The 72089-nt window shown below is 40.1% G+C and overlaps 1 protein-coding gene across 1 annotated transcript; it reads right to left on the minus strand.

Annotated features, from left to right (window-relative positions):
• Window positions 1–10797: 10797 nt before the first annotated feature.
• LOC149286330 (sulfotransferase 2B1-like) lies at window positions 10798–46404 on the minus strand. Its single transcript, XM_089494235.1, has 5 exons — window positions 46266–46404; window positions 45230–45438; window positions 41756–41882; window positions 41281–41375; window positions 10798–10869 (listed from the first exon to the last, which is right to left on the minus strand). Exons 1-5 carry the CDS (start codon window positions 46402–46404, stop codon window positions 10798–10800), a joined length of 642 nt encoding a protein of 213 aa, XP_089350361.1.
• Window positions 46405–72089: the final 25685 nt, after the last annotated feature.

Raw genomic sequence — 72089 nt, forward strand, 5'->3', positions numbered from 1 at the left:
TCTCCTATTCTTTCCTCTTTTCTTCTCTCCTCTCCCCTTTTTTTTTTTTTTTTTTTTTTTATTCTTTCTCCTCACGCTCCCTGCCTCTGGGCTCGGCTTCCTGGCAAATGTCCCCCCTACACCAGCTGGGGCTGAAGATAGTCTCCCATAATGTCAAGGGATTGCTCTCCCCGCAGAAACGACGCATGGTGACAAGGCATTATCTTCGCTCCCAAGCTGATATAGTTTTACTTCAAGAGACTCACTTCCGTCAGCGATCTGTCCCCAAGTTCTGGGACCCACGGTTTCCTGTGCACTTTCACTCCGCGGCTCCGGATAAGCATAATGGTGTGTCCATTCTCATCCATAAGAGACTTCCTTTTCGTGTCCTCCAGACGTTCTCCGACTCGGAAGGCCGGTATCTTCGTTTGGATGGCCTACTTAACGACCGTCCGATCACGATTGTCAACATATATGCACCTAGCCCTCCAACATCTACGTTCTTCGATGAGCTTGCACAACTGCTCCTCACAACTCCACCGGGTGGTCTGATTATCGGAGGGGATTTTAATTCAGTTTTGGATCCTTACATGGACAGGACTCTTTCGAAGGCTCGGACTTGCCCGGGCTCCCTCTTTAAGCCTTTGCAGAAGTTTGTTAAATCTCTTGGTTTGTTCGACGCTTGGAGACTCCTCCATCCCACGGATCGGGACTATTCGTTTTTCTCACACCCTCACACAATGTACTCCAGGCTGGACTATTTCTTCCTTAATCAATGCCTCCTTCCCTCGCTTCTCGAGTCCAAGATCCACGAGATATCGTGGTCCGACCACGCTATGGTTGAGATATCGCTGACGGACCTTCTCCCTCCCAACCTACGACCTTTCTGGCGTCTAAACGACTCCCTGCTTCTCGATCCTGAGGTTAGGGAAACCATAACGCAATCTCTCACTACTTACTTTGCGGAGAATCTGACTCCTGATGTTACCCTTGGTACCGCTTGGGACGCGCACAAGGCGGTCCTGCGGGGACAATTCCTGGCCTTGAACTCGGCTAAACGGAAGCAGCATCTTTCCCGGATTAAGGACCTTGAGGCCACTTTGTCCAGACTCCAGACAGAACACAAAAGCTCAGGCGACTCACGTCTTTTCCGGGAGATCGTTTCCATCAGGGGCCAACGTAATTTATTACTTTCCACAGATGCCACCAAGGCGCTTCTTCGTACCAGACAAAGGTTTTTCGAGAAAGCAAACAAACCGGATACCATGCTGGCAAGGAGACTACAGAGCCTCATCCGCTCCCGGACTATACGCAATATAAAGACACGATCTGGTTGCCTGACCTCTGACCCTGAAGCCATAGCGGATCGGTTTGCGGACTACTATTCTCATTTATATGACGGCAAGAAAACTTCCTCCTCCGCATCGCTACCAACTGACCTGCAAATATTTCTTTCCGACTGCAAGTTGCCTTCCCTTGCTCCTTCGGCTCTAGCTAACCTTAATGCTCTCATTACGGTGGACGAGGTTTCAGCTGCCTTGAAATGTTTTAAGAACTCAAAGGCCCCTGGTCCCGACGGCTTCACCGCTAAATATTACAAATCTTTTGCTGCCTGCCTTCTCCCACATATGACCGCGTTATTTAATACATACCTCAAGGGGGAGGCGAGCCCGTCTCCAGACATGCAGAGGGCCAAGATAGTCATGATCCCCAAGGAAGGTAAGGACCCTTCGCTTTGCACCAGCTATAGACCCATCTCCCTCATTAACATAGATTTGAAGCTGTTCGCTAAGGTGCTTGCACTCCGTTTAAATCGGGTCCTGCCTGCTCTGGTCCATCCTGACCAGGTAGGCTTCGTTCCGGGGAGGGAGGCTCCGGACAATATTAGGCGCTCTCTGAACCTGGTCCACTCGTGACGGAGGACCGATACGCCAATGATGCTCTTGTCTCTGGATGCAGAAAAGGCCTTCGACCGGGTGGATTGGGGGTATTTGTGGTCCACTATGCGGGCTTTTGGCTTCTCTGGGGCCTTTTTATGTGGCGTACAGGCTTTGTATACGTTCCCCTCAGCAGTGGTAGATATCGGCACGTTCCGATCTAGGTCCTTTGCCATTAAGGGCGGGACCCGTCAGGGTTGCCCCCTATCACCGTTACTGTTTGCGATGGCTATTGAGCCCCTGGCTCAGGCCATTCGTCAGCACCCAAATATCAGAGGTCTTACTGTGGGGGGCCAGGAATATAAACTTAGTCTCTTCGCGGATGACGTCCTGCTTTCCTTGACTTCCCCGCTCACATCTCTGCCCAATCTATATCATCTGCTGGGGCAGTTCGGGAAGCTTTCCGGCTATAAAGTCAATCCGGATAAATGTGAGGCCTTAAATGTTAGCCTTCCCTCCCATACGGTGAAGCTCCTCTCCCTTAATTTTGATTTCAAGTGGCAGCCCCTCTCCTTGCGGTCTCTGGGCATTAACATCACCCCTTCTCACCAGCAAATGTATGCGGCCAACTATCCGCAACTGCTCCAGAATCTGAAGCGGGATCTTTCCGCTTGGTCCGCCTACACTTTATCATTTTTAGGGAGAATATATGCGGTGAAGATGACTTTATTGCCTAAACTGCTGTACCTCTTCCGTTCTATCTCACTGCCGATTCAACGTAGAGATATTGCTAGCCTTCAGGGAGCTATTGAGAGGTTTGTTTGGCAGGGCCGAAGGAGCAGGTTCGCTAAATCCACTCTATACAGATTAAAGAAGGCTGGAGGGCTATCTACCCCCCTCCTCTATGAATACTATGTTGCGGCCCAGTTGGCGATGCTTTTGTCTCTATCTGTGCGCCCCTCTCCTGCCCGTTGGGTTCAATTAGAATCGGATGTCTCCTCCGGGCTGAATCTACGTTGGCTTATGTGGCACCATACACTGGATAAACACAGGGTCTCCAGTAGCCCTACCCTTCTTCACTCACTCTCTCTCTGGCATCAAGTTCGCCACAAGTACCGACTCACGGCTGATAGTTCTCGACTAACACCATTATTTCAGAACCGGGACTTCCCTGCGGGCCTTCAGGCGCGCCCGTTCCAGTGGTGGGTTGACAAGGGACTGGTCACAGTGGGAGACCTGCTCCTGAATAATCGACCCTACTCCTTTCAATGACTGACTTCGTTGCACGGTATCCCTGCTGCTGAACTTTTTCGATACCGCCAAATTTCTCATTTCCTCAATCTTTTTCTTAAACGCTACCCTGACCATGTATCCACGTTTTACGAGCTGGCGAGCAGCCGCCCTCACAAATCCAGAGGTGCGATTTCCGATCTCTACAGCCATATTTTGGGGGTAAAATATCCATCACCGCCTTCATTTGAATGTCGCTGGGAGTCCGACCTGGATCAGCATCTCGACCCCTCTGATTGGGGGGAAATCTATGAGAATGTATGGAAGGTCACAGCTTGCACCCTAGTGCAGGAAAACTGCTTTAAGGTATTGTCTCGCTGGCACCTTACTCCTTCCAGACTGCATCATATGTTCCCGACGCATTCTCCCCTCTGTTTTCGCGGATGCAACGCGACTGGGGCTCCGCTGCACATTTGGTGGACTTGCCCCAAGATCACGCCTCTGTGGTCTCATTTCTTCAGTCTGCTGAGTGATGCCCTCGGGGAGCCTCTCCATCCAGAGCCTTGGTCGGCTCTTCTCTGCAGATGTTACCCTTCTGACACTTTGACGAAGCCAGCCCATCGTCTTATATTCCGAGTCTGTACAGCGGTCCGCCTCGCCATTGCCCAAGTGTGGAAATCGGGGACTCCTGAAATTCCTGCTGTGGAAGCAAAAATTTGGCACATGCTGAAGATGGAAAAAATCACGGCATACCTACATGACAAGTCACATCTTTTTCTTCTCACTTGGGAGCCGTGGCTGGAGAAGTTCGGAATGCCCTCTGCGGCCATTTCCTGGATCTGATGATGTGGTCCTCTACGGTGGACGTTTTCTGTTCGGTTAGCTGAGTCCTTGAGGTGTTATCACTACGTCTGGTCCCTTTTTTTTTTTTTTTTTTTTTTTCTCCCTCTCTCCCCCCCTCCTTCTCCTTTTCCTCCTCCCTTCTTTATTATGTCTTTTTCTAGTCTTCTGGCCCTACTCTCTTTTCCTCTATCTTTCTTTCTGTTGCTATTTTCCACTGATTTCTACAGCCCTGTCTCAGGTCTTCCTGTCTCGACACTCAATGAGCATTCCACATGCCTTTATGGCCATCCTCCCGCAGGCACCACCACCCGTGCCTGTTGATGTGAGGTGGCCCACTGTTTATGCCGGGGCTCATTTGTGTACATCCTCTATTGTGCTGAGGTTGTTTGAACTGCTCTGTTCTGTGTTCTGTATTCGGTATGTTTTGTCTGTATTTGCTTTCCTCTGGAAATCATCTTTTCTTTTGACAAAATAAAAACTACTTTTCAAAAAAAAAAAAAATACCAGCATTTAAAATACCCAGGGGTGTCTAGTTTTAAAAAATATATGGCTCTATTGGGCACACTGAAATGGCCCGGCTCCAAGATGTACCAAATAGGGCATGGGCAGTGGATCCCCAAATGCCAAAGTTCAACATTGAAAAATGCGCATGCCCCAAATGTGGCCGTTTTGCCCCCAAACAGCCAGGCAAAATCATTCATGTGAGGTATCGCTGTACTCAGGAAATGTTGCTGAACACATATTGGGGTGTTTTGTGATAGTGACATATACGAGAACCTTTTAATTCATACCTGAAGTAAAATGTGTGTGGAAAAACAAATGCAAAAAAAATTACTACCATAAAGTTTGACAAAGGCTGATGGTAGAATTAGTGCTTTGAAAGGGTTAAAAAAGCATTTGGAATACCCTGGGCTGTCTAGTTTTCAAAAATATATGACTTGATGGGGTAAATTGCATTGGCTGGCTCAAAGATACCCGAAATGGCACATGGGGGGAAGAATTACCAGATTCGGAAAAAATGGCTTTGAAATAGCAAAACGCTACCTGTGCTTATTGCCCTATAATGTGTAGAAAAAAGCAAAAAAACATAAAAACATTGGGTATTTCTAAACTCAGGACAAATAGTAGAATCTATTTAGCAGGTTTTTTTCATTACCTTTTATAGATGAGTAAAAGATTTTTCAACTAAAAGTTAGAAACAGTCATTTTTTTCAAAATTTTTCACCATATTTTATACTTTTTTTAATAGTAAATAATATGATACAATCAAAACAATGTCATCTAAAGAAAGCCCTTCATGTCCTGAAAAAAACAATATCTAATGTGTGTGAGTTCAGTAAACGGGAAAGAAGAAAATTACAGCTAAACACGAGCAGAGCAGAAATGTTAAAAAGGCCATTGTCACGAAGGGTACAAAAAGTAAAATCAGCCTTTGTCACAAAGGGGTTAAAGGAATAAGGGCTTTTGTAAACCCTACTATAATAATTTAGTAAAAATAACTTAACACATAAGACATAAGTAAAACAAATCTAAACTTGAAAAATGTAGTAGTCCTGTTACAGGCTTTCTAGTCATGACTTTCTAGTCATGGGAACATTATATTACAACATGGATGGACTCCTTTTCAGGTCGACACACTGTTTATTTTCAAACTGCACTGATACGGAAACATTGTTGCATTATCATATTCATACCTGTGCACGAGTCTGGTTGATTCAAAGATAAAATAAACCTGTACAGGTAAAGTCTGCAAAAAAAAGCATAATATGTTAAAAAAGTCTTAACACTTTTCAATTCAAGCTAATTTTTGGTATCGCTGACAATACACAGCACTCTTATTAGGCCTTAAATCACGAAGAGTGAAAAGTGTCAACATCTCTTTCATTATCAATTTGTTCAAATCTAGTAGATGACCTTAATCTAAATACCTGGCAAGGATGTGGTATTCGGTGACATGTACTACACAAGAAATATCAAAACGTTTGAAGCCCTAATTCAGTCATACATGATTCCTAAAAATGAGCTGTTTACATATTTTAGACTAAAGGGCTTCTTACTTAAATATACCGTATTTGCTCGATTATAAGACGAGGTTTTTTCCAGAGAAAATGCTCTGAAAAATACCCCTCGTCTTATAATCGAGGTCGTCTTCTAATCAGACCTCATTCTGCTGGGGCCGTGCTGCTTACCGGGCTTTGGTCGCGAGCAGCGTCTCTGCTATTAGCAGCAGGAGAACAGGAAGCTAGCACAGTCCTCACATAAAGCTACCTCCCCCTCCTTCCTCTGGGGGCGGGGCCAGAGAAGTTGCTCGCACAGCCGGGCCCCTGCAGAAGTCTGCGAGTGGGAGATCTGCAGTTCAAGTAAGGGGGTGGGGGGTTTGAGCGTGTTTGTGTATGTGTGATTAATGGAATGAATGAGCATTTAAATGTTTGTGAATGAGTGTGTGTGTGTGTGATAGCATGGATGTGTAAGGGGGGGTGGTGGTGGTAGCATGGCATAGGGAGGCTGTAATCACACTTCTAACATCCCCAGGTTCCAGCATGTACTGGCTGCCTTGGCTTGATAGGAGTGTGATTGCTGTTAGCAGTATATATATATATATCTCCAGAAATGCATTTTAACCCCCTATATGCCACTCAGCCCCATGATATGCCTTTTAACCCCCTATATGCCAGAGTGGCATATAGGGGTATAAGGCATATCATGGGGCAGAGGGGCATATAGGGGGTTAAAAGGCATATCATGGGGCACAGTGGCATATAGGAGGGTATAAGACATTTCTGATATGCCTTTTAACCCCCTATATGCCCATCTGCCCCATGATATGCCTTTTAACCCCCTATATGCCAGAGTGGCATATAGGGGTATAAAGCATATCATGGGGCAGAGGGGCATATAGGGGGTTAAAAGGCATATCATGGGGCACAGTGGCATATAGGAGGGTATAAGACATTTCTGGAGGCAGAGTGGCATATAGAGTGTTAAAAGGCACATCATGGGGCAGAGTGGCAAATAGGGGGGTATAAGGCATTTCTGAGGGCAGAGTGGCAAGCCTGGGGGCAGATGTGCATAACTGGGGGGGGCAGGTTGGCAAATAAAAGGAAATAAAAAATATATTTTTCTCAATCATAGTGTGAGGTTCGTCTTACCAGGAGGAATCCGGAATGCAGGAATGGAACACACTTGCTCAGAACAGAACACGCACAAGGGGCCTGGAGAGGGTAACAGGGCGCTTGGCAGTGTAACACGGGTGGTCAGAGCGAAGCCGCTTAGTAGACCAGGGTCGGGATGCCAGAGGTACACGTAGTCGGTATGGATAGCCGGGGTCAGGATGCCAGAGGTACACGTAATCGGTATGGATAGCCAGGGTCAGGATGTCAGAGGTACACGTAGTAGTAGGATAGCCGGGGTCAGGATGCCAGAGGTACACGTAGTCGTAGGAAGAGCCAGAGTTAGGATAACAGAAGTACACAGGAACCGTTAAGCAGACCAGGATCAAATACCGGATAAATAGGAAAACAACTGAAGTACTGGAGGAGCTCACGAGATACAGGAAGCACCAGTATAACTGAGCACTGAGGAAACGGTAAGTGAGGTTTAAATAGCCCGGGGGGGCGTTCCCCGACGTCCGGGACGTGATCGCGTCCAGTCGGCGGTCAGCCTCATCAATATTCATGAAGCGGCCGCGCGCGCGAGCGGCTGCTTCATTCTTCAACGAGCGGTGCCGGCGTTTCTGTCTGAGTGAGAAGAGGACGTTCAGGCTTTTTGTTTTTTTCCTAAATTAATATTTTGATTTTGGGGGGTCGTCTTATAATCAGGGTCGTAATCGAGCAAATACGGTATTAGAACAAATGTTAGGTTTACAATTACAAAATAATTTGGTGTCATCAGCTATGACTTTGCTGACTCTAGCTAAACAAAACCCGACACACCCAGCACTGGAGAAATGGAACGATGATAAAGTTATCATCCAACAGGGAAGACTGGAATAAGTCATTAAAGACAGTTAGAGAATCTGTTCACTGTCTCAACTCAGCGGAACTGCACTACAAAATACTAAACCGTTGGTCCCCACCAGAATAGCTAAAATGTATCCGCAAGCGTCAGAGAGGTGCTGGAGATGTGAGGCTGACCAAGGAAATTTTACTCATATCTGAGTCCTGTTACAAATTACTAAGCTTTTGGCAAGAAATTGCCACACAAGGTAGAGAAATAATGGCGTAAACTTGGATTTCGAACCTAAAAAGTTTTTGTTACATTTAAATTGTCCTTCCATGACAAAAGAACAAAGTGTAATAACTATCCATTTATTAGCTGCAGCTAAACTAAGTATAGCATAGAAGCTATGGGGGGGGTGTGCCACATACAGGATCCACCCCAGGTACCAAATACTCTAGTTTTGCCCATGCCGCAGATAAAAGATTCACCAAAGACTTCATTTAGAACTCTTGCATTTCCATTATATTTATGTAGTGTAGATACTTGTAGACATTGTATAATATTTATTACATTTTACTTTATATGTTTTTAACCCTGTCTATCAGATTTCTGTAACATTACTCTTATTTCAATCTGCATATTTTATCACAAAGGATGAATCGTAGAAACTTGAATGGTGGTTGGGATCTTCAGAGTGAATCCCAATTTAGTTGTAAGAACTGATTTCATTATTTCTGTGAGGGGTCCTTCCCCCTTAAGAGAGGACATTGTACATAAACATACTGGCAGACCACTTTGCACCATGAACTGTGTGCATTTAAAGAAAAAGTTGCTCACAAGAATATCGTGAAGAATAATGTGATCACTCTTTGTTCCACTGAATAAAATGGAACTTTTTCATCTAAAAATTTTGCACTAGCAAATGTTTTGATTGCCTTATGTTTAATGTAGGGCCTTTTAACACTTTTGCTTTCTGGCATTTTAATATAGTTATTTCCATGGCAAATAGTGTGACTCTGGTATGTATAAGGGGTGCGTGTGGGTATAAGAGCTCGACCACGAGATAAACTATATGGGGCTGGTCTCCAAATGTTTCCAGGGCTACTTTTCACTCCCGGTCCGGCCCTGTATCCTGGCATACAACACTGAAGCCGTGCCCACCGCCTTCCACGCTCACTGCACCGGAAAGACACAGAAGAAGAAGAGCCAAGAGGAAGAACAAAAAGGAGGAAGAAAATGAGCTGTATCGAGAAAAGTGACAGAGGAAAGGTAGGAGAACATTCAGTAAGAGTGGATTAGTAAGTGTGTGAGAGTGATGGGTGTTATGCTATAGTTTATGTTGAATGTTTGTGAATGAATGTTTGTGAATGAGTGTGTGTCTGATAAAATGGATGTGTAAGTGTGGGGGGATAGCATGGCATAGGGAGGCTGTAATTACACTCCTATCATTCCCATGTCCGGCTGGCTGCCTGGGCATGAAAGGAGTGTGATTGCTGTTAGCAATTATATATATATGTACAAGGGACATTTTTTTTCCTGAGCCAGTCAAGTATTGTATAAACACACACGGAAGGGCAGAAGCATCACAGATCACATAACACGATGTTATGTGATCCCATGGTTATATTTTTGCTGCTTGAGTGATGTGTGGTTGATTGGTGGATAAGCCTAATGTGTGATAGATGTGATGAGAGTGATTTGTGGTAGGTGTGAGAGAGTGAGGTGTTATGTGTGATACCTGTGAAGTAGTGAGGTGTTGCATGTGTTGGGAATGAGGTGTAATAGTCGTGAATGAGTGCAGTGTTATGTGTGATTAGAGTGAAGTGTGATAATAAAGTAAGGATGTTTTGGTCCATCTTTCATGGTATGTGTGCCTTCTACTGCATATATTGTCTACAGGGTGGAGAAAGGAAGGGACCTAGAGGGCCACTCAGATTTACCTATCCAAATGCCAGAAGGTACCAGCCCTCCCATGGTTGATACCATGTGTATCGGCAAAGACCAGCACCAGACACTCTACCAACATACTCATAGATGTAACACACATTTTAATTTTCAATACAGAACACACAATCTCAAAACCATTAATATGCTTTATTATTTATTATCAACAACCATATGAATTATAACACAGTGCTATACTAAATACTCCAGCGCTGCTGTCATCATCAAGTACTCCCTTTAGATGGCTGAGTGGCGCTGTGCCTTGTGTTTGTGGTTTTTAACTGCCCCACTTCGGTATTTATGTCCAGCAGGCACTGATGACATTTTATAAATTTGCTTGATGGCTTCTGCTGTAGGAATTGCAAGAAAGGCCAATGGTTTGGGCTGCACCGGGGCAAGATCTGGTAATCTGGAGTAAATGGTTACAAACTTGTGTGAGAGATTGCATACCTATAATGTTTTTTGATACCATTCTGTAATAATGTCTTACTTTAAAGAATTTTGTAATTTGTAACCCCTGTACTTCTTTATAAAAATAATATCACGGAATAAGGACAGCAAAAAGTGTCTGAAAGTGCAGGTGTGTGGAAGGGGAGATAATATTTGGCTATTTTACCATAAAATAGTTAAACCTGTGTCTTCATACAAAGTGACCAAATACTATATATCACTGTGTAATATGATGGTGCTATTTGAAGCAAATAATAATAATAATATAACTGAATAAGTAAAGGGCCAACCACAGAAGACTCTGACATTTATAACATAGATGTCGCCTTTTACAATTATTTTAAAGACATAAGAACAGCTGTGATGCATATTTATGGAGTGGTCAACTAAATGTACAATTACTTGCTCTGGAAAAAGGTTGTCCCTCCTATTGCCTCCTAAGAATCGTATCCAAACAAGACAAAATAATGTATTACATAAAAGGAACAGCACATACTTTGGCACAGCCTGAGGCTCCTTCGTTGGAGTAATCATCCTAATCCCCTGCATAGGCACTATCTGCTGTCGTGGTGGTAATTCCGGCTTGAAGGGCAGGTATCTCGGGCATCTACAAGTAACAGATAAAGATTTTGAGTTGTGAAAGGGCAAGCGAACTGGGTATCTAACTGTTATAAATGTGGTATTATCCAGCTGCGAAGACAGCGTGACTACATAGTTACTCCATATTAATGCAGTGTCAATAGAAGAACTGGTGTAATACCCCAATGATATTAGTGAGCATATGACATCAGAGCCCTGACATCACGCTATGGTGCCACAAGCAGACTAAGAAGCTAGGAAAGTTAAATAGCTATAAAATGTGTAGATTTGGTTTAGTCTAGTGTTTCACACTACACTTACCTTTGGTTCTCTTCATATAGGATTGCACTCCTGCTCATGATTTCTGTGCCACACCTGTTTTTAGTGGGATATACCGTTATCGCTGGTGGATGTTTCACTCCAAAACGAGGTGGGATCAGGGCTCTATAGCTATAGAAAGAAACAACCATCAAAGCTAAGAAAAATGTCACTTTTAAGATCTTAAAACAATGTTGAGTCTATTAACTGCTTAACTCCATTCGATCAATCAAGTTAGCATCAGAATTTTAAAACAATATTTACCTAGTAAACTCAGGTCCACGTTTGTCCAAAGGAGCTTCTATCACCAGCCTTTTAAACATTTGCCCTTCATCTTTAAATGTCAGCTTTGCCTTTTTTGCCTTCGACAGCGTCAGTCGTCTCTGGGGATTTGGATCTAGGGTCAAGCCGCTAATTTGGAGCCAAACAAATAGTATTAGATAATATTGAACAAAAAAAAGATATGTTTTCTTTAAAATCTATATTATGTGTTTGGGGGCGATTTGGCATCAGAGAGAGAACCCATGCGTAGCACATTTACAGCATACAAGATTTAAACCAGAGAAGATACAGGGGGCAACGTGACACAATGTTGGAAAAGAATAACTATTATATAAAAGTAAAAATTCTTCAACTTATAGGGAATGAATGTGATTCTGAAATGATTCTTGGTGAACACTATTAATGACCTAGAATGCTGACTGTGGGTATTTTCATAATACTTTATTAGATGTTTCATAGAAAGTTAATATAGGTTAATGGTAATTCTCTGTCACTTACATTTTGTTCTCTTCAAATAGACTTCCCATCCGACTTATGGGTCCCGTGCCACAGATGTTTCTAGTGGGACGTAGCTTTATGGGAACAGATGGCGCTGGTGGACTTTCCGCTCCCAAATCAACATAAGATGGGATCCAGGCACTATAGACATTGAAAGAAACGACCATCAAAGCCAAGAAAAAAGCCAGGTAAAGCATTTTAAAATGTTCATTTTAGTCACTTGAGTTTTTTAAACAATATTGTGTCTATTAATGATTTAACAACATGTGATCAATCAAGTTCCCATAAGAATGCTGAAACACTATTTAATTAGCAAACTGAGATTGATGATTGTACAAAGGAACCTCTACTGCCGGACTTTAAAATATTCTAGTTTCTCCTTCGACATTAAACACCAGCATAGAGACATGCTATCATACTGTAATGTCAGGTAAATCATCCCCATTATTCCAATGGTTATTCTCACAACCTTTGCATTCCAGGATTTAATGTTTCTTCCTCTCAATATGTTACCCCAATCACCTTGTCTCTTACCTGGCTGAAGGAGGCTGAGTGGGATTTTCCTTCTTCTGGTATTTGTTGTTCCTCTTATTAGAACAATTTTTGATTATGTCTCTAGGTGAAAAAATACACCTCATTAGCCAACGGAATACCGTCAGCAAAAAATGTAAAACAATCTCCATTTTCACATCTCCTCAAGTCAACAGTTTTCACGTCTCTGGCAAGCAACACGACAGAGGTAACTGAACCGCTCCATGTAACAGTTACATTGTGATGTCATCTGTACAGGAGAGTTCAAGTGAAGATTTGTGAACATCATGGCTGCTCAAATAAACAACAATGTTAGATTTCAGGATCCGCTTAAATCATTTGTAAAACTGGACTACCCTTGAATGATACTTTGATTACCTGTGTGCATTAAAACATTTTTTCCTCTTAAAGTTACAGACATGCTGTGATGCCTGGTGAAGGTGCAGCCATGGCAGAGTATGTGAAGGCTGGAAAGTGTATCCCAAGAAGAGGAGAAATGCGTCCAAGCAGTGACGAGATTGCATCATTTGAGAAGTCTGGCTATGTAATGAGTGGTAGTGTATTAGATGTATTAGACGTATTAGACCCCAATCTCTGGAGTCTTAGCACTTTTTTCCAACCCAACATATTTGAATTTTAGTCACTGAAAGAGAATTATTTTTTTTTATATGTATGCGTCATTTTAAGATAAACTTAAAAAAAACTAAAGAAAATGTGTAACAAAACTTAGCTTTTAATGCATATCTCACTAGAAAAAATGTAATATTAGATAACCATCTCTATGCCAAGACTAAACTGCAGTCCTAAAGCTAGTGAGGATGGTAGTAAACACAGGGGTCTCCTAGTAAATCTAACTCACCTCAATATAGTCTTGACTAGATTCAGCTTGCACTGCCTAGGAACTACTCATAAGGGGAGGTAGACATCAAGTCATAAACCCTGCCTAACTACCCAAACTATTCTCTGGACTGCCACATCTGAGACTCAGTCAGGAACATAAATCATGTGCTTGCCACACACACAATGTGGCTTGACACTTTCCAGCTTTAAATGTAAAGAAATTTGATTATCAGATCCCCTTTTCTCCTATTTTCATTGAGTAAGATGATTCCTCCAAAAAACATGTACTGATTTGTAATTGGTTTTAGTTTTTAGGGGTGGGGGGCAGTGGCGTCTCCAGCTTTCATATTTAGGGGGGGCACATGGGGGTCCAGGGACCAAAATAGGGGGGCCAATTATAAAACGGTACATATACACTATATATACATATATATATATATATATATATATATATATATATATATATATATACACACACACACGTTAGGCAGTTATTTCTCATTCAGCACCTGCTGACAATATATATAAATATTAGACCCTGCTGCCGATATATAGAAATATTACACCCTGCTTCTGATATATATTAATATTAACCCCTGCTGCGGATATATATTGATATTAGCCCCTGCTGCGGATATATACTTATATTATACCCTGCTGCCGATATACATAAAAATTATACCCTGCTGCCGATATATACTAATATTTGACCCTGCTACCAGTATATATTAATATTAGCCCCTACTGCCAATATTTATTTTTAGTCCCTGCAGCCAATATATATATAATTAGCCCCTGCAGCCAATATATATTAATATTAGCCACTGCTGCCGATATATATATAATTACTAGACCCTGCTGCCAATATGAATATAAATACTAGACCCTGCTGCCAGTGGTGTCGCCAGGGGGGGGCCAGAGGGGGCCATGCCCCCCCCCTACATTATGCTGTGCCCCCCAGTGTGCCCCCCCAATTGAAACGCTATACCATTGACCCGGTGTGCCGGAACACTAAGCTCCAAATGCAGCCGATGCGGCTGACAGTTTCAAAGCGGCTGTAAAACCGCCCCCGCTGGCTACTTAATGGATTGCCGGCATGCCAATCACTTACTGAGGCTCTTCGTCCCGCCCCTTTGAAGGGGGCGGGCTCTTACGGAACAGTTGCTTGTAGTGATGGGAAGTTCGGATCATTAAAGTGAATCGGATCATTTCGATTCGTTCACTGAAATGATCCGATTCATGATCCGAATCTTCGGATCACTCTGTGTGACTCACAGGAGTTACTGTTTTCCAGTAACTCCGTGCAGGCACACTAACGATTGGCCCCGCCCCTTTCATTATGAATCCTCCCCCCTGCCTCCAGTGATGTCAATGAAGGCAGAGAGTCGTTCAAAGATTCGGATCTTACAGGGATCGGAATCTTACAGTGATCCGGATCACTGTAAGATCCGGATCACTGTAAGATCCGGATCACTGTAAGATCCGGATCATTGTAAGATCCGGATCTTTGAACGACTCTCTGCCTTCATTGGGATTCTAATCATTCAGATAATATTACCATACTGTTATAAATAATACATTAATAATCACTGCCCCCAGGATTTACATTCCCCTTTACCTGCAACTGCACCTTAAGCTAACTTTATTAAATTAATTAAATTAACCCTCACCATTAAATTAACCCTAAACACCCCATCAACCATGTCTGGCCCTAAAATTAACCCTTAACACCCCATCAACCATGACTGCCCCTAAAATTAACCCTTAACACCCCATTAAGCATAACTGCTCCCAAATTAACCCTAAACACCCCATTAAGCATAACTGTCCACAAATTAACCCTAAACACCCCATTAAGCATAACTGCCTCCAAATTAACACTAAAGACCCCATTAAGCATAACTGCCCCCAAATTAACCCTAAACACCCCATTAAGCATAACTGCCCCCAAATTAAGCCTAAACACCTCATTAAGCATAAATGCCCCTAAATTAACACTAAAGACCCCATTAAGCATAACTGCCCCCAAATTAACCCTAAACACCTCATTAATCATAACTGCCCCTAAATTAACACTTAAAGACTCCATTAAGCATAACTGCCCCTAAATTATCCCTAAACACCCCATTAAGCATAACTGCCCCTAAATTAACACTAAAGACCCGATCAACCATACCAATTTATTAGGTAATTTATCTGGAGTACATGCAATTAATTTAGGGGCAGTTATGGTTAATGGAGTATTTAGGGTTAATTTCAGGGGCCGTTATGGTTAATGGGGTCTTTAGGGTAATTTCAGGGGCTGTTATGGTTAATGGGATCTTTACGGTTAATTTCAGGGGCAGTTATGGTTGATGGGATATAAGGGTTAATTTTATGCTGATGACTGAGGGTTAATTTAATTAATTTAATAAAGTTAACTGTAGGTGCAGTTATAGGTAAAGGGGGGCAAACTCAGGGGAATCTAAATCCTGGGGGCAGTGTGAACATTATTAATGTATTTTTTTATAAAAGTATGGTATCAGTAATATTCTCTGAATGATTCGAATCTCTGTAAGATTCGGATCCTTGTAAGATCCGGATCCCTGTAAGATTCGAATCATTTGAATCTTCGGATCATTCGACTCTTTGGATCATTCGACTCTTCGGATCATTCGACTCTTTGAACGACTCTCTGACTCTATGAGTCATCGTTCCTGTGTGAATTAATGAGCTGTAACCTGACCCCAGAGTCTGTGTCTGAGTGCTCTGCAGATGACTCACAGCTCTAGGATCAGGTTACAGCTGCATGATTCACAGACTGAACCGCTACAAATGAATCGTTCAGTCTACTGAACCGATTCATCCGGATCACTAAAAAGAACCGGATCAAATGAACGATTCGTTCATGATCCGGACATCACTAGTTGCTTGTCACTGCCTGACAGGGAGAAGAGCATGAGGGAGAAGAGCAGTCTGCTGTGTTACAGTGGAAGAATGAAGGCCAGCAAAAAAAGTATTTTATTTTAAATAAATAGTGGAGGTGACAGAAGGAGGGACATTAACAAGGGGGGGGCTGCATTGGGAAAATTAAATAATACAAAAAGATGGTGGCTGGGGACATAATTACACATCAGGGTGGTTAGAAGGATGTCATATATATCAATACACAAACGGGGGGGGGGGGGGTTAATACACATGGGTATGGGGGCCATTATATTAACCAGTACAAAGGGTTGGTGCATCAATACACAAGGGAGGGGGGCTGGCTGGGGGCATCAAATAAATCAATACACAAGGGAGGGGGCTGGCTGGGGGCATCAAATAAATCAATACACAAGGGAGGGGGGGTTGGCTGGGGGCATCAAATAAATCAATACACAAGGGTGTATTGCAAAAATGCACAAAGGGGGGTGGCTGGGGGGGCACAAATACACAAGGGTCAATACACACAAACAGCAAAGCAATGTGGAAGGCATTTTATATGGTTATCCCATCCTGATGTGGGGGTCCATGTGGCAGCAGAGCCTGTCCTGGTGTATGTGTTTGGGTGTCAGTGTGGAAGAGCCTGTCCTGATATGAGTTTGGTCATCTGTTTCCTGGCACTTTACTTGCTGTAGAGGGTTAAATAGAACTTTGGAATTTTTATTTATCCAGATTTTGTGGTCACTTCAGAGGACAAAACTTTCTAGGCCTAGAAATCAGAGGAAAGGTAAAGGTTTTGTGTTATTTCAATCTGAATATATTATTAAAAGTTAGATGTTGGTTCAGAGTTTGTGAAACTCAATTCTTGATTACAGTATACAGGACGCTATTCCCCTTTGGTTTCACAGGCCTTCACAGACCAAGTGGTACTCAGCTTAGTTATATGCAGCTGTATGCATTGTGTTATCTGTGATGAGGTGTTCATTTGGTGACGCAGCGCTAAGATGGTTGTGATGCATTAATGGCTAAAAGTTTTGTTGAAGTTTCCATTATGTCTAATCTCCTTAATTTATTTGGGCCTTTTAACTTTTTTGATTTCTGGGATTTTAATAATGTGATAAAAAAGAATGATTTATAGTTGTTTGGATGTCAAATAGTGTGTCAAATTCTGTTGATCTGTATCTGCTATGTTTCCATACATTATTTATGTATACCTGCAAATACAGTTTTTTTTTTATCTCATTCAGTTGCATGTGCTGTTTCCATGTGTTGTTTATTTGATCTATACCTGAACTACAGGGTGTAAGTAAAAGAGCGGTATGGTTTAGTGAATGAGGGGACAAAGGGACTCTGGGGATGATTACAGGGGAGAGGACCTCTCAATGTCACGGTGCAGTCAGAAGGATGGAACACTGCACTGACTCTCACTGTCTTCCCCTGAGCTGCAGTCAGTGTGGCAAATATATTGGCAGCAGGGTCTAATATTAATATATATTGGCTGCAGGGGCTAATATTAATATATATCGGAAGCTGGGACTAATATTTATATATATCGGCAGCAGGGGCTAATATTAATATATATTGGCTGCAGGGCCTATTATCAATAAATATTGGCTGCAGGGGCTAATATTTATATATATTGGCTGCAGGACTAATAATATATATCGGCAGTAGGGGCTAATATTAATATATGTTGGCAGCAGGGTATAATTTCTATGTATATCGGCAGCAGGGTATAATATAAGTATTGTGACGGAAGCCGGGGAAAGTGTGTTGTCCCAGGCTAAGGGAGCATAAGACAGCGGAGGCAGTCGGTCGGACTAGCCAGCTCCGTGACATTGGTGGCAAGCGGCGGGATTTCTTCTTAGTCTGAGGGACACTCTACCGGGATTGACCGACAGGACGGCAGACTTCGGTCGCCTTGACAAGGACATGGATGTGGTATCCGAATTCCAGGGACTGCTGCGGGTTATCCTCTCCTGCTACACCACTGCTTTGCCTACAGAACAATACCAGAACCTGAGGCAAGTGGTTCGACGGTCAGTATGGCAGAGGGCTGTTATACGCCGGGGTCAGTGTCTTCCAAGCTCCGAACAAAAGATTAGAGACCAGCGGGAACTACGTATGTCTTTCCTGGGACAGCAACCCCAGGAGCAATGGGTATCCGAATTGGACAAGCTGGTCCAACAGGAGGTAGAGCTGGAAGATCACTATAGGGCTCTGCAGTGGTATACAGAGCAAGCATATTGGGGAACTGCGAAAGAATGTTCTCCAGAGGGCTATGACTTTGGTGGCCCGGGATTATTATGGGATAGTCTTCAGGAGGATCCAGACTTCGGCAGTACAGCGGAGTGGCGGATTGAGGACATCCGGGATTTCAGGGAGTGGGACCTCCCAGATGCGCTAGGACTTAAAGGTGATTTAGACTTTTTAATTACACAGGAGTGGGAACTGGAAAAGGCGTATAAAAAACTGTTTGACCGCGTTCAACAGAATGCCCCGGTGTCCAGGGATTGTGTGGATTTTGTGGATGTGATTGAGTGGTCAGCTGAGGGTGTTGACTCAGGCGGGGTGGATGGGACTGCGGTCTCCACCCCTGAGTCAGAGGGATACTGGGCAGCTAATCCAGATCCGATACTGGAGCTGTGCGACTGTGCTCCACAACCATATCCAGAGATTGTGGATCTAACTGATTTTACATCTGAGGATGTTAACCCAAGAGGGGTGGATAACACTGCGGTCTCGACACCGGGGGCCTCAGAATGCTGGGCAGTCTGCCCAGATCTCTTAGTCCCAGCTGAAGAGCTGGCAACAGGGCAGAGCGCTGCTGGCTACTGCCCCACACCTGCAATGACTACAGGGATCCAGGGAGATGTGGCAGCCGGCCCTTCTCCCCAGCGGCAGCTCACATGTCCGGGAGCGGAGGATTTTGTTTTTCCTCCCCAGCGGCAGTGGGAAGAACCGAGAGATGTGACAGCCGGTCCATCTTCCCAGCGGCAGCTCACATGTCCAGGAGCAGAGGAACCGGCCCTCCCTCCCCAGCGGCAGGCTGACCCACAAGATTCCCTAACCCCAGCTGAAGTGCTGGCAACCAGGCAGAGCATCGCTGACCTCTGCCCAGCACCTACCAAAGCTGCAGGAGTTCAGGGAGATACAGTGGCCGACCCGCCCCCCCAGCAGCAGAACCTAATTCCAGGACTGGATCAACCGGAACTCCCTCCTCAACGGCAACAGGAGCACCAGGGAGGGGATGCAGGCGGCATCACTCCCCAGCGGTACCCGGGAGATGGCGCAGCCGGCCCATCTCCCCAGCAGCAGCAGGAGCACCAATTTTGGGAGGGCATTAATGGGCCAAATAAACTGACTGACTACGGAGTCAACCCGTTTGGGGTCTCATCCTATGTCAGTCCAATTCGAAGGGGGGAGAATTGTGACGGAAGCCTCCATCACTGGGGCCACTGGAGAAGCCTGACTGCCAGCCTCCTCCCTATTGACTATGGGCCCTGGGTTTGTAAAGGCTTCTGTGGCTACCCCCAGCAGTATCCTCTCATCACTGGCTGAGGGGATTATCTCCAGCAGACAGCCAGGATCTGTCACCAGGGAGTGACCACCATTCTTTGATGTTTAATGTTGTATAAATCAGTCTCCCCCCACCTATTGTATTGTTAATCCCGTTACTGCCCCTGTTGTCTCTGAGAGGCAGATTAAGGGGGCGGTTTGTGTCCCAATATCTTGTTTTATGTTAATGTGTGTTTTGCTGGATATATCCAGCTCTGTGTGTCTAAAATAAATCAGTCTTCGTTTGGTTTTACCCTACACTGAGTCTCGGCTAGTGACTGGGGAACCGGGGAAAGTGTGTTGTCCCAGGCTAAGGGAGCATAAAACAGCGGAGGCAGTCGGTCGGACTAGCCAGCTCCGTGACAAGTATGTATCCGCAGCAGGGGCTAATATTAATATATATCAGAAGCAGGGTGTAATATTTCTATATATCTGCAGCAGGGTCTAATATTTATATATATTGTCAGCAGGGGCTAATATTAAAGAATGAAAAATAACTGTCACTTTAGCTGTTATTTTGAAATCATATTTCAATCACGGTCTTTACTTCAAAGAGATAAGTGCATATTATGTAGTTAAAAATGCACGTCTAACGTGTGTGTGTGTGTATATATATATATATATAGTGTATATGTACCGTTTTATAATTGGCCCCCCTACTTTGGTCCCTGGCCACCCATGTGCCCCCCCTAAATATGAAAGCTGGAGACGCCACTGCCCCCCACCCCTAAAAACTAAAACCAATTACAAATCAGTACATGTTTTTTAGAGGAATCATCTTACTCAATGAAAATAGGAGAAAAGGGGATCTGTTTTCTTTACATTTAAAGCTGGAAAGTGTGAAGCCACATTGTGTGTGCGGCAAGCACATAATATATGTTCCTGACTGAGTCTCAGATGTGGCAGTCCAGAGAATAGTTTGGGTAGTTAGGCAGGGTTTATGACTTGATGTCTATCTCCCCTTATGAGTAGTTCCTAGGCAGTGCAAGCTGAATCTAGTCAAGACTATATTGAGGTGAGTTAGATTTACTAGGAGACCCCTGTGTTTACTACCATCCTCACTAGCTTTAGGACTGCAGTTTAGTCCTCCCAATCTATCCTATCTATCCCCTCTCCCTCCCAATCTATCCTATCTACCCCCTCTCCCTCCCAATCTATCCTAACTACCCCCTCTCTCCCTCCCAGTCTATCCTAACTACCCCCTCTCTCCCTCCCAATCTATCCCTATCTACCTCTTCTCACTTCCTATCTACATCTTTTCAATCTCTAACTCCCTCCTAACTTTCAACCCCCCCCTTTGAAGTTCACTTACCTTGGGCTTGTAGAAGTCCAGCGGCGGGATCGCGAGGGCTCTGTCTTCCTGGTTCTGCCGCAGTGTGCGCGGCTTCATTGCTGAGCGCCGGATATGACATCATATACCGGCGCTCGGCTTGAAATGCCGGCACTGTGACCAAGCCAGAGGCCTCGTGGTTGCGGAGAAGAGTGAGAGGCGCCGAACGGTCGCTGAGAACTTATTCCTCAGCGACCGCTCGGCGCCTCTCTCTCTCCTCCAGATCGATTAAAAAAAAAAGACGGCGTTTCAATTGGGGGGCACACCGGGGGGCACAGCATGATGTAGGGGGGGCCATGGCCCCCTCTGGCCCCCCCCTGCCGACGCCACTGGTGGGGGGTACAAGGTCTTAAACATACTACATCACCACTGTAGAGCAGTCGAGTACAAGATATCATTAAGTAATATGTTGTAATTGAATCTGCTATTAATATTCTGTAAAATAAACTTTTTAATAAATTGCATCATTCATTTTAGTAGTTCTTTATTTTTTGCAAGTTAAAGAGAAAATACAAAATATGGAACAAATTCATGTCACCGTGACAGCTTCAGACACACAAAACCTGGATGCAACATAATAGAGGAGTCCAAAGCCCTCCCAACGTCAAACGGCAAGCTCCAACAAAACAGACAGAGCAACATGTGTCTAGAATTTTATTGTCCATCTGGTGACCCACTTTTTAAATATATTATACACACATATAATAAAATGGGATACATAGCCAAATGTAGAGTGTCAGGGTGTAAAAATAATTGATAAACCTCTTGACATAGCCACTGTGTATATTTGTTCCTTGTTTTTTGGTTCCTTACTTTAAGAAGCAGGGGTTTTTGTTTGTATTTTATGAAGAGTGCAGTTCGAAATGCGGGCGCAGTTAAAATGTGATATTGTCCATCATCATAATCTTGCTTTCGATAATATCCTTCAGCCATCTCTCTCTCGAAATCTTGTTTGTCCAGGCCTAATGGATGAAATAAGGTGAAAATTTACATTAAAATAGTAACAGAGGAGTTTAGTTCTGGAATCTAGGCCATTTCATGCTAATTTACTTTCATTTCTGCTAAATCCTCAGTAAAGACTGAATTGGAATCCACTGTAAGCCTAAACTGGAAGTTGTAATCGCTGCTTTAGGAGACTGAGCATGAGTCTCTATAAAGATTAAGCACTTAGAGAGTTGTGGTTTAAAATCCTTGATTTCATTATAAATCATAAAGGTCCAGACCCATTGATCTGGCCCTGCAAAATGCATAGAAGAAATATTGCTGGTTTTACCAAGTCTTCTCACTCATTGAATTATGCATTATCGGGGTCAGCTCAGACCATCTTGATGGAGACTCTTGCCAGTGGTGGCCCTTCGTAATGAAAAGTGGAGTGAAACATTTGAAACGAAATGTCTCTCTTTAGTAAATGAACCCCTTTGCTAGGTTTACACTGGAGATTGTTTCACACATCTAATTTCCAATTAGAAAAATGCATACGTACTAAATGTGGCCTTTTAGTTCCCCCCAAAAAAGACAAATCCATGCATGTGGGGTATCACTGTGGGGTATGCGCTCAGGAGATGTTGCTTAACACATATTGGGGTGTCGTGTGACAGCGGCATAAACCAGGAGCTGTAAATTCATACATAAAGTAGGTGTGTGGGGGAAAAATACACACAAAAAAATACTACTGCAAACTTTGAAAAAATTCTGGTGGTAAAATGTGTGCATGCAAAGAGTTAAAATACCTTAAGTAGAATCTATTTAGCAGGTTGTTTTCATTACCTTTTATAGATGAGTAAAAGATTTTTCAACTAAAAGTTAGAAACAGTCATTTTTTTTCTACATTTTTCACCATATTTTATACTTTTTTAATATGATGACCTATGACGTGCCTGACACGTCATCAGACTTAAACAAGCTTAAACAAGCTTAGAAAGTGATCAATGATCACTTTCTAAGCTTAAACGGTGTTGCTGTAATGCCTCGATGTCGAGGCATTCAGCAACACCGAGATCGGCATGATGGGCCATGTCTGGCCCCTCCCCCGGGCGTCAACAGCCGCCATACATTGTTGTAACGCCCGTTTTAAAAGCGTTTAGGAGGCGATCAACGATCACCTCCTAAACTTCAATGGTGTCGCTGGAATGCCAGAGACACCAAACACTTACCTCTTGATGGACTGTGACCGCTCCAGAGAGCGGTCGCAGCTGCACGCAGTCTTCACCATCCGCAAGATGGCGGCGGCCCGGGAAAAAAAAAAATAAAGTTGAAAAAGTTCGCTAGACAGTCTCCAGACCCTCTAGAGAACTCTGGCTCCACTTGCAGGTTGAATACAGGTACTGCATTCAACCATACAAGTCAACGGAGCCCAGCTTTCTAATCACTATGTGATTAGTAAAATAGTTAAAAAAAAAATAAAAAAAATTTTAAAAAAAAAGGAAAAAAAGAAAAAGCTTAAAAAAAACATGGTAACATTTAAAAATTATTATGCTTTAGAGGAACTATCCAGTTCCAGCAAAATGTAAAAAAAAAAGCCCAAAAAGAGTAAAATAAATAAAATAAAAAAATAAAGTTTATTATTATGAGCAAGTGCTAAAATTAGCGCTGTATCTTCCCAAAAATCCTGACGTGGAAAAATTTAAATAAAAGCATTTCAAATACCCAAGGGGTGTCTAATTTAAAAAAATTAATGGTTTGATGGGGTAAATTGGAGTGGCGTATATGGAGTAACTATGTAGTCACGCTGTCTTCGCAGCTGGATAATACCACATTTATAACAGCTAGATACCCAGTTCGCTTGCCCTTTCACAACTCAAAATCTTTATCTGTTACTTGTAGATGCCCGAGATACCTGCCCTTCAAGCCGGAATTACCACCACGACGGCAGATAGTGCCTATGCAGGGGAGTAGGATGACTACTCCAACGAAGGAGCCTCAGGCTGTGCCAAAGTATGTGCTGTTCCTTTTATGTAATACATTATTTTGTCTTGTTTGGATACGATTCTTAGGAGGCAATAGGAGGGACAACCTTTTTCCAGAGCAAGTAATTGTACATTTAGTTGACCACTCCATAAATATGCATCACAGCTGTTCTTATGTCTTTAAAATAATTGTAAAAGGCGACATCTATGTTATAAATGTCAGAGTCTTCTGTGATTGGCCCTTTACTTATTCAGTTATATTATTATTATTATTATTTGCTTCAAATAGCACCATCATATTACACAGTGATATATAGTATTTGGTCACTTTGTATGAAGACACAGGTTTAACTATTTTATGGTAAAATAGCCAAATATTATCTCCCCTTCCACACACCTGCACTTTCAGACACTTTTTGCTATTCCTTATTCCGTGATATTATTTTTATAAAGAAGTACAGGGGTTACAAATTACAAAATTCTTTAAAGTAAGACATTATTACAGAATGGTATCAAAAAACATTATAGGTGTGCAATCTCTCACACAAGTTTGTAACCATTTACTCCAGATTACCAGGTCTTGCCCCGGTGCAGCCCAAACCATTGGCCTTTCTTGCAATTCCTACAGCAGAAGCCATCAAGCAGATTTATAAAATGTCATCAGTGCCTGCTGGACATAAATACCGAAGTGGTGCAGTTAAAAACCACAAACACAAGGCACAGCGCCACTCAGCCATCTAAAGGGAGTACTTGATGATGACAGCAGCGCTGGAGTATTTAGTATAGCACTGTGTTATAATTCATATGGTTGTTGATAATAAATAATAAAGCATATTAATGGTTTTGAGACTGTGTGTTCTGTATTGAAAATTAAAATGTGTGTTACATCTATGAGTATGTTGGTAGAGTGTCTGGTGCTGGTCTTTGCCGATACACATGGTATCAACCATGGGAGGGCTGGTACCTTCTGGCATTTGGATAGGTAAATCTGAGTGGCCCTCTAGGTCCCTTTCTTTCTCCACCCTGTAGACAATATATGCAGTAGAAGGCACACATACCAAGAAAGATGGACCAAAACATCCTAAAATTTTACTTTATTATCACACTTCACTCTAATCACACATAACACTGCACTCATTCACGACTATTACACCTCATTCCCAACACATGCAACACCTCACTACTTCACAGGTATTACACATAACACCCCACTCTCTCACACCTACCACAAATCACTCTCATCACATCTATCACACATTAGGCTTATCCACCAATCAACCACACATCACTCAAGCAGCAAAAATATAACAAGATGTTATGTGATCTGTGATGCTTCTGCCCTTCCGTGTGTGTTTAAACAATACTTGACTGGCTCAGGAAAAAAAATGTCACTTGTACATATATATATAATTGCTAACAGCAATCACACTCCTTTCATGCCCAGGCAGCCAGTACATGCTGGATCTGGGCATGATAGGAGTGTGATTACAGCCTCCCTATGCCATGCTATCCCCCCACACTTACACATCCATTTTATCAGACACACACTCATTCACAAACATTCATTCACAAACATTCAACATAAACTATAGCATAACACCCATCACTCTCACACACTTACTAATCCACTCTTACTGAATGTTCTCCTACCTTTCCTCTGTCACTTTTCTCGATACAGCTCATTTTCTTCCTCCTCTTCGTTCTTCCTCTTGGCTCTTCTTCTTCTGTGTCTTTCCGGTGCAGTGAGCGTGGAAGGCGGTGGGCACGGCTTCAGTGTTGTATGCCGGGATACAGGGCCGGACCGGGAGTGAAAAGCAGCCCTGGAAACATTTGGAGACCAGCCCCATATAGTTTATCTCGTGGTCGAGCTCTTATACCCACACGCACCCCTTATACATACCCGAGTCACACTATTTGCCATGCAAATAACTATATTAAAATGCCAGAAAGCAAAAGTGTTAAAAGGCCCTACATTAAACATAAGGCAATCAAAACATTTGCTAGTGCAAAATTTTTAGATGAAAAAGTTCCATTTTATTCAGTGGAACAAAGAGTGATCACATTATTCTTCACGATATTCTTGTAAGCAACTTTTTCTTTAAATGCACACAGTTCATGGTGCAAAGTGGTCTGCCAGTATGTTTATGTACAATGTCCTCTCTTGAGGGGGAAGGACCCCCAACAGGAATAATGAAATCAGTTCTTACAACTAAATTGGGATTCACTCTGAAGATCCCAACCACCATTCAAGTTTCTACGATTAATCCTTTGTGATAAAATATGCAGATTGAAATAAGAGTAATATTACAGAAATCTGATAGACAGGGTTAAAAACATATAAAGTAAAATGTAATAAATATTATACAATGTCTACAAGTATCTACACTACATAAATATAATGGAAATGCAAGAGTTCTAAATGAAGTCTTTGGTGAATCTTTTATCTGCGGCATGGGCAAACCTAGAGTATTTGGTACCTGGGGTGGATCCTGTATGTGGCACCCCCCCCCATAGCTTCTATGCTATACTTAGTTTAGCAGTCAATAAGGGATATGGACTGACATAAACAGTAAAAAAATATTACATTCTAGGATCAGCATGTGTTATTTTAAACATGTAAGCTGCATACCTGGGAACTGGTTTGACCCTGAGATTGCCTACAGGAGCGAGGTCTTGACACGCCCCGCTCCCCGCCAATTTTTCCTTTAAATGGGGGTGTTTCCCGCTGCCGTCAGTGGGAACACCCCCTACATCACATGTTCGCCCGCTGTTGTCAGTGTGCAGTCCTGGCCGTGTCCCGAAAGGGAAGGCTCCAAGTAGCCGGAGCCCAGAAGTTCCCAGGTGTGGTAAACTGTTCTTAAAAATGTATGCTATAGAGATATAGGTACTTTGTAAATGACAGTTCACATATTTTTTCATGGTATGCAAGGATCAATGTAGTTCATCAAGATACGAAAATATGCCACCGAACTACCTTTACTCATGATGTGGGAACATGTCCTTAACCCCTTAAGAACCAGGCTGTTTTTTTTACCTTTTGTACCCTTTGGGACCGAGGCTGTTTTAACACTTTTGCGGTGCTCGTGTTTAGATGTAATTTTCTCCTCACTCATTTAGTGTACCCACCAGGGCCGGCCCAAGACATAATGCCGCCTGGGGAGAACTTTAACCCGTTAACGACAATCCACGTACATGTACGGGGTTGCCGTGCAACGAGATAACGACAATGCCCGTACGGGCTGCCGTTAAATAGCTGCATCGCCGCTATTAAAAAAAAAATGTACTACCATAAAGTTTCACAAAGGCTGGTGGTAAAATTAGTGCATGGAAAGGGTTAAAATACCAGCATTTCAAATACCTTGGAGTGTCTAGTTTTTAAAAATATATGGTTTGATGGGGTAAATTGCATTGGCCGGCTTCAAAGATACCCGAAATGGCACATGGGGGGAAGAATTACCAGATTTAGAAAAAAAAGGTTTTGAAATAGCAAAACGCTACCTGTAGTTATTGCCCATAACGTGCAGAAAAAAGCAAAAAAACATAAAAACATTGGGTATTTCTAAACTCAGGACAAATAGTAAAATCTATTTAGCAGGTTTTTTCATTCGTTTTTGCAGATGAGTAAAAGTTTTTTGTTTAAAAAGTGAGAAAGTAATTTTTTAAGGTAAGCCTTCCAATGTAGATATTGCAGTGTCACATCATCGATGAAGTAGCTTAACTAGGGTTTTTTTGCCTTCTTTTGGAACAAGAGAAGGAAGGTTAGGTAGAAGGGTTGAATTTGAGAGGAAGAAATGTCAAAGGCGGATAGCCAAGTCAGTTACAGTTACAAGTCAGTTACAGTGGGAAGGTACAGGGAACTAGAGGTTACATTATTTTGTATTGCTGTTTACTACACACAGAACGGGCATTCCAGACAGCAAAAGTTGAAAGGAGGGCATGAGGGGTGGCAGGGTATGTGCATAAGGTTGTTATGGTTTCTGGAGGTTTAACCTTCAGAGGGAAAAGAAGGGATCATGACGGAGGCTCTGGGTTTAAGGAGATCTCCCCCGATTCTAGGATCAGAAAAAGAAAGAGCAAATGAAGATGGGAGCGGGAATTGTAGGGGCAGAAAGATTACCATTTGCAAGAAGAGGTGGGGGGGAGATGTCCTTGTTATAAGAAAAGGTGAGAAGAAAGTAGTGAGGGAGTGGTGGCACCTCAGAACTGATGTGTGAAACGCACCAGGCGATTTTACTTGTTGTATATGTGCCTATATACCATTGTGTGTAGATCTACGAATAAAGCCTTCACAAGTATCTTCAAAGTACTCCCGGAGTCTTCATAGAGAATGATGAGGACAGGTGTGAGAAAATTGAGGTTCATAAACAGACATAGACAGGTTATTAGGAAGGAGTTCAGAGCCACAGGATCAGCTGAGAATTAAGTGTAGGTGTTTTCCCCTTTATAGTCTTCTGGTATGCTGTTTAAGTCCTTCGGAGCAGAGGTATCGGTTCAGCGCTATATAGGGGTCTGTCATCTGCAGCATGCATGGTTTCTATTTGTCTGAGGATCTAAATTATTAGAATTAAGCAATCGAGCCGAGCTAAAACATGCAGCAATAATAACAGTTCTCCGGGGGCTGAGCGTCCATACAATTGCAGCAGACTGAGCTGATTTCTGAAAGGTTCCAAAAGGATCTCCAATAGCAAGGTCAGGAATATTCATGGATTGAAACATAGCACATTTTTAATGAGGTAACAAGTTAAGATCAAACATAATCAAAGAGTGTAGTCCAAACTCGTGTACGTCAATCCAAATCAATATTACACTACGAGCAGGCAACAGAAAGCTACAGGCAAACAGACCGAAAGGTACTGAATATGGTTTATAAATAGTTAGCATAACTGACAGAAATGTATCTGACATTGTGGTCATGAATGCAAACTCCAATCATCTGTGTGTATGTATCCATTTTATATGCATCTGAACACTAGACATGTGCAAATGGGCCAAAATTATTTGTTTTTGGCAACTAATGCCGCTATTAAATATAACCATATTCCACCTTCCCTGGAAACCAACAGTAAGATACCTAAAAAGAAGAATGCAAGTTAACAAATAAATTCTAACGGAAATACATTCCGTACTGGAAAGACTAGTGTTGGACAGAAGCTAATCACTGGTTTTTCTTTTGTATATTTAGCCTTTTATTTAACAATATTTCCCCTGTTTTATACACATCATGGAATTCATGCTTCTGTTAGAATCGACTAATTTATTGCGTGGAAATGTGTCAGAACTACGTAGTCTCGCTAAAAAGGATGTATTTGTACAGTATGATATTTAGAAATTTAGATATAGATAGTTATGATATTCAGAATGATTTAAATGGTTAGATCCTTCAGCATTCAGTGGTTTACAACTATGAGCAACAGTTGGGTCTATTCACTAAACAGTGAGTGCTAATGAGTTGGAAAAACATATGAGTTTGCAGCAGCAAATTTGCACAATACGGGCAAAAAAGTGTAATTCACAAACTGAAAGCCAATGTCACTTACACTTGCCAAAAATAACTAATCTCACATTTTTTTCCTGGAGAATGTATGCAAGTGATTTTAAAAAGTAGACAACTCACAGTAAGCTCAGAAGGGTAGGGGTTAAATATGGCCAAATAGCCTGTGATGAGGAAGTAAAGAGAAAAAAATATTGTTTGCCATAATATTTGAAACCCTCATTTGGAGATATGATAGGGACAGCTAAGATGAATATAACAAAAACAGGACCAAGCCAGACTGAAGAAATCTGGAAGGAACTTTAACAATGGGTAGGGTCTGGAAGCTCAAGAACGACATCACCAGGAGAAACGCTGAATCAAGTGGCGGGCCATCACGGGGGTTTCGTCTGACACCTCCTAACCTCTGTGTCCCCTTGGTAGTGAGGGATGATCAATTAAACACCAATGGAAGAGGCAGAGACGAGCAGACATTAGATAATGCTTTCCAATATTTTTACAGGTGGTATATATTGTAATACTGCACTGCAAAGGCTAATTGGTTTAGCTTGTTTGATACATGCCTACTTGTTTCATTGATATAAATTTTAAGGCAGGGTTAATGTTACATTCTCTAATACAAGTAGCTTTTGCTTTGTAATTGGTGATTAGAATGACTGTTGTTGGCTGCCTGGAGAACCTGGGAAGACCAACAATAGCCAATCACTGTTCCATCTGCACATGTTATACAAGAATTTAAGTGGTCAGTCAAGAGTTAATTTGGTTGAACCAATTCAACTCGTATATTGACTGATATTTTGCGAGGTGCAAGAGGGCAAGTTTTTTGAAATAACTCATGTATATTTGCCAACAACTCAAAGAGATTAAGTAATTTAAAAAAAAAGTAGGCAACAATTGTCCACCGTCTTCCCCCACTGCAGTAGGGTAGAGGGTAAATAACTAACCTTTGGGTAAATAGATCCCACATATACCAATCTTACCCACCATCCTATAATAGGCTGGTGGGTTAAAACTATACAAATACCCCATGGGAAGCATGGAGATCATCTCAGACATTACTTAAAAAACAGGTAGTGGCCTGACACCCCCTATGCATAATTTGGGCACCAAGAAGGAAGACCAATACAATTCCTTTAAGCTTACTTGACAATGCTTAAAAAATGCATTAAAAAAAAGGACATTTTTTCTTATATTTGTCATGCATATGTAGCAAAAGACAAAAATATATGTAAATGTTGTTATAAATAGAGAATACTGATAATTAAATCTTGAAGTGTTGGAAGATTTTTACAGTGAAAGGCCAGTCCAATTTTCATAGTAACAACATGCACTATAATGTGTGGTACCAGCGTGGTGTCCATTATTGATGCACAGTGATTGCACCTTCTTGCCACAGTTCTATTTTACTCAGATAATCTGAAAATTCATTACTTGGACTTGGAGTTTCTATTTAGGGACTTTATAACTTATTCCTTTAGAATACAGAAAACATTTCGCCAGATATATAATGAGTGTAATATGGCATGAGCTATATGTCAGACTAAACTAAAATTATGGATCATTCTTTACTAAAAGTACTGATTCACCTACTGGTGTAGAGTTGTGTCTTATAGGCAATATTGGTACAGCACCGTGCACCAATGCCTCATGAGTGGGATTAAGTATTTGGTAACAGTTTTCAAAATTTAAGAAATAATAAAGGGGTTAATGGTGGTGACCTTCAAACAAGGGAAATTATAGCATAAACTCAATACCCTTATGGATATGTTAATGGTTAACAGAGGTACATGGTACAGTTTTAAGTATGTTAATAAACTTGAGTGTCACCATGTAGTATTTATTTAAGAAAGCCATGTGGCGTCTCACAATCTAAATAATTATCTGTCTCTTGTCCTTGTTACTGGTGGCTAAACTAGGGTCAAGGATGTAGAGCCTAACCACTTCTGGGTAAATCCAAGTTTAATTTAGAAAAAAATAGTTTTGGAAAATGACCTACCAAAAGTGGTCTAGTGGTCTAGCGAAGTCAATGCCTCAACGGGTCAGGGCTGTTTTGGAGGCAAAAAGGTGACCAACACAATATTAGGCAGGTGGTCATATTGTTATGGCTAATTCGTGTATGTTCTAAGAAAAAAATACTTGCACTACTTAACCATCATCAATCAGTCTAATCTTATTCATGACTTAATAATTTAGCATGTTTACTGTTTCAAAATATAGCACTTTCCATATCCACAAATATAAGACTATACAAAGCCAACCACCCTGCACTGTAAGTAAGCTATATACCCACTAAATGTTTGTGTGCATGGGGGGGTCCAGGAATGATGTTAAATAAGTTTTTTTCAGCTGCTCCCAAGGTAAAAGCATGTTCTTTATCTAATGGTGATACTGTCAGTGGGGATGATAGTGCAAAGGGTTGATTTGCAGTTAAGTTGCCTGTCAAGTTAAATATTAACAGCCTGATGCCGAGATGCATCAAAAAAGAGTGAATTAATATTGGCATCATTTGTGTCTATATTGTGTCAACACACTGAAGAGGATGGTTCAAGTTGCCAATAAAAATTTCCAAAGATGACAGCTGGAAAATTGCTGAACTTAGTTGCACCTTGCGGTCAGAAAGCCTCCAAAACTACAATCCAACGTTACCTACTCATCCAAAAAACAGTTTGCTAGACAGTACTGGAACTTCAAATGGGATGGAGTTCTATGATCAAATGAAACCAAAATAGAGGTGTTTGGCAATAAACACCAGAGGTGCACATAGTGAGTACCTCATGCCCACGGTTAAATATCATGGTGGCTCCTTAATCTATTGGGGCTTGTGTTCTGCCAGAGGACCTGGATGTTTTGTTAGGATACATTATATCATGATCATCTCTGCCAGAAAGCTTGGAACAGGCCATGGTTGGATTTTCCAGCAGGACAATCATCCAAAACATACATCCAAATCCATGATCAAACAAAGTGTCCAGGCTGGGTTTTCTATTATGCCAAGCCCTGATGCCTCTTTACATACACTTATATAACTGAAGAGGTCCATGAGCTCGGAGCCTATTAGGGACCATAGTAGCTAGGGGAGAAGCTGACAAACTCAGAACTTGTGCTGTTTGGACAGTGTGGATAAGCTGATGAACTGTGGGAAGTGATCAATGTTGAAGGACTCAGAGAAGTAGGGATTTTTTTTTGTGTTGACTGTACTACAGCTCTCTGTAAGCCACAATTGAAAGCCTCAATATCTTAACTTAATTTCCCCAAACCACTATGTGGATACCAAAGATCCCAGACAGACCTGCACTGGCAAGTGCAGGTTTGTCACATATGGTGGAGAATACAGATACTGTACTGGGACACCAGGAGATTTCCCGGTAGGCCCCCACCCTTGTCAGCCAGTCAGCGCAGCACCAAATATGATGTCATATCCTGCACGGCAGTAATTGACAGATGTGACCCGGCAGTAAAAGCAAAGCTGTTTGCACAGTGTGCAAATGCCAGAGAGAAAGCTGTTGGTTAGGTAAGAGGGTTCAAGAGTGAGGGAGTGAGCTATAGGTTGGAAGGGTAAGGGAAGTCATATGTGGGAATATACGTTAGAATGTGAATGTATGCATAAGTGTGTGTGAGTTTATGTGAGTATGAATGTGTACGTGTGCTTGTGTAAGTTTTGGGGGAGGCAAAGTTGGCATGGGCAGGCTATTTGGTGGGATTGACAAGCCGTTTAGCAAAGATGGAATAGGCAGGCTGTTTGGAGGCACTGAAACCTGTTTTGGGACAAAGATGGCATAGATAGCTGAGTGGGGGAAATTGACAAGCTGTTTGGGGCAAAGATGGCACAGGCAAACTGTTCACATATCACCATGTGTTTATATTGTCTACACTTTCTACACTCTATCTAAATGTCCCCTATAATCCTTCCCTATCCCCCTCTCCTAATATTATGGCCATCCCTATCCCTTTTATATCTCGTTATCTCCTCCATACCATACTTTTCCAAACAGGTATAAATACCTATGTCTTGTGACACAGTGGTACAAGTTTTAACTCCAACATATGTGCAAAACAATTCAGATCTCATACTCTATTCTCTTAATATTGCAAATCAAGTATGAATGCACAGATCACCCATGAATGTAACGAATAAACAGGTTTCATGACAGCTTTCCAAATGTAACACTATTGGGGGAATTTCATTTGGTTTTCAACTATTGAAAACTTCAAAGAAAAAACTGAAGTGAATTGTACAAAGTACATATAGTTTTAAATGTTAACCAATGTTTACCAGTTAACTATTAAAACAGTTAACAAGGACAATGGAAGACTGAGCTCTGCTAATAAAGTGCTGCCAATATGATGCAATTCATGTGGTTTGTCTTGACATATTTATGCACAATAACTAATCAAACTGTGAATGTTCATAGTGCATGTGTTCATGCTATGATACTGATCCTGAAACCCAAGGGAATGTTAGCGCTTTTGTAAGTAGATTTTCTTCCAAGTTTTAAGACATACTGTATAACCACGTAAAGCCACATCAAGATTATGGTCTTGCCACTGTTTGTATTTCTCTGAGTTTTTAGCCAAATTAATTGTTGAATTAGATTTAAGATCTGCATTATTTTATGTTCCTTTATATCACTAAATATCTATATGCTTCTAGCGCTGTCTTCTTTTTAAGACAATCCTTGTCATTATAGTTTTCCCCCCAATAGGTGGAACTGTTTTCTCAAGACTAGCGGCTCTAATACTTTCCATTATTGGTAACAGGACACTCCCTCCCTCTATCAGTCCTTTACCATTTTTTCATATTAAGATGGAAATTACCACTTTTCCCTTCTATTCTACTTCCTATATCCACAATTGTCACTATATATATTTTTGGGGGGATTTATTTGTGTTTGTAGTTTAACACTGGGAAAGTTAAAGTCATATTAGCGCTGTATCCTATGTTTATTTCATTTGTAACTTTAGTAAGAGTGATCTGAGTAGAATGTAAAAGGGGAATCCAGATTGAAGAGTGTCAACCTTTAACCTCTTCAACCCCTTAAGGCTAGGTTTCCACTTGGTTTTTTAATGCTAAAAACGCCCATAAAAACTCCAATAGCGCCACCTGGCTTTTTTTTAGTGGAAAAACGCAGCAGCCAGATGTTAGCTGTTTTTCAATAGGAAATCGCAAAATGCCATTTCCACTTGGCGTTTTTCTGTCTGGTGTTTTTTCAGTCCTCTTTGGCGTTTTTCTGCTTTTTTGGGCTCTGTGGCAGTTTTTCAAAATCGCAGCATGTTGACACTCTGGCGTTTTTTCAAGGAAATCTTGGCGTTTTTCTCCAATAGAAGTCTATGGGAGAGAAAAAACGCCATGAAAAAGCCATGTGGGTTTATTGCCTTGGCGTTTTTTATGGCGTTTTTTCCACAGTTACAATGCAGAGGATGGACCCAGTATCTGTGTGTCCTACGAGAAATAGGCTGAAAACAAACAGTTTCACACAAAACAAAGTCCTGGACTGGTTCATATTGAATTTTACACCATTTGGAACAAACATGCCATTACAAACAAACCAACGGGATCCTGCCTGCCAAAAGCAACAGCAAACAATTTGCACCATCATTTGGGGCCAATCTTCCTAGAGGAGCAGACATTCGGAATAAAGCATGCCTTACAAACCACAGAAAAGAGACAAAGGGGTCTACCAAGTAAATGACATCGGGGGCAGATACTTGCCATTTATCCTAATCCCTTTTAGCTGGGTGAAACTGCTAACTTGTAAAGGCTGAAACTGCCTAAGGTCAAAAAAAGCAATTTCCACAGAAAGGCTAAAACGCCAGAAAAAACTCCAGAAAAAAACGCCAAAACGCAGGAAAATGCAGTGGCAGTTTTCTTGGCGTTTTTCATCAAGAAAAAAAACGCAGGACAAAAACCCAAGTGGAAACCTAGCCTTAACTGGGCAGTTTTTAAAATTGTGTTCCCTGTTCAAACATTTTTGCGGTGTTTATGTTTAGCTATAATTTTCTTCTTACTCATTTACTGTACCTAAGCAAATTTGATATTGTTTGTTTCAGTACAAGAAAGGCTTTCTCTAGGTACCATTATTTTAATCATATAACATATTATAGAAAATAATCAAATGTGTTGCTAAATAGATTATATTTGTCATGAGTATGATATTTTTTTTCAAGTTATACAACAATAATTACAAGCAAGATATTGCTATTTTAAAATAGATCAAAATTAGCAATAGTGACATTATAACACTAATCTCTGAATCATCCCCACATGTACATATTTTTCAAAAGCAGACAACCCAGGGTATTAAAGTTGCAGCCATTTTACCACCGATCTTTGCAAACGTTTGCCGAGGTAAAATATTTTTGGTAATATTTTCACACAGATTACAATTCAGGAATACATTTACAGTGAATTTAAAGGGTTACTAAGAAACGACACTCCTAGTGTTATTTTGATATCAGATCCTGCGCAGCTCATTATTGAGTATTGTCGTATTGTGCTCCTTAAAACAACCACAGTGTCTTTTTCCCGAGCAGCCTGTATATTGCTTTTGAGGTTACCTGTAGGTTTTTCTTTGTATCCCGAACAATTCTTTTCTGCCCCCCATGCCTCAGTATCTAGCCTGCTCAGTGCATCCGTGTGAGAGCTAACAAACTCATTGACTATTTATACACAGGTACTAATTGCAATGTAAAAAGCCACAGGTGTGGAAAACTAACCTTTAATTGCCATTTTAACCTGTGTTTGTCACATTGTGTGTCTGTAACAAGGCCAAATATTCAGGGGTAGGTCATTCTCTGAGACTGGAAGAGCGAAGATTTCATAGACAACAAAGGAAGGAGTTCTTTATTGTAAGGACATTAAGGGTATGCAAAGGGTTCACCGCAAAGAGGGGTGTATACGATGGATACCCTCAAAAGAGTGGATATTTTTTGTTAGACAAGCAGAACATAGAGATATAAATGATAGAATAAACATTAATATTTGAATTTGCCTCTAAGTGGCAACATTCACAAAAAAGCTTCATTGTATAGGTTTTCTTTTACCTTCTTTTTGATCAAAGCAGGAAGGATATGTAGAAGGGTTGAATTTGATTGACATAGGCCTTTTTTTCAGCCTAAAGTACCTTGTTGAAGCGTAATATTGTGAAACTGCTGGTTAAGTAACATCTTGCACCAAACTATGTTCTGCACATTCCATATTCATATCCGAAACAACACATGCAAATCTAGCCAGGTACCACTTATAGAGAGAAGTGGAACGTATAGCAGTGGCCATTTTATTTGAATTTTTACCATTACTATTAATACATTTTATGTAAAAAATATAAAAAAAATTGTTTAAGAAAATGACCACACCTTTAAATCCTGTAAGATTTTTATTTTACATAAAAGTATGCTTTTTACAAGTAGAGTAATTTAAACCAAAGCAATGTCATATGTATATATATATATATATATATATATATATATATATATATATATATATATATATATATATATGTATATATATTTATGTATATAATTATACAACATGTAGCTATGTTAGTCCAGTGGTATAATTGTTTTAAAAAATGAGTACTGCAATATAGAATAATATCTTTTTGACAATGAGCAAGGTAGACCAATAAAAATGTATTATTCTATATTCTGATGTTTTTTTTAATTTACACATATATAAAAAATACATATATTTCTTATATTATTTTTGAACATTTTTAAAAACAAGAGAAAATATTAGGAAATTGGAAAATAAAAGAGATCAAAGCCATCAGTAGTATCATTTATAAAATACAAACATGCTTACTGAAATTGAAAATGTGAAATAAATAGCCAATAACAGCAAAATAACCCCAAGTTTTGAATACATTAATAACAAAGTGTTAAAGAAGAAAACGTTGTGGCATTAAATTTTGGAGTTGGTAAATGAAGTATTGAAGATCGGAAGGCAGAAAAGTAAAATCTTTTTTGCCTCTGTCTATACAAATGAAGATCAAATGCCTGCAGGATTGGTCTTCTGATTGGTTTGTCTGACACTGGAAAAAATAATGAAACTGTTAAATAAAGATAAAAAAAAGGCCCAGGACCAGATGGTACACTGTACATGTGTGGTTACTTAGGGAACTTGGCTTAGTAAGACTGTAACTTTTGATCTTTGATGGTTCTTTGTTGTATGTCATGGCACCAAAAGACTGGGAAAAAATGGTACCAATATTCAAAAAAGTTTTCAAAATCTCAACCAGGCAAGCTCGACATCTGGGGTAGGGAAATTTTCTAAAAGATTGTAAATGGGCAATATTCAGGGATACATTTTGTCCAATAATAATGCTCAAAGTGGTTTTATGAGCAACGTAACTGCATTCTATGAAGATGTGGGCAACAATATAGAGCTGAGTGTTTCGGCAGATGTGCTTTATTTAGATTCTGAAAAATAGTTGATAGTCCTTGGTCAACAGTGTGGTTGAAATGTATGTCTTTATTTCAACCTTAATTACTATGTTACTATAATTTCAGGATTTACTTCAGTTTTCTTGCCAAAAAAATGTAAAGTTAAAATCTCTCATTTTCTCTTGATAAATCTTATCAAAATATTCACTTTGGGCTACAGTGAAGTGATTCTTCCAGTCTCCAGAGACTCCTGCAAAAAGAAAATTAAGAAAAATACTTTAAAAAGTTAAAAACCACAATTAGAGGAAATGGCAAAAGGTAAACTGCTACAGTTGTAGTTAACGCAAACGTGATGAGGTGCTGATCGACAAATGCACCATTAGTTGAGAAATTCCTATAAGTTCCAAGTTCTTAATGCATAAATTCCTGCAAGCTGAGTGCTCATTTATCATAAAATATGCTCGTCCTTGGGTCCTAGCTATTACTTAGACATTAGTGAACACTGTATAGAAAAGCAGAACTGTTTTGGAACCAAATAATTCCACTAAGACTCCATTTAGGAGTTAACTATCGAATATAGCTTTTACATTGTACCATTTAACATCTAAAACACTCCCATAATGTAATTTCTACGGAATATTTAACCATCAACATCAGATTTGGATGATCAATTCCTCCAATATATTACATCAAATTGTTTTTATTATAATATGGCATTACCATTGCTAATATGAAAATAAAGCTTAATTTAGATGTAATGGCCACTTGATATTATGATGTAATGGCAAAAATATAATAATAATAATGAAAGTCTCACGGACCGGGTGATCAGGTCTAATAGGAGCCCAGGTGCAGGGGATACGAGGGGCTCTGTCTGTACCCCACGATGCATGATAGCTTGTGGTTGGTACAGACAGGTGCAGGAAATAATTCAAAGACAGAAGATGCGGATTAAGAGTTGTATTGCATATGATGGTACAACAATATATAAACAAGGAAAGTCACTTGGCAGGAAGCCCTCTGGTTGGGGCACACACGGCAGGAAGCCCTCTGGTTGGGGCACACACGGCAGTAAGCCCTCGGGATGGGGCACACATGGCAGTAAGCCCTCGGGATGGGGCACACACGGCAGGAAGCCCTCGGATTGGGGCACACACGGCAGGAAGCCCTCCGGATGGGGCACACTTGGCAGGAAGCCCTCCGGATGGGGCACACTCGGCAGGAAGCCCTCCGGATGGGGCACGCTCGGCAGGAAGCCCTCCGGATGGGGCACACTCGGCAGGAAGCCCTCTGGATGGGGCACACTCGGCTAGAAGCCCTCTGGATGGGGCACACTCGGCTAGAAGCTCTCTGGTTGGGGCACACACGACAGGAAGCCCACTTGCAGGGCACACGGCAGGAAGCCCACTTGCAGGGCACACAGCAGGTTGCCCACTTGCAGGGCACACGATGCATGATAGCTTGGGGTTGATACAGACAGGTGCAGGAACTTAAACACAGTTAAGGAATTCCAAACTGCATAAGAAATACAAGACTCCCTTCACATGGTATATTCTGTCCAAGAGAAGCTTCTGAACCTCAGCACAATGAAACACAACACCACCTCTAGCTCTACTCTAGCGGAAAACACTGAGAGTACGAAGACAAAAGAAGGAACCAACCAAAGCATAATGTCCTCTCTTTCATATGCAATTAAGGCTATCCATTTATGTCCATACAGCATGAAACGCCAGCACCGCGACAGAGTCACGGAGAGTGAGGGGCGCTGAGCGGTTGCTGAAAACTTCACGAGCAACCGCTCGGCGCCCCTGCCGGGACTTAAATTAAAGCAGTGGGTTTTTTTGTTGTTTTAACTTTATTTAACATTCTCCATGTTAAATAAAGTTAAACAAACTTTATTTAACATGGAGGATTTAAATAAAGTTTAAAAAAAACAAAAAAAACCCGATGTTTTAATTTAAGTCCTGGGCAGGCGCCCCTGTTGCCATGGCGCCCTGTGCAGCCGCACAGGTCGCACACCCCTAAGGCCGGCCCTGAGTGTGAGTAAGAGTATATGTGTAAGTGTATGTATATTAGAGTGAGTGTGTGTTAGTGTGAGAGTGACTGTGTGCGTGCTAATACATATGTTAGTTACCGAGGCGGGGGAAAGAATTGGAGGGTGGTCACACGGCATTGGCCAGAAGGTTCCAGCCCTTCCCTGTTAGTAGTGTAGTATATGTGTGAACAATATTTGTATATGAAACAAATCAGATTTCCCATGAGTCCATCAGCATACAGACAGCAATGCACGTACATTATTGACTTGGAATCCCAGTAAACGTATTACACACAAATTTGCACATACCCGTAATGTTATTTAGAAAGTACCGTATTTGCTCGATTATAAGACGAGTTTTTTTCAAGAGCAAATGCTCTGAAAAATACCCCTCGTCTTATAATCAGGGTCGTCTTATAATCAGACCTCAAATAGGTCTGATTATGAGACTAAGATCCAGATCCCCCGCAGCGATGCAGGGGACCTGGATCCTCCTGTGTTATGCCCCCCCCCCAACTTACCGGTGCTTCTGAGTCCCCGGTGCTTAGTCCGGGCTGCGTGTAGAGCTCTACACAATCGCGTAGAGCTCTACACGCTTCCCGGACTAAGCACTGGGGACTCAGAAGCACCGGTAAGTTTGGAGGAGGGAGGGGGAGTGTTAAATGGGGGGTGTAAGGCATTTCTGGAAGCAGAGTGCTCTGTGAAATGCCTTTTAACCCCTTTAATGCCACTCTGTCTCCTGAAATGCCTTTTACCTCCCTATATGCCACTCTGCCCCATAATATGCCTTTTAACCCCCTAAATGCCAGAGTGGCATATAGGAGTATAAGGCATTTCTGGAGGCAGAGTGGCACATAGGGGGTCAAAAGGCATATCATGGGGCACAGTGGCATATAGAGCATTAAAAGGCGTATCATAGGGCACAGTGGCATTTAGAGGGTTAAAAGGCATATCATGGGGCACAGTGGCATATAAGGGGTATAAGGCATTTCTGGGGCAGAGTGGCAAGCCTGGGGGCAGATGTGCATAACTGGGGGGCAGGTTGAAAAAAAAAGGAAATAAAAACAAAATATTTTTCTCAATCATAGCTTTTATTAACAAACAATTGTTCACATAGTTTACATGAATTAACATTTACTGGTAAAACTTTTTTCCTATAGGGTCGTCTTATATTCAGGCTTTTTCTTTTTTTCATAAGTTAATATTTAGATTTTGGGGGGTCGTCTTATAATCAGGGTCATCTTATAATCGAGCAAATACGGTATTCTTTAAATTACAATAATAACTATAATTATTTTATACAACGTTTATATTTCAAGAGAAAAAAGAAAACCCCAAATATTTTTCATTCATTTGTTTCTTACCTGAAGAAGTTCCTCATATGTAATAAAGAAGAAGCGATTATCATCTTTCATTTGCAACCATCCTTTAACATGATCGAACCAAGAGCCATATATAACTGCAATAATTAAAAGTAAAACCAAACTGAATATATGGTTTGCCACTTGGACATTTTGTTATACAGTAAAACATCAAAAGTAAACCCTTTTCTTTCTCTCTTATATTCTGCATAATATTCATCAAAATGTTCATAAACTGCATTTTATTCATTGTTGCAATAGAGAAGAATAAGTGAATCTTCAAGTTGTTTTTTTAAGTGTTAGCATGTGAGGGCATGCAACTTAACTTGACTTACCAGTCGTCACTAATGCATTAATGCATTTTATAAAATAGCTAGTGATTCGTTTTTCTATGACAAAGTGTCAACATTGAATTATTTTCCCGTAAATTTGTGGTGTAACATAGTAAACTTTGTAAGCGGCAATACATATAACTGACCGTTTCCTTGCAGAAAGTCTTCTAGGCAGCTTTGGAGACTTTCAGGTTGTTTAAACAAACTGATTATTTTGGCAAAATGGTAATTCGATACAAAGATATCCTTGGGATTTCTCATTGTGTAGATAACCTGAAAGAATATATCCACGTAACATTACAGCACTAAAGCATATATACCAGGCATGTCCAAAGTCCGGCCCGCGGGCCAATTGCGGCCCCCGTTCCGGAGTGATAATGCCCCACAGATAAGTTGCCCAAATATAGATCTTACGGCCCCCCAGGGAGTCCCCGAGCGCCGCTTAGGACTCCTGGGATCTCTCGCCGCGGGACTTGACGTCATCAGCCGGCGCAGGGAGAAGGAAAGCCCAAATCTCGCGAGATATCGGACGTCGCGAGATTTGGCCTTTCCTTCTTCCTGCGCCTCCACACACAGCCACAAAGGCGACCATTAAGGGCTATTGAAGAACAAAATGCCTAACAAACACCTTGACAAGGAGCATTAACTGCACAGACAACATACTGACAGGCAGACAGGGCTGTGCACTCAGGATACATGTATATAGCAGACAAGGGGGCATATAGGAATCTGTGGTAGCAAGCTGTCATACCCTTCATTAACCCCTGACTGTCCCTGACTGTGCTATAATTCCATTATCTGATGACCTAGTCTATGTGCTGCAGTCCAGATCTCAGTTTCACCCTTCACATTAGTGCAGGCAAGCTTTTTTTCAATTGAGATGAATACATTGTAAAATCTCAGTTAATGTCAGTTGGTAATCAGTAATAAATATATTTGAACACGTGTATACTTGGTGTTATGTTCCTGTTCACATTTTTTAAACTTAAAAGTTGACAACCTTTATTACTTTGTGTAATGTACTTTACAATGTGTGTGAGTGATTTAACACCTGTTTAGATTTGTCATCCAAGTCACAAAATGAAAAGTATGCCATTTTCAATAAACTTTGCATAAAATAGGTAGTTTGCATTAGACTTGTGCATTCGTCTTCAGGCGAACATGAAAACGAACATGAAGAGTGCGTTTTCGTGTTCGTTCCGAAGACACGTAGAAGAGAAGACAGTGCCTGTAAAACGTAGGCGAAGATGAAGACTCACACATGAAGAATCTTCGCCTCTGTCTACAAATCACCCCGGTCCCTACCTTATCTTCACGGCATCGCGGGAGTTGACTGAAGCGGAAATCCGCAGGTTCGTCGTCAGGGGTTACAGGGCAGTGCGAGTGAGCCTATTGGTCACCTGCAGGGTCTTCCTCTGGCATCAGCCAATGGTTGATGCCAGAGGAAGACCCTGCAGGTGACCAATAGGCTCACTTGCACGGCTTTTTTAACTCCTGATTTCCGCTCCCGTTAACCCCTGCGATGCTGCGTTGGATAACGGGAGCAGAAATCCGTAGGGTAAAGAGCCGTGCAAGACACCAATAGGCTCACTCGCACGGCCCCTTACCCCTAGTTGCTATGTAGAATAAGGAAAAAAAAAAACCTGGGACCCTGCTGCAACAGTTAAAAGTCCGTGCCAGCGACCATCAAAGTCGCTGGTACGGACATTTAACTGACACAGTGGGGACACCAGTGGTCTCCCCGCTGTGTCAGTTAAATGTCCGTGCCAGGGACCAACAAAGTCGCTGGTACGGACATTTAACTTAGCATAATAACTTATTATAACTTCGGACACAATGCTGCCCTCTGTTGGTTAGATACATTGAGTAGCTTAATAAGTTATTATGCTACTCAATGTAAAACCAACAGACGGCAGCATTCTGTCCGAAGATACATATGTGGCAGTGTTCATTTTCATTTATTCATTATTTAAATAAAATATATTCCCATGATCTGCTGGTCTCCCCACTACAACAATTCTGAGTAGCATAATATTCTGCCCGAGAATATATTAGCTATATATATGGTAGTGAGCTCATTGGTCACCAGCAGGAGGCCCCCTGCTGGTGACCAATAGAGTTGCTGATACGCACATTTAAACTACTGGCGCCAGAGCTGCTTCGGTACGCGTTAACTCCGTATTAACCCCTTAACCGGAAAAACGAAGAAAAAAACGAATATTCGCCCGAAGAGAAGACAGGAATGGGCGAATATTCGCGGAATACGAAGATTTTTTTTTTGATGAAGACGAGCACGAAGACGAAGAGCCCCCTGGTGCCAAAGTCTAGTTTGCATTTAATTTTAATGGTTCAAAGAATGTCAGGCAAAATAGTCGGCCCTCGCACATGTTCACTTCATCAAATCAGGCACTCTTCAAAAAAAAGTTTGGATATGCCTGATATATACTATAGAAAAAATACAGAAGCAGCTGTTTGTCTTTCTACTGTCCTAGTGTATCTGAAGGCTTGTGTTATCATATCAGTTGGATGCCCACCCTGGTTAGTTTGTTGTCAGTTGTTTTGTATCTTATATTTATTACCTGTATGATCCTGGATCTGAATAATGACTTTGTATCTGACCATTAAGTTCCAGCACCATTAAAGTAACTTGGCATACAGCCTTGTAAACCCAATGTTCAACCCGATATGGAGGATGGTTGCCCTATAGCAGATCTCTGCTTGGCCATTTTTAGTAAAAGAGCTCAAGCGTTTACTACCACTCAACCCCCAATGCTGACATCTCATTTGCTTGTGTTCATCCAACTTTTCACACCGATGTGCATGTAGCCAGCAAATCGAATAAAGATTATATATTGTTATTAATGATGTTATATGTCAATCCTAATCAAAATATAGATCACGGAGCACTATTCAATATAAAAGTAATAAAGTTCAGTGGAGTTCCACTTAGCCCAGAGCAGCAAAGTCATAAACATGACATTCACATAGGCCTGTGTGTATAATGCTAAGAAACTCAGTACGTATTCGATACAAACATACCTGCAGTATCCATATTAGTCATAGAAAGGCACTTTCACTTAAATCACAATGAAAAATTTCATACAAAAATGATAGAATCAGCAACATAGCTCTTCAAATCAGTACAGTAATTTTAATGTTGAATATAGCATATAACAGTCAGTGGCCACAACTTCACATATTTCAAAGTCCCTCTCCTGTCACCATTAACAGTTTCTTTTATTTGCTTATCTCACTTATGTATTACAAGTAAATAGCTTGATTTGAGATAAATGAATTAGGGATGAAGGGCAAGATAATCTGTTTTTGATTCAGGTTTTAAAACCCAGACAGTATCACCGCATTTTATGTATGTAACATAGTAACATAGTTCATAAGGTTGAAAAAAGACCAAAGTCCATCAAGTTCAACCTATATACATATTGTGTCCCTACTGTGTTGCTAGATGCAGTACTGTGTTGGGATGGTTTGTAATATTCATGTTAATCCTGTTTGTGTTGATCATTGATCTCCTGTTTTCTCCTGTTTACTGTATAATTTAGATATTAATTATTAGTATTATCAATAAGACATCCATCTAAATATCTGTTCCCAATACTTACTTTTGCTTTTGAGTTGAAGAACGATTTTGCAAAAATTTGGATTGGTAGATGTGAAGAGATTATCCTAGGATGCGTTAGGGCTTGAATTTTATCTTTACTAGCTATTGTTTCATACCATGGTGATCTGATATAAATAGGTACTTGATTACTCAAAGAAATGTCTCCTTTGTTCTTTATCAAATTCAATATCTCTATCATCCAGTTTGTACCTGTAAAACAGGAATAAGCTTATTTATTTAGCACTACCACATTTTCAGTTGTTATGCATTACCTAATTAATTTGTTTATCAACTAAGACCAGTGTTTGCAGGTGATTTGAACGGTATGGCTCACTGACTTCACTAGGAATCATAAAGTACCAACCATGACATGTTTCTCTTGCAAGAAGGGCAGTATAGTCCTTGAAAATGACTCCTTACCTGCCTGCCCAGTCCCCTTTTATGTCTATGTCACCCGACGACGGACCAAGTTGCTTTTTGGAACATAACATCTTTAGACCCTGAGCTCTCCATTGGTACCCTGGGATTGACACTGGTCCCTAGGGATCACCCCGAAATAGTGACTCTTTGTCGGGTGAGCATTGCTGGCCATAGAACTGTATGGAGGTGCCGGGCTGTGTGGTAGTGATGGAATTATACTCCTCATCTAAATATATTTATGTGTAAAAATATATGTGCTCTTTCCAATAAACTCAGTTCCTGTTTTCACCTCGGCAATAGTTCTATCTGATGATTGAGGTGGGCTGCTACGACAACCTGTTGTCCTTTTCAGGACAATATTAACATTGTGTAGCTAAGCCTCGGCTAGCCACAGTACCAGCACGGCTCCATTGTATTGTGGTCCTGCTTCGTCTCGCCAGCGCTAGTCTTGTCCAGCGCTGATGGGGTTAACCACTGGTGTCTCGGTAGGAGGAAGCACGATTTGGTCGGTGTACCCAGTCGGGGAACATGTCGTCCCATCACAGTGATAAATAATCCTCTTGGAGAAGATTCCCAGTAAAGCCAGTTTTGTCAAGTCATAGGTTAAATAGCATTACCTGATTTAGGATATGTTATATTAAAAATATCATCATCCAATACTGGGAAGACATTTTCTGCAAAATCAATAGACTCTTCAGAGTGTGATTGTTTTGGAAATGGTATTCCTTTATATCTGAAATTATCTGATGCCATCATCTAGAGAAAAATTAAAAAAACACATTAAAAAAGTGATATGCACTATATGATTATTGTTGATTTTTTATATAATAAAACAGTTGTATTTAAACAATATGCGATGTATACATCACAAATGCTGCACAGGATATGAGATTAATACCTTAACACTGTGGTATTTACTAATCAGTATCTATTGAGTGTGTAAGGCAAGTGTGCAGGGTCAGTAAATGAGCATTAGTAGATACAGTGCAACATTGCATCTGCATCAACAGATGCTTGCTATCTAAGGCATATCTGAAAATATATAATTTATGTATGTACCTGATACTGTAACACTTCACCTTTAACCCTTTGGGGGGGGTTTGGGTGTCGGTGTGGCAGAGCCTGTCCTGGTGTGTATTTGATCATCTGTTTCCTGGCACTTTACTTTCCGTAGGAATAAATTGAACTATAGTCACTTTAACCCCTTGATGACAATTGCCGGTCCGGGCACGTCACGGAAAAACATGTCGTTTACGATAATTGACGTGCCTTTAAACGGGTGCAGAAAGCGATCTACTTTCGCTTTCTGCACCCAAACGGCGTTGCTGTAATGCCTTGACCTCGAGGCATTCAGCAACGCCACGATCAGCACTAAAGGGCCATCTCTGGCCCCTCCCCGGGGCGTCAACATCCGCCATACATAGTATGGCGGCGGACGCCCGTTTTAAAAGCGTTTAAACTTAAATGGTGTCGATGGAATGCCTCGATCAGGAGGCATCCAGCGACACCAAACACTTACCTCGGGATGGACTGTGACCGCTCCGGAGAGCGGTCACATCCGCCGCTGCCTGTGATCTTCACCATCAGCAAGATGGCGGCGGCCCGGGAAAAAAAACAATAAAGATGAAAAAGTTCGCTAGTTGGTCGCCAGACCCTCTAGAGAACTCTGGCTCCACTTGCAGGTTGAATACAGGTACTGCATTCAACCATGCAAGTCAATGGAGCCCAGCTTTCTAATCACAGTGTGATTTGTAAAAATAAATTAAAAAATAAAATAAAATTAATAATAATTAGAAAAAAATAGTAAAAAAACAGTAAAATGTAAAAATAATTTCCCACTGATGTCACTATCAGGGGAACCTTCAAGTTGAGAAAAAATGTTAAATTTTTTTTAAAAAAAGGCAAAAAAAAATAAAATATATATATAAAAAATATATTTTTGTGAGCAAGTCCTAAAATTAGCATATTAGCTTAAAACAATTCTCGCATGGAAAGAGTTAAAATACTGGCATATTAAATGCCCATGGGGTGTCTACTTGTGTATGATTTGATGGGGTAAATTGAATTGGCCGGGTTCAACAATGTCCCAATTAACACGGGGGGAAGGATGGCCACACATCTAATTTCCAATTAGAAAAATGCACACGAACCAAATGTGGACTTTTAGTTCCCCCCAAAAATGACAAACCCATGCATGTGGGGTATCACTGTACTCAGGAGATGTTGCTGAACACATATTGGGGTGTCGTGTGACAGCGGCATATACCAGGAGCTGTAAATTTATACATAACATAGGTGTGTGGGGGAAAAATACACACAAAAGAATACTACTGCAGACTTTGAAAAAATTCTGGTGGTAAAATGTATGCATGCAAAGAGTTAAAATACCAGCATTTAAAATACCCTGGGGTGTCTTATTTTAAAAAAATATATGGTTTTGTTGGGCACACTGAAATGGCCCGGCTCAAAGATGTACCAAATAGGGCATGGGCAGTGGATCCCCAAATGCCAAAGTTCAACATTGAAAAATGCGCATTCCCCAAATGTGGCCCTTTTGCCCCCAAACAGCCAGGCAAAATCATTCATGTGAGGTATCGCTGTACTCAGGAGATGTTGCTGAACACATATTGGGGTGTTTTGTGATAGTGACATATACCAGAACCTTTTAATTCATACCTGAAGTAAAATGTGTGTGACAAAACAAATGCAAAAAAATGACTACCACAAAGTTTGACAAAGACTGGTGGTAGATATGGTGCATGGAAAGAGTTAAAATACTAGCATTTGAAATACCCTAGGGTGTCTAGTTTTCAAAAATATATGGCTTTATTGGGCACACTAAAATGGCCCGGCTCAAAGATGTGCCAAATAGGACATGGGCAGTTGAACACCAAAGTTCAACATTGAAAATGCGCATGCCCCAAATGTGGCCCTTTTGCCCCCAAACAGCCAGGCAAAATCATTCATGTGAGGTATCGCTGTACTTAGGAGATGTTGCTAAACACATATTGGGGTGTTTTATGATAGTGACATATACCAGAACCTGTTTATTCATACCTGAAGTAAAATGTGTGTGAAAAAACAAATGCAAAAAAAATTTGCTAAAGGCTGATGGTAGAATTAGTGCTTGGAAAGGGTTAAAATACTAGCATTTGGAATACCCTGGGCTGTCTAGTTTTCAAAAATATATGACTTGATGGGGTAAATTGCATTGGCCGGCTTCAAAGATACCCGAAATGGCACATGGGGGGAAGAATTACCAGATTTGGAAAAAATGGCTTTGAAATAGCAAAACGCTACCTGTACATATTGCCCCATAATGTGTAGAAAAAAGCAAAAAAACATAAAAACATTGGGTATTTCTAAACTCAGGACAAATAGTAGAATCTATTTAGCAGGTTTTTTCATTACCTTTTATAGATGAGTAAAAGATTTTTCAACTAAAAGTTAGAAACAGTCATTTTTTTTCTAAATTTTTCACCATATTTTATACTTTTTTTAATAGTAAATAATATGATACAATCAAAACAATGTCATCTAAAGAAATTGAAAAAAATATCTAATGTGTGTGGGTTCAGTAAACGGGAAAGAAGAAAATTACAGCTAAACACGAGTAGCGCAGAAATGTTAAAACGGCCATTGTCACGAAGGGTACAAAAAGTAAAATCAGCCTTTGTCACGAAGGGGTTAAAGGACAAAACTTTCTATGCCCAGAAATCAGTGAGCAGAAAAGTGAAGGTTTTGTGATATTTCAATCTGCATATTTTATTAAAAAGGATTAGTCGTGTTAAATTGTGGCTTCAGGCGTTCCGTGTATGATGACTTTTTTTTAGTGTACTGACGTACTCCCAGTCCCATCACATTACATCAACATGTGTTAGAAAATCAGGAAAAGATGTGCATGGATGGTGGGCTTATTCAGTGGTGCAATGGGCCACTTGACTAGACTTGCCCCCCAGTCCTTAGGCTGCCAGCCCTCCCCTGAATGCAGCCATCATATTTACTTTAATACATATGATAGCTGAGAGGTTTTAAGTTTTAATTTTAAGTAGTGTCCGCCTTAAAAATGTGTTGGCTGCTTAAAGGGGTTTGGCTGCTCTCATGGCGCATTTTGTGGTGAAATTAAGTGAAATAGTTGTTTATTGCTTATGTTCATTAAGTCATAAGCTTTTAGTCAGTTGCATTGAATTGTTTTGAAAAACTTGTGTACAGAATGACTGAATACTAGAAAATTTAGTTAGGTCCATTAAAATGAGGTCAATGTTGCTTTTATTTACAAAATTGTTATAGGCATGTAGGCTAATGTAACCTTTCACTCAACCTAACATCTTGACACTGTTTTGTGAGAATGGATTGTAACTATAAGCACTTCCTTATACATTTCCTTCCTTTACATTTGCGAAACACACACCAAAATTCCTGGTATGGTTTCATACAATATTGATCATGAGGCCCATCAACTATTATTGATTGAATAAATGTATGTGTACATTTTATATCATATCATGAAAACATTTATCTAGAAATATTTAAACATGTCTAAAGACATTTAAAGCCAGTAGAAAGATGAAATAAATAGCCTGTACAGAGGCAAAGCATGATATATCTTTGAACCCCATTTAGTGCCAAGGGTGGGGCATATTTTCTCTGCCAGGGGTAGGCCAATGTTCAAAGCAGCTTTGCTGTAGTTACAGTAAGGTGACAATCCTATAAACAACCTTCACTTTAACTAGGGAAAACTAGTTTATTATGATAAGTTAAAGTATTCATAGACACCTGGATTAGGGTAAACCAACTATGCAAAAAATGCAATTTTCACCAAATTATATTTCTAAAAATTCAAATCAAAATATTAAAACTAAATTCAACTGAGTAATTTTCTCAAGAGCCAATAGATGTGGTGGTACATACATTTCACACACAGCTCATGGATAGGCACCTATAGGAAATGGTAAAATTCTGCAATTGTGCCAAAGACCCAAACTCTAGGTAGAGAACCTTTTCCCACCTCCAGCACACATTTTTAAGGGCTATAATGTTCATAATTCTCAAAACTGTTCACTCAGAATGAGGGTAGTTGAAGTCCTCTTGCTTTCTCGCTGCAGGGATCAGTCTTTTTACCAGCATACAAGCCTGCTGTTCTCACAACAGCATGGTGGCAATCTTACCTCCTCACACAGCATCTTTATCATATTAGGCTGCCTGATCCATGAGCCGATCACTATCTAAAGGCATGATCAGACTTTATCTTTAGTTTTACTTTTATTTTTAGAAAATCTGCTGGTTGGTACATGTCAGATCTATAGCTTTCTCTTTTGTTCAGAGGAAGCCACCATTTTTAACCAGTGGAGTCTCCTTAAAGCCTGTGGCAAGAAGCGCATTAGGACCTACAGATAAGTCCTGATTTTTTCCAGCGGCAGGGACATCTCCCTGCTGCTACATGGGAGACCGCCTGGACTCTTGCCTGTCAGCAGAAGGTACACTACATTCAAGGAATTACGCAATAAATGAATCACTGCTGACACACGCCTTAAGTTCACTTGAGGACAGGAGAGCCTCAGCAGGGTTTTTCTAGACCTTGCTGGACTCTCCCATTGCTTCCCTTGCTGACTATAGAGCCCTGCTTGCTGATCACATTGCAATCAGCACAAACATATAAGTAGAACGAGAGGGAAAAGAAAAATATATTTTAAAAAAATACATAAGGCAAATAAAAGAGATAATGAAATAAAAAAAAAAATGTTTGGGAGCCCAGTGTCAACCCAACATCACGGGTACAGAAAATGTATGAGAGATCCTCAAAGGAATATTGGGCCTGCACTGGGAACAGTATCAAAAACAAACTAACAAAATAATAATAAAAGAAATCAAATTAAAAGCCTAATTCTAAAAAATTGCCACTTACCACTTCCACTTCATCAAGTATGGGAAAGGGCAATCATGCTTTTACAAACAAATAGTAAAAATTACAACACATATTTTGGTCATTTGGTTATGAAAACCCCCAGGACTGAAGGAGTTAACAGTGAACATGTAGCTTTCCTCTTTAAAAGGAGTCATACTGTTAATGTGCAGACTTATGGATTATAGTATAAAAATAAGGCACAGTGCTGCTGCTATGTTGAATATGAATTATATGGATTTATTACCACATTATTGAAACACTTTCATAGGAATGGTTCCTTATGCAAACATATATTTTAACTTTAATCCCAAAGTTTGTTACATAAATGCAAGTATGTTATTGTTGGAAACATATCAGTGTCGGTTCATAGATATTAGCTGCAAAAGCAAAATGAATGTAATATTTTGTAATATGTAATGTAGTGTCATGTAATAATAAAGAGATATCAAAAGCAACATAAGCAAAACTTTAAGTAAGCACGCTGCTGGCTACATCACATTGGTTCAGCTGTCGGACCCACTAACCTCATTTAGTGTGGACAGTAGATTAGATTTAGAATCGGGAAACAGCAGGCTCGAATTATGAGATATATATTTCCAGCATAATTTAACATTAAAAATTTATAACTTTATAATTGTCCCCCAGTTTAGTCACACCAATTAAAATATACTATCCTTGCTTTTGAAACATGAAATGAATGCTATATTAAATGCATTAGACTTAGCCCTGGAATTTTAATTACAAGTGGCCCATAAACAATAAACTGAAATAGACTTACCTTGAAGCAATGTTTTATTGGTATTCTTTTAAAGAAGAAAGTAAAGGATATATGACTGTTGTATAAACTTGACGTGTAGATCTATCCCGGATTACAGGAAACTGCTGTAGTAAACTATCAGGAACACCCTGACTATTTACATTTATTTGGGCGTTAAGGCTGTGTGATCCAATGACATACAGTAGAAAAATCACCAAGGACAAATTAAATGAATCAGAGTGATAGCCACTGGGGTAAAGGTTAGAGGGTTATCTTTGTTGTGTTTTCTGTATTTTTTTTGCTTGCTAGGTTCAAATCCAGATTTGTCATTTTATAATTAAGGGTATTTCTGGAGTAAAAATGGAAATAAACTCGAAGTGATTTTAATATGTATTTTTATATACTTGTCTGACCCAGTTTGACAGTCAGAACAGAAATAATTAAAGTCTGGGTTTATATTATAATATTGCCAAAACCATAATTTTTAGATGGTATGAACAAAACGTTTTTATTAGGTATAGTATAATATTGTGGAATGAATGCTTTTCTCTGCACAAACTGACCTTTTTTAATTTTTTTTAGTTTTTTCCTTATTCCGAATAAAATTGGTACATAAGGGAACAGCATGGCGCATTTTGTGGTGAAATTAAGTGAAATAGTTGTTTATTGCTTATGTTCATTAAGTCATAAGCTTTTAGTCAGTTGCATTGAATTGTTTTGAAAAACTTGTGTACAGAATGACTGAATACTACAAAATTTAGTTAGGTCCATTGAAATGAGGTCAATGTTGCTTTTATTTACAAAATTGTTATAGGCATGTAGGCTAATGTAACCTTTCACTCAACCTAACATCGTGACACTGTTTTGTGAGAATGGATTGTAACTATAAGCACTTCCTTATACATTTCCTTCCTCTACATTTGGGAAACACACACCAAAATTCCTGGTATGGTTTCATAAAATGGACCACATACAATATTGATCATGAGGCCCATCAACTATTATTGATTGAATAAATGTATGTGTACATTTTATATCATATCATGAAAACATTTATCTAGAAATATTTAAACATGTCTAAAGACATTTAAAGCCAGTAGAAAGATGAAATAAATAGCCTGTACAGAGGCAAAGCATGATATACCTTTGAACCCCATTTAGTGCAAAGGGTGGGGCATATTTTCTCTGCCAGGGGCTAGGCCAATGTTCAAAGCAGCTTTGCTTTAGTTACAGTTAGGTGACGATCCTATAAACAACATTCACTTTAACTAGGGAAAACTATACATAGTTTATTATGATAAGTTAAAGTATTCATAGACACCTGGATTAGGGTAAACCAACTATGCAAAAAATGCAATTTTCGCCAAATTATATTTCTAAAAATTCCAATCAAAATATTAAAACTAAATTCAACTGAGTAATTTTCTCAAGAGCCAATAGATGTGGTGGTACATACATTTCACACACAGCTCATGGGTAGGCACATATAGGAAATGGTAAAATTCTGCAATTGTGCCAAAGACCCAAACTCTAGGTAGAGAACCTTTTCCCACCTCCAGCACACATTTTAAGGGCTATAATGTTCATAATTCTCAAAACTGTTCACTCAGAATGAGGGTAGTTGAAGTCCTCTTGCTTTCTCGCTGCAGGGATCAGTCTTTTTACCAGCATACAAGCCTGCTGTTCTCACAACAGCATGGTGGCAATCTAACCCCCTCACACAGCATCTTTATCATATTAGGCTGCCTGATCCAAGAGCCGATCACTACCTAAAGGCACGATCAGACTTTATCTTTAGTTTTACTTTTATTTTTAGAAAATCTGCTGGTTGGTACATGTCAGATCTATAGCTTTCTCTTTTGTTCAGAGGAAGCCACCATTTTTAACCAGTGGAGTCTCCTTAAAGCCTGTGGCAAGAAGCGCATTAGGACCTACAGATAAGTCCTGATTTTTTCCAGCGGCAGTGACATCTCCCTGCTGCTACATGGGAGACCGCCTGAACTCTTGCCTGTCAGCAGAAGATACACTATCATTCAAGGAATTACGCAATAAATGAATCACTGCTGACACACGCCTCAAGTTCACTTGAGGACAGGAGAGCCTCAGCAGGGTTTTTCTAGACCTTGCTGGACTCTCCCATTGCTCCCCTTGCTGACTATAGAGCCCTGCTTGCTGATCACATTGCAATCAGCACAAACATATAAGTAGAACGAGAGGGAAAAGAAAAATATATTTTAAAAAAAATACGTAAGGCAAATAAAAGAGGTAATGAAATTAAAAAAAAAAAATTTGGGAAGCCCAGTGTCACCCCAACATCACAGGTACAGAAAATGTATGAGAGATCCTCAAAGGAATCTTGGGCCTGCACTGGGAACAGTATCAAAAACAAACTAACAAAATAATAATAAAAGAAATCAAATTAAAAGCCTAATTGTAAAAAATTGCCCCTTACCACTTCCACTTCATCAAGTATGGGAAAGGGCAATCATGCTTTTACAAACAAATAGTAAAAATTACAACACATATTTTGGTCATTTGGTTATGAAAACCCCCAGGACTGAAGGAGTTAATAGTGGACATGTAGCTTTCCTCTTTAAGAGGAGTCATACTGTTAATGTGCAGACTTATGGATTATAGTATAAAAAAAGGCACAGTGCTGCTGCTATGCTGAATATGAATATATGGATTTATTACCACATTATTGAAACACTTTCATAGGAATGGTTCCTTTTGCTTGCTAGGTTCAAATCCAGATTTGTCATTTTATAATTAAGGGTATTTCTGGAGTAAAAATGGAAATAAACTCGAAGTGATTTTAATATGTATTTAATATGTATTTTTATATACTTGTCTGACCCAGTTTGACAAAGTCAGAACAGAAATAATTAAGTCTGGGTTTATATTATAATATTGCCAAAACCATAATTTTTAGATGGTATGAACAAAACGTTTTTTATTAGGTATAGTATAATATTGTGGAATGAATGTTTTTCTCTGCACAAACTGACCTTTTTTAATTTTTTTTAGTTTTTTCCTTATTTCGAATAAAATTGGTACATAAGCAAACAGCAATTTTATTGACACATAAAGTTATATACACAGGGTTATGATAACACTCAGATGGATTATATTAGCGGAAGAGACCACCCAGATCCACTCTCTCCCCTACCCTCAACACTGGAGTGATTAGAAGATCTTTGTTTAAAATATATGTGTCCAGGGAATATGACCTTTCATTGCTAGCAACAAAAAGACCTTTGTGAATATGATTTGCACATAACGCAGGTGCCAGGTAGTAAAAAATTAGTAGGCAAAATTATATTGTCTACTTGTCCAAGAAACAAACTTACGCATAACTGTTTCTCTACTTCTCTAGAGATGAGTTTCCTCCTCCTGGGTGTTCCAAATGCACCTCTAGGGTGCCGCTGGGCCACTGTGAAAAGTCAACAGTCCCACCTTAGCCCTCAACTTTGGCTTGCCGTGTAATATTTTTTGTATTTTACTGTCAAGGACACTGACCATTTTCTTAAAAAAAGAACGCGCTTAATAATGTTCAGGTCCATGTTAGAAGACCAAAAAATGGAATCTGCATACTGATATTTCTTAGATTTACTCACTGTATATACATTCCGCAAAAGAGCAAAAACATGAGATAACGATGGTTTAGAGCAGTAGAGAATACACTAGTAACTTAAGCATAGAAAATAAAAATAAGTACAAAAGCAAATAAAACATGCACGTGAGTGAAGATTTGCTATTTTGTATGTAACCCAGTGCAGTCATTCTGTCTAATAACATTGCAGCTGGGTTGTCATGCATACTGACCTTTCCTTTCAGCACCAGGTCTCCTGTGAGCCAATCATTATCTCTTTGGGACATATGTCAGTCTTCCTGAGTTAGGGAAATGTTTCTCAGCCTATCAGAGGAGAGGATCTAGGAAGAAGCTTCTGGAAGAGCAGAGCTAAGCAGGGGAGTGAAGAAGGAGGAGAGACAGACTGCCCTCCTTGTAAGCAGGCCTGAAGTAAGCCTGTTACCTTTAGTGTGTGTACTGCTGACATCCACAGTAGTACACTGAAGTTGAAGTACATGTGTGCAGAGAATACAGCATGGTGCTGTATGCTTCCTGAGTGAGTGTGAGAGACTGCAAGTACCCAAAGCGTCCAAGTCCTGCATCCTGTACCAGTGAGGTGAAAGCAGAGCTGCAGACAGACATCTGTGTGGGAAGACAGTTATACCTCTCAGCCAGGAGGTTAAAGGGGCAGCATCCCAGAGCTGTCTGAAGACACTAAGGAGAGGTACTTCACTAATATATATATATATATATCAACATATATATCCTTGCCGGGTAGCGCTACCTGCATCAAGGGCCCCAACAGTGCACCAACACTGGGACATCTGGGTGAGAAGAACACCTACATTTGGGGTGTTGCAAGTTAATCAGTTATCTGTTATATATATTCTCAGGACTGTGCACCCACTGCTAGAACTGAACTGCATAGGCACAGCAGCTGGGTCCTTATATTATAATACCTGTTTATTTCAATATATTCTATATATAATTTGCATTTCAGTTGTGTGTATTATTTTGTTGTGTGAAAGGGGCAATTTCTCAGTGGGTGGGTTCCCCTACTCAACATAGTACAACTCACTGTGGAGGCACTGTGTAAAGAAACAAGATGTCCCGATCTCGCAGCAATTGCGGAGGCTCAGGTTTCCTGTCACCAGCGTCACTGAAATATGTAACTTCCAGCCTGACAGCGGAGCAAGGTAAAAAAAAAGGGTTGCATGTGGATTGTCACCAGCCTGCAGCAATTAAACAAAGAAGTGGTAAGGAGGTTTGTAGCCTGCTTAGTATTAACGGCAAGGTAAAAAATACAGAAAGGTAGGCACACCTTAAAAAGCATATACATCCATACACTATATGATAAAAAGTATGTTTGGTCGTATAGTGTAACTTACCCTAACTCTATGGACAAAAATTAGGTCACGGCCATTACTGTCACAACCATGTAAGTATCACTCAGAATCTGTTTTTGTCAAATCTATCACAACATGCCACTGTGGTAATTTTATAGTGGAGACAGACAGGAGTAAGCATTCTAATGGTACACTTAAAATTTCAGTCTACCGTAGAAATTATTATGCTTAGGTATTACTGGCAAACATATTATCTTCCAGATACTTTTTAATGCACCTTCACTGTTATAAAAATGCGGCATTACTTTAAAATCATAAAAAATAGCAGTAACTCAAGACCAGGGAATACATAAACAATGAAAAATATTCCCCTCTAGGACCGGCAAATAAGTACTGGTATATTATTAAAAAAGGTGCTGAACTGTTTTAACACAGCTTTCTAGCTTTAGTTATTATTGTACTTTTAGGTAACAAGTCCACTTCGGTATCAGGTATTTTTTAAGCTTTTAACAAGATAAGAAATTGTGTCGTGAGTTATTTTTAGTGATTCCATTCCACAACCTTTGCGTTGTTGACAGCATGGCCCTTAACATAATTTTTTTAAACTGTTTACACTGCTGACCAAAATATCAATGATTTCAATAATCATACATGACAGTTTAATGCAAAAGTGACATTGAAGATACTAAACATTATTTGCTATAAAAATAACTAGTAATCAGCACCAGTAGCATACCTAGGGCGGGGGGGGGGCGGTCCGCCCCGGGTGCCGCTCATCAGGGGGGTGCCACAGGCTAGGGTGACCACATGTCCCTAATTGCCCGGATCCCCGGCAGTCTTGTCACTTTTTTTTTTACGCGGGGCCCCTCATTCTCCTTCACGAGGTCTCTAACTCTGTCGCAGTGCCGGCATGTCATGCTGAGCGCCGGAATATGATGTCATATTCAGGCGCTCAGCAGTGAATCGGCGCACACCGTGGCAGAGCAGGAAGACGGAGGCGTCGTGCTCCCACCGCAGGACTTCTGGAAGGTAAGTCCAAAACATTTAACTACAAGGGGGGGAAAGGGTAGATAGTGAGAAGGAAGGGAGAGGGGGGTAGATAGTGAGAAGGAAGGGAGAGGGGGTAGATGGTGAGAAGGGAGGGAGAGGGGATAGATGGTAGATAGTGAGAAGGGAGGGAGAGGAGGTAGATGGTGAGAAGGGAGGGAGAGGGGGTAGATGGTGAGAAGGGGTAGAAAAGGGGGAAAGGTAGAAAGTGAGACAGAGGTTAGTAAGTATATTGGAATAAATAAACAGTGAGAATGAGTGAGAGAATAAATGAATGTGTGGATGCATTGTGAGAATGAGTGAGAGAATGAATGACTGTGTGGATGAATTATCTGAATGAGGGCAAAAATTAATGAGTTTGTGAGAATGCATTAATGAACAGTAAGATTGAGTGAGAGAATAAATGAATGTGTGGAAAATGTGTGTGAATAAGTAAGAGAATAAATGATTGTGTGAATTATGTAAATGAAAGTGTTTGTGTGTATGATAGATGTATAATTGATTTGTGGAAAGGTAAAGATGGCACAAGCAGGATGTTTGGGGACAAAGTTTACTCATGCTGGGCTGTTTGGGGACAAAAATGGCAGGTCCTATGTGTGTTATCTGGGTGCTGGTCAGGTTCTATGTGGGCAGTGTGGACGCCAGGGCTGGCTTTGGGTTGTGCAACCTATCATCTATGCCTGTAAGTTTATCTCTACCTTTATTGCTGAGTTTTTATGTGATTTCCAGTTGATCTATACCTGCATAGGTAACATTGCTAACAGCAATCATTGCTAACAGCAATCATACTCCTATCATGCCCAGGCAACCGTACTAGAACCTGCTAGAACCTGGGTATTATAGGAGTGTGATTGCTGTTAACAATCATATATATATATATATATATATATATATATATATAGTTATTTAATTTTGTTTGGCCTATTTTGGTGTGTTACTTTAAATAAAAGTGTGAGATTTTTTTTTTTATGGTGGGGGGGTCATATTCAGTTTCGGCCAGGTAAATGCTGCATTTTCGGTTTCAGTCCAGAATTTTCGTTTCAGTGCATCGCTACTACTAAGCCAGACAATGAAGCCTACACCACATCAATGTTTGGCTTAGTATATAGTGATAGGCGTTATGCTGCACTATTGTCAATGTCTGGCTCAATGTATAGTGATAGGGATTACGCTGTACCACCGACAATGTCAGCCTCAGTATATAGTGGTACGTGTTATGCTGTACAACCGTTAATGTCTGCCTTAGTATATAATGATATATAATGATATATAATGATAACAGTGATGCTGTACCACCTTCAGTGTCTGCACCAGTATATAATGATAGAAGCTATGCAGTTTTAAAGTGTGTGTGTGGGGGGGTGCCACATACAGGATCCGCCCTAGGTGCCAAATACTCTAGGTACGTCCCTGATCAGCACCTAATTGATTTCTGCTCATATAATAATTAAGTCACCGATTTTAAAGTGGATACGTGTTATACTTTTACATATAGTATGGACATGGGGAGACAGGAACACATTGGGTTCAGGTTACATCACGTGACCCGCCAGTTAAACCGAGGATGCTCACACATTGTAAGGGTAAGGGGTGTTAGTGGGGGTATGTTAGTATGTGAGCAATGAGCATTGTGTATGTGAGCATGAATGCTTATGTATAAGGGAGTGTGTATTTATGTCTAAGTGTATGTGAGCACCCAGCCACGTGGTTTCTAATTATGCCCCTGGTTCAGATACCTTTGATTCAAAGTAAACAGAAATGCAACTTTTACATGTATATTTAAATCCATACATCACATTATCATCATTAATATGCTTGGTCAGGTAGAACCAGAGGCCAGAGAAGATAAACCTAATTGGCAATAAGTCTGACTGATACACATTCCAGAGTAAAAACTACAGAACAAACACCAACTGTTGGGCTCCTTAAATGCACAAGCACCAATAAGAGATAAAAAAGAGAATATAAATAGATATATAGAAATAAGATGTATGCATGTATGTGAGATATAGAAATGCAATAGTAAAGCTTAAGTAGGCTAGAGGATAGATGTGTAAGCGTGATGACAGTGTACATTATTCGCAAGTATAAGAATGGCAGAGAATAAAAGAATAACCATGGAAAAAAAATACTAAAATATAACTTTTTATGCCCTTAAGGACAAGTGTGCCGCAGAACACGGCCATGGGCATGAATGGAGTCCTAGTGCACAGGGGGCACCTGACATATGAAGGGAAGGACGCAGAGGGAAAGATGGCGGGGGGAAAGTGTCAGGGAGAAGGGGGGAGGAGAGAGAGAAAGAAAAAGAGAAGGAGAAAAAAAGGGGGGGGGAAACATAGAAGAAGAGAAGAGACGAATACAGCAACACCACCCATATAGGTGCACTCCGGGGGGGGAGGGAGTCTAATCCAAGAGGGGACGGATAAGAGGACCAGATACGGACTCCAGCCAATAGAACCAGGTGGAACTTGAGACATCTTTGAAGCCAGTCAGTTCAATTTACCCCCGTCAAACAATAATAATAAGAATACCTGGCCAATATTTTAATCAATTATAGTATGGTGAACTATTATTTATCTTCTAATTTAAGAATGTAATTTCTAGGAAATTAACCATACCATCAAAGTAATAGTCCTTGTGGACCACTAAGATATTATGTGCTTTTTTCTTTGTGTTGTGTTCTGCATATTGCCAGATTTGTACATTTACAGGTAGCCTGTACTACCTCCTGTCACCCACATGGGCCGATGCTGACAATTTTTATGTATCATTGATCTAAGTGAACACTGATACATTTAAGTTAACACAATAAAGTAAAGATTTGTTAAAGTTACCCTTCTAGTAAACCCACTTTTGATGTGCTCTCCAAAATAGGCCTGTTTCCCAATCAGAATGAAATGACAGAGCTGCAGCTTCTCTGGCACACTCTCATGAAGCAGCAGTAGAGAGAAGAGGGGGTATCCAGATAGTCTCCTCTTAGATAAGGAGAGAAAGCAGTCAGTGCTCTGTGAGTTTATTGAGCTGGAAATAGTATTATAGCTTGACCTGTGTGCATAAATACATAGATAAATAGCTAGAAAATATTGATTGGCCTATATAGTCTAGTCATTTGAATCATTTTCTACTTAATTATTTAATTAGTAATTGGGTACTTCAAATGCCTAGGCCAGTTAGGTACTTATCCATCTTTGAGTTTGCTGTAGTGGTGGCAGAAAATATATTGTAATATTGGAAAAAGCATCATTGTATAATACTGAAGGAAAGACTATGTTTATTTGTTTCATGTAAAATTCTGAAATATGTGAAATACATTTGTCAAGTTTCTTCCCAGAAAAAAATCCTATTGAGATCTTTCTTCTCCTTTTCATAAACACTGTCAAAGTGTTCACTTTGGGCAACAGTAAAATGTTTCTTCCAGTCTCCAATAACACCTGAAACACAATGCAAATTACATTAATAATAGCTTGGATATAGTAATTATGTAACTTAATTTACTATGTACCGATATTCTAATTTCTCATGTAAAAACCATGCTTGTACCATTTCAGTCACATATTAGCAGGCCCGAACTGACCATTGGGCACACAGATCAAAGTGGGGTTGTGAACAACAGCATTTTAACCTTGCCATTCCACACATCCGGCTTATCCAGGAGAATATACATACTGCAGTAGTCATATGTACAACATTTATTTTTTGGCTACTGCCTTAAAATCTCAGGGACAATTTTACGGTGCTAGTCGGGGATTGCATAGCACCATATATTTCTATCCTATGTAAACCTAACATCTCCCCCTTGGTCCTTCTTACAATCTCCCATGGTTATGGCCATTTGTAACTTCTTTATTTCAGCTTATCATTTTCAGTGCCCATTACCTTCTTCTTATCACTTCTTTACAGAACTGTCATTTTTTTAAAACATTCCCCAGTAATTGTCCTTACTATACTATTCCATACCCAGTTTCTCTGTCTCACTCCCACATATCAGAGCCTGTCTGCCTTTTAAGGTTTATGACAGGGGCGTCCAACATGCGGCCCGCGGGACCTCGAGGTCCGGCCCGCGTGAGATCGGCAGCCAGGATCACAAGAGCCCTGCTGCTTACTTGTGGGAGGGTCTATTCTCTGCTCCAGTCCTGCTTCCTCTGTGGGGAGAACGAGGGAGGCCACGCCCCCTGCTGAAGTCTGTGATCGGCATTGAGAGGGCTGTAGTGCTTATATTTTATACCCCAGATGCGGTGGATAACTGGTTAAAAGAAACAAATATATAAATGTTTTACTATATATCTTTTTTTTTTTTTTTTTTTTTTTTTTTTTTATACAAATTCTACACGTACATACAATAGAAACTATGCCAAAATTAATTCAGGGACTATTTTGACACAATTAAGAAACTTTATAATCTTACTGATCTGATGGAATAATTGAGTTTCTATAAATAACTCACTTTCACTATAAATTTGAATCAAATATCTTATATTGAAATTTGTAACTTTGGGAGTAAGGTAACTCCTTAACAACGTTTTTTCACATAAATAGGAGAAAAAGGAAGGAGAAAAAAAAGAAAAAATAATAATATTTAGATCACAATCTATACGCACATACACTAGAAATGACCTATTAGTAATAAGATCCTGGATTTTATGGATCCGATGGAATATTTCGGTTTTTTTTATTAACAATTCACTTTTATTATAAATATGAATTAAATAGCCCTACACTTTATATAATAATATTTAGACCATAATTTACACGCATACACACTAAGACTCTTGCAATTTTTATATTTTGGATTTCTATTAACATTTCACTTTCACCATAAAGAGCACAACTTTACACATTTTACATTCACTCTTTTTTTTTTTTTTTTTTTTTTTTTTTTTTTTTTTTTTTTTTTTTTTTTTTTTTTTTTTTTTATATACTAAACACTTAGCACACACTCTACACGTACATACACTGAAAAAGTATGCCTAAACTAATTTAGGGATTATATTTTGGAAATTTGTAATTTGTGGGAGTAAGACAAACCCGCAATAATGTTTTTGCACAATCACAATTTGTTTTTTCTGTTTTTATTATTGAAATATTTTGGAGTTTACAATTAACTCATTCTAGCACATATAAAAGGAAGGAAGGGAAGGGAAAGAAAGAAAGAAAAAGAAAAAAAAAAAGAAAAGAGAAGGAAAGGGGAAAAGATAATAATATTTAGTCCATAATTCACACGCATACACATTAGAAATATGTATAAATAATAAGACTCTTGCAACTTTATGGATTCGATGGAATATTTTGGATTTTTATTAAAATTTCGCCTTCACCATAAAGAGCACAACTCTACACATTGTACATTCACACTTTGGTTTTTTTTTTTTGTTTTTTTTTTTTTTTTTTTTTTTTCTCTAAAACCCGCAATAACGTTTTTGTTCAATCACAATCTGTTTTTTTTGTCTTTTTTTTTTTTTTTTTTTTTTTTTTTTTTTTTTTTTTTTAATAATTAATAATAACTTTGAATCATCAACATTATCTGAATATAACTAAGATAATAAAAAATTATCTAAATTGATAAATTTTCCTAAGTACCAATATCATTTTATATATTATTTTAATTTCACAATTCTACTTATATTTTCTTATGTTTTCATTTCATATACATAATCTTGTGAATTTCTTTTGTATGCGATGCTGCTGCGATGAGGCAATGCCTCCTACCTTGTGTGTCAAATAGACATAATATTCGCATCTAAGAAGGGTAGTTTCCTCTTTGTCTTTGATGCGAAGGTGGGTTCTGTGGAGGGTTACTGGAGCCCTTCCACAGATAGTGGAAGAGTTTGTTGGTCACAAATAGATATGACCATGTTGTCTGTTTTATATGTCATGGCGTGGGAGGAGATTGGGGGATTGTGTACCAGATATAATGGTTAAAATCATTTCAGTTAATGCACAAGGGTTGAATACAATTTTTAAGAGATCAATTCTCCATAATTATTTAAAAAAAGAACGTGTGGACATCTGTTTTTTACAAGAAACTCATTGGAGACAAACGGAAAAAATAAAAAAGATAGGAAATTCCTTTTTAAATATAGTCTCCTCTTCAGATCGTACTAAGAAAAAAAAGGGTGTTGCTATAATTTTCTCTAATAATATACAAGTCAAAATTGATTATCAAAAAACGGATGAAGATGGTAGATATATAATTTTGATTTGTGAAATTAATAACAAAAAATTTACCCTTATCAATATATATCTACCTAATATTTCACCAGTAACTCTTCTTAATAAAATTTTTGGAGAAGTAGAGAACATCAAAATGGGTAGTTGTCTGATTGCAGGTGACTTCAATTGTGTCTTGGATCCACATATAGACAAAAATTTACTAAAAGGCTGTACTATCCACCCCCAGGTGATAAAACAAGCGAAAGCTCTAAATAAGATCCTAAATTATAATAACTTATTTGATACCTGGAGGACTATGAATCCCCAAGTAAGAGAATATACCCATTTTTCACGAGTACATCTTTCCTACTCTAGGATCGACATGATATGGGGAGATGCAGAACTCATTAATAATATTGAAAAAATTAGTATAAAAGAAAACACGTGGTCAGATCACAATATTGTCTCTTTAGAACTTAAAAACAAATGCTCTCTAAAAATAAATACTACCTGGAGAATGAATGACTATATTTTAAAAAGCCAGAAAGAAAAAACTGCCCTTCAAAACACGATAGTAAATTACTTTAAGGATAATATCTCAAGTGATACTTCCTCAGGGAATAACTGGTGCGCTTTTAAAGCCGTAATGAGAGGACATTTTATTAAAATAAATATTAATCAAAAAAAAGCTCAGGGTAAAAGACTATCTGAACTTTATTGTCAGTTAAATATAATTTCAAGAAAAAACATATTAGCAACTTCTCAATTACTAACACAAAAAATAAAAGATATTCAAGATCAAATAAACCAACGACTAATTGAAAGAATCACTAGAAACATGGAAAAGCTCAAAATAAAATTTTACGCTAGAGGAAATAGGATTGATAAGATGCTGACTAATAAGCTAAAAAAACAAAGAGCTAATAATAGAATTATAAAGTTAATAGATGGTAATCAGACATTAACGACCCCAAAAGATATTGGTAACTATTTTAATAGATACTATGGAAATCTGTATAATCTTCCGTCATCTAGCTCAGATAAAGACTTAACTGAATATTTAACACGAACAGAGTTACCTCATATTTCTAAAGCTCAAAGAGATGCACTGAATAGACCTATCACTGAAACAGAAGTAAAAAAGGAAATTATAAAACTGGCTAACTACAAGACACCGGGCCCAGATGGCTTTAGTAATTTGTTTTATAAGGTGTTCAGTATCCAAGTAGTCCCGCATTTAACAACTTTATTCAATGAAACAGTAGAGAGAGGCAGTTTTCCAACAGAAATGTTGAGAGCTAACGTGTTGCCAATTCTAAAAGAAGGTAAATCTCCTTCGATTATCACAAATTATCGTCCGATTTCTTTAATAAATGCAGACGTAAAATTATTTTCGTCAATATTGGCAGATAGAATGAAATCAATATTAGACAAGATAATCCACAGAGACCAAATAGGTTTTGTACCAGGCAGATCTTCTAGCTATAATGTAAGAAGAACTATAGACATTATAGATGCTTGTTCTAGATCTAAAACTTCTTTATTACTGATGGCGGTCGATGCAGAAAAAGCCTTCGACCGGGTTAGCTGGAAATTCTTAAGCGGGGTATTACAAAAGAACGGCATCTCCGGTTGGATACATAGGGCAATCTTTTCTTTATATGCAAATCCATCAGCTAGGGTAGTGGGTCCAAATTTATGTTCCCCTTGGTTTCAATTAAAAAATGGTACGCGTCAGGGCTGTCCCTTATCGCCCTTATTATACATAATATCTATGGAGCCCTTAGCTGCAAATATTCGATGCAACTATATGATCAAAGGATATCAAACTAATACAAATCATTTAAAACTGAATCTTTATGCAGACGATGTATTAATTACTCTTACCGAACCAGTTGAATCCTTGAAACATTTGATGATTGAAATAAATAACTATAGTAAAGCCTCAAACTATAAGCTCAATACTACTAAGACGATCTTATTAGGCAAGAATATAGTCAATAGTGTTAAAGAAGAAATTAATCTAATATATGGATTCACCTGGGCAACTCGAGATTTTAACTACCTTGGCATCTTCATCTCTGCAGATCTTAAGAGGATAATGGAAATAAATTTCCTAAATCTTTTGAAAGATACTAATCGTAAACTGAAAGAATGGCAATGCAAGGAACTGTCATGGTGGGGAAGAATAAATTCTATAAATGCATATATTATACCTAAGTGGTTATACCTTTTTCAGATGCTCCCACTAAAATCCTCGGACCAATGGCTTCTATTATTACAATCTAGTTTCTCAAATTTCATTTGGAGAGGAAAAAAACCAAGACTTAAACGAAATATACTGACTCAGAAACCGCAACGAGGAGGTATTTCCTTTCCAAATATAAAAAACCTTTACATGACTACGAGGATTCTACATATATACAGGATGCAACTAGCGCTAGATAAAAATGAGGGTTGGATAGAGATAGAGAAACAATTAAGTGGTAATTTAGAGTTAGATAACCTTATATGGAATATTTATGGCTTGAAACATATAAAAAAAAATATTAAAGGTAGCATAATTCTTGAACAACTGATACCCATATGGGAGAATCAAAAACGACAATGGAAAATAGATAAGAAACTTCTTAACTTTCACAAAATTGAAACTCTTGCTGCCAATACAGAAGAACTTAATTTAACTCTTTGGAAACAAAAAGGTATTAACTGCATTAAAAATCTATTTTTAGACAGTAAAATAAGAACGTTCTCTGATTTACAAATAGAATTCCAACTTCCATCAGCTGAGATCTTCAAATATTTAAGATTAAAAAGTGTCCTTAGAGAGTTCTTTATCTACCCTACCCCTCAGACCGACTCCCTTGGTGAAATTTTCAATACCGATAGAGTACCCCGAGTGACATCTAAGATCATGAAATTGGTGCGGGAGTGGGAAGAAGTCCAAGATTCTCCCTATATAAAAACCTGGGAAAAAGATCTACACTGTAAAATTCATGCTACAGACTGGTTCCAAGCCCAAATAAATACAACTAAATCTATACACTCTATAACTTTATTGGAAACTCAATATAAAGTAGCCAATAGATGGTATCTTGTCCCGTCTAAGCTAAAACTAATGTATCCCAATGCTCTCTCCACTTGCTGGAGATGCAACAAAGCTGAGGGAACATACCTTCATATTTGGTGGGAATGTGGAGAAATCAGAGATATATGGAATAAGATGTATGACCTATTGGACTACTTACTAAAAACAAAAATAAAAAGATCACCAGAGGCAGCTTTACTACATTTAAATTGGCCTTCCCTACAGAAAAAAGATAAATTACTGCTAACGCATTGCTTAGTAGCAATGAAAATTACGATCGCCAGAAACTGGAAATCCCTTGGCTCTCCTATATGGAAACTCTTTACTAATCAACTTTTTTTCCAAATAAAAATGGAAAGGGCAATTAGTTGGCCTTTTCTAAATTCATGGAAAGCCTTTCAGTGCTGGGACTATTGGTACAAAATATTTGATGAATTAGTAACAACCCTATAAGTGCATTTATCGACCTTAAGCTGTATTTTTTTTCTCTTTTTCTTTCAATAATACAGTTCCCCATACCCTCTTAACTACGCCATGACTGTTTTTGTATATGTCTTAAGTGGATACTATTGAGATTCCCTGCTTTTGCTAATCATTTTGAAAATAAGCGGAATTAATCTTAATTAAGGGTTTTTTTTTCTTCTTATTTTCATTAAAAAAAAAAAAAAAAAAAAAAAAAAAAGAGAGGGCTGTAGTGCAGGTAAGGGGGTGGGGGGAGGGTGTTTGAATGAGTATGCCTGATTGAGGGAATGAATCTGTGAATGAATGTATTTGTGTGTGTGTGATAGCATGGATGTGTAAGTGCTGGAACCTAGGTATGATGGGACTGTGATTGCTGTTAACAATCCCACTCCTATCATGCCAAGTCAGCAAGTACATGCTGAAACCTAGCTAGCTGCCCCCCTTGTGTATTGATGCTGCCAGCAGTATGGGGTCTGCACTTGCAGCCACCCTGTACCAGCATGTACTGGCTGACTTGGGATGATAGGAGTGTGATTGCTAACAGCAATCTGCTAACAGCAATCACAGTCCCATCATGCCTAGGTTCCAGCATTTACTGGTTGCCTGGGTATAAAAAAGAGTGTGTTTGCTGTTAGCAATCACACTCCTATCATGCCAAGTCAGCAGGGCCGGACTGGCCCACCGGGATACCGGGAAATTTCCCGGTGGGCCGGAAGGTCCGTGGGCTGGGCGGCCGGCAGACTTACCATGAAGACAGCCGCTGAGCGGCTGCAAATGGCAATGAACGCCTCCCTCGGTGCCAGGGGCGGGCTGGGCAGGGGGGCAATTGCCCCCCAGGGTTCCCGAAATCTAATCAAAGCGGCCGCTGGGTGCTGATGCGGCCGGCCGGCATCAGCACCCAGCAGCCGTGTGCGATGGCCGTCTAGTGATGGGAGCAGTGTGAGGGGTGAAAGCTCCGCCCCCTCGCACTGACCTTTCACCCCTCACGCTGCTCCCATCACTATGCGGCCATCAGATTGCTGGGAATGTAATCTGAACGGCCGGTGCGTGCTGATGCCGCCGGCCGCCTCTGCTTCAATACTTTTTTTTACTTTATATGGCAAGCCGATCCAGCTTACCATATAAATAAAAAAAAAGTGTCAAAGTAGCTCCGGCCGGCGGCATCAGCACGCACCGGCCGTTTAGATTACGTTCCCAGCAGTCTGATGGCTGCATAGTGATGGGAGCAGCGTGAGGTGGAAGCTCCGCCCCCTCGCTCTCAGACTGCTGCAGCACCGGATGTCAGGTCAGTGGCATCCTGTCAGCATAGAGGAGAACAGTGTGCAGCTAACAGGAAGTCAAGAGAAGTAGAAGGTGAGTAAAATAATGTATTTTTTGTACTGTATAATGTTTTTTGTATTTGTTAAAAACAAACAAAATCGGCATGTGTGTGTATGTAAGTGTGTCCCCCTATATGCCACTCTGCCTCCAGAAATGCCTTATACCCCCCTATATGCCACTCTGTCCCATGATATGCCTTTTAACCCCCTATATGCCAGAGTTGCATATAGGGGTATAAGGCATTTCTGGATGCAGAGTGCCATATAGGGGGTCAAAAGGCATATCTGGAGGCAGAGTGGCATAAAGGGGGTTAAAAGGTATATCATGGGGCAGAGGAGCATATAGGAGGGTATAAAGCATATCGGGGAGGCAGAGTGGCATAAAGGGGGCATAAGGCTTTTCTGGAGGCAGAGTGCCCCATGATATGCCTTTTAACCCCCTTCATGCCACTCTGCCTCCAGAAATGCCTTATACCCCCTATATGCCACTCTGTCCCATGATATGCCTTTTAACCCCCTATATGGCAGAGTGGCATATAGGGGGTTAGAAGGCATATCATGGGGCAGAGTGGCATATATTATTTTTTATTTAATATGGCAAGCTGGATCGGCTTGCCATATAAAGTAAACAAAAATGTCCCATGATATGCCTTTTAACCTCCTATATGGCAGAGTGGCATATAGGGGGTTAGAAGGCATATCATGGGACAGAGTGGCATATAGGAGGGTTGAGGCATATCAGGGAGGCAGAGTGGCATATAGGGGGGTATAAGGCTTTTCTGGAGGCAGAGTGCCCCATGATATGCCTTTTAACCCCCTTTATGCCACTCTGCCTCCAGAAATGCCTTATACCCCCCTATATGCCACTCTGTCCCATGATATGCCTTTTAACCCCCTAAATGCCAGAGTGGCATATAGGGGTATAAGGCATTTTTGGATGCAGAGTGACATATAGGGGGTCAACAGCATATCTGGAGGCAGAGTGGCATAAAGGGAGTTAAAAGGGATGTCATGGGGCAGAGGGGCATAAGGCTTTTCTGTAGGCAGAGTGCCCCATGATATGCCTTTTAACCCCCTTTATGCCACTCTGCCTCCAGAAATGCCTTATACCCCCCTATATGCCACTCTGTCCCATGATATGCCTTTTAACCCCCTATATGGCAGAGTGGCATATAGGGGGTTAGAAGGCATATCATGGGACAGAGTGGCATATAGGGGTATAAGGCATTTCTGGATGCAGAGTGAGGGTATAAAGAGAGGGTATAAAGCATATCGGGGAGGCAGAGTGGCATATAGTGGGGCATAAGGCTTTTCTGGAGGCAGAGTGCCCCATGATATGCCTTTTAACCCCCTATATGGCAGAGTGGCATATAGGGGGTTAGAAGGCATATCATGGGACAGAGTGGCATATAGGGGGTATAAGGCATTTCTGGAGGCAGAGTGGCATATAGGGGGTTAGAAGGCATATCAGGGGGGCAGAGTGGCAAGCCTGGGGGCAGAGGTGCATAACTCGGGGGTAGGTTGTAAAATGAAAGGAAATAAAAACCAAACATGTCTCAATCATAGCTTTTATTAAATATGGAAAAAATAGTCTACATGAATTAATAAAGAAATAAAAGTTTCTTACCAGAATATCATGAAGAATAATGTGATCAGTGTTTTGTTCCACTAAATAAAATGGAACTCTTTCATCTAAAAATGTTCGCAGTAGCAAATGTTTTGATCCCATTATGTGTAATGTATTTAATTTATTAGGGCCTTTTAACACTTTTGCTTTCTGGCATTTTAATACAAATAATGAGATAAAAAGAATGGCACATAGTGTGACTCGGGTGTGTATAAGGGGTGCGTGTGGGTATAAGAGCTTCACCGTGAGATAAACTATATGGGGCTGGTCTCCAAATTTTTCCAGGGCTGCTTTTCAGTCCCAGTCCGGCCCTGCAAGTCAGCCAGTACATGCGGAAACCTGGCTAGCTGCCTCCCTTGTGTATTGATGCTGCCAGCAGTATGGGGTCTGCACTTACAGCCACCCTGTACCAGCATGTACTGGCGGACTTGGGATGATAGGAGTGTGATTGCTTACAGCTAACAGCAATCTGCTAACAGCAATCACAGTCCCATCATGCCTAGGTTCCAGCATTTACTGGTTGCCTGGGTATAAAAAGAGTGTGTTTGCAGTTAGCAATCACACGCCTATCATGCCAAGTCATATTGTTGATTTTTTTTGTCCAATTGTGGTGTGTTACTTTTCATAAAAGTGTGGTTACACACTAAAATTGGACAAAAAATACAATGCCCAGCCAACCAGTACATGCTGGAATCTGGGTATGCCTGAGATTGCTGTTAACAATCATAATATATAATTTTTTGTACAATTTTGTTGTGTAACTTACTTTTATTAAAAGTGTATGGGGGGTCATTTTCAGTTTCGGCTAAGTGAACCCTGAATTTTCGGTTTTGGTCCAGATTTTCATTTTAGTGCATCGCTAAAATAAATAGAACTATTTTATTTTTACTTATCCAGAATCCTGAATTTGTAGTCACAAAACTTTCTAGGCCCAGAAATCAGTGAGAGGAAAAGTAAAGGTTTTGTGTCATTTACTTTATTTTAATCTGCATATCTTATTAAAGGCCATATTTTCTCACAGTGAAAAATGAGTGCGGCCCTCGCACGTATACAATTCTGATGAAGTGGCCCACTGCAGAAAAAACTTGGACGCCCCTGGTTTATGATATAAACTGCTTAAAAAAAAACCTGAAAAAGGGGATAGTAAATATACATTTTATTCTGCTTAC

This window comes from Sceloporus occidentalis, unplaced genomic scaffold, assembly GCF_023333645.1.
Source record: "Sceloporus occidentalis isolate IW3139 unplaced genomic scaffold, rSceOcc1.0.p SCAF_70, whole genome shotgun sequence".
Lineage (NCBI taxonomy): Eukaryota > Metazoa > Chordata > Lepidosauria > Squamata > Phrynosomatidae > Sceloporus > Sceloporus occidentalis.

Excerpts from the sequence above, each read along its gene's own strand:
- LOC149286330 (XM_089494235.1), bottom strand. The coding sequence starts at position 46,404 with ATGATGGCATCAGATAATTTCAGATATAAAGGAATACCATTTCCAAAA. Across the intron at positions 45,439-46,265 it reads TATAACATATCCTAAATCAG|GTACAAACTGGATGATAGAG; the intron begins GTAATGCTATTT and ends CCTGTTTTACAG. Across the intron at positions 10,870-41,280 it reads CATATGAGGAACTTCTTCAG|ATGCCCGAGATACCTGCCCT; the intron begins GTAAGAAACAAA and ends TGTTACTTGTAG.